This window comes from Ipomoea nil, unplaced genomic scaffold (genome assembly GCF_001879475.1).
Source record: "Ipomoea nil cultivar Tokyo-kokei standard unplaced genomic scaffold, Asagao_1.1 scaffold0900, whole genome shotgun sequence".
NCBI classification, from domain to species: domain Eukaryota; kingdom Viridiplantae; phylum Streptophyta; class Magnoliopsida; order Solanales; family Convolvulaceae; genus Ipomoea; species Ipomoea nil.
In genome coordinates, this window is record NW_017617328.1 from 2387782 (window position 1) to 2459870 (window position 72089).

A 72089-nucleotide genomic window follows, 5' to 3' on the forward strand; every position below is an offset into this window, starting at 1 on the left:
AGACCAAAATACACTTTGATTATACGGCCTCTTGACGGAGATATTAACGGTGGATTAAAAGTGGAACACATTCAATAACAGTGGTTGTAAAGTGGCAAAAAAATTAAAGTGGACTAAAATTGAAAACGCCCCTATAACACTAGGACCAAAAATGGAATTCACTCATTTATAATTCATCACTATTCACGTTATATTCAAGCAATTTTAACTTATCTTCAAACGTGGTTCACTGTCACATTACTAAAAAAAAAAAACTTATTTTAATAATAATATTAATAAAACAAAAAAAAAAAAAAAAAAAAAAAAAAAAGCACAAAGAGGCCATCTGCGTAGGATTTGCATGCAAGTTATTATTATTATTAATTTTTTTTTTTTTAAGTTTCAATTTTTGTAATCTTTTAAAGTAAATCTGATCATGTAGAGGTGGGTTTTTTTTTTTTTTTTTTTTTTTTTTTTTTTTTTGTAGTGGATGGAGACTAAAGTTCAATCTTTTCAACGAAGGTATGGCAAAATAATTAAGATATAACATGATGACATACTTTCTTCTCACGACATATAAATCGAATGTTCAACGCGCGGGGTCAACGTCGTCTTGTGCTTTACTCGTTTAAGTCTCCTTAGCTCCAAGGACCACAACTTATTGTATGAAGGAGTGACCCTCACTGCACGGCATGCATGGCCTCTTTTGGGTCTACTTTGTATTTTAGATTCTAGTTCAAAAATAACATTCACATTCTATATCTATAATTGACACATTCTATATCTGTAGTCACGTTCTGTATCTGTAGTTGATAGTTTTTGTACCTGTAGCTATCATATTATGTGTCAGTAATTATCAACTTATTTGTTTATCTGTACAAAAATTATTAATTATAAGTACAAAATGCCCCAACGGAAGGTTCAAAATTTTTATATCAGGGTTCACAATTCATATGAACCCTAATCCATGGTATAACAATTGTAAGGTTGAAATCAAAAGATTAATTTGGGTCGATCATTGTTAATTGGGGACATAAAATGAGATGAAGAAAATATAAGTATACCGTCTTTGTTAATTTTAAAATATTAGAATTAGTTACAATTGATTGTTGTTGGTGTATAAGAAGATTAAGTGATTGAATTCACTCAAGAGTGGAAATAACAAAAATTTACAATATCAATCAACATCAGTACCCGATCATACATGATATCATTAATTCATTATATATAACCATACATAATTATTTTATGTATTATTGATTGTAATTTTTAATGATACTTTATGTTACGATTGACATTACCATCAATCGATACTTTATAATTTTTCATATAGCATAAAATATACTCCGTATACAATAATAACCTTGCTAGTTAATTACTCTGATCTTTTATCAAATAAAAGTTGTCAATTATTTTGTTAGCAACAATTTTTTTTACATAATTAACTGATATTCGCTTAACTAATTAACTTAATATTCCAAAGTTTGAGGGATAAGGATGAAACTCAAAATCTAGAATTAAAGAATCAATATTAACATTATATTAGTTTTTCCAAGTTCAAAACTAATCTTTTGAATTAGCAAATATATATCCTAAAAGTGTAAATAAATAAAGAAAATTGCCAAATAGGCTCTCGAACTTTACCTAAAAAGTCAATTAGGCACCTACACTTTTTAAAGTTGCAATTAAACCTATCAATAATTCATTTTGGTACAATAAAGTCCAAAAATAAATTACTGACCTGATATTACATTTCACTAGGGTTCCAATCAATATTCCAACAACCTCCGACTAACTTCGATGATATTTCCAGCAACAAATCGACCGACGACCGTAGAACGGTCGACGGTCAGTTTTGAATTAACAAAGAAGGCAACTGGGTTGCTTTTTTCAGTGAAGTAGGGGTGGGAGAGCTAACCACCCAAGTACCTCCGCCCCTGAATGCATGCACTTATAATATAAGTAAAAAATTCAATAAAATACAATCAAAATTGAAGTTCAAAAGCTAAAATAATACAGAATTCAATTAAAGAAGATCCAACATAATATTAAATTTGAAATACATTAATTATTCTAATTTTTATCACAAGAATAATAGAAAGATTAGAAACAAATCATCATATACATTATTCCCAGATTGAGCATATAGCTAATTTGCTGAAATGAAGGGGTTGCAATTATCTTCCGACAGCGGCGGGAAACTCCATATGGTAGTATGGTTCATACAGTTATGTGAACCATGATCCGCACAATAATGATTGCACAAATAATCATATATTTTATTTACACAACATCTAATAGTGAGTGTAAATTTTCCTCGTCAAAAAAAAAAAAAAAAAAGAAAAAAAAGAAGAAGAAACCAGCTAATTTATTGAGATGAAATAGCTATAGTTACAATTATCTTCCAGCAGCTAGTGGAAACTCCATATCATCTTTTATGCTATCATATCCAGTTGTTGATACACTAAAATTAAGATCATATCCCAAGGGAATTGATGACTCCATAACTAAAGCCTGTGATTCCATGGAAGTCGATGAATTATTAGCCCAGGGATGTTTTACTGCTCTCCTCAATCCACTTAGTTCCATTGCTACTTCCTTCATCGTCGGCCTATCCTCCCCCTTGAAATTCAAACACCTTTTTGCAAGTAAGGCAACCTCTTGCAACTCCTTAGTAGTGTTTCCTTCGCATAAAATGTTGCCATCAAGAATCTTGAACAACTGATTTCCTTTCAACAATGAAAGAAAATGTTGAGAGATATTTCTCTCTAATTCTGGGCCGTCAAAGGATATCGCCCTCTTACTCGTTAGCAATTCCATGAGGACAACTCCAAAGCTGTAAACATCGCTCTTTTCTGTCAAATGATGGATTTGCATGTACTCGGGATCTAGATAACCAAATGTTCCTTGCACCATTGTTGTCAGTTGAGTTTGATCTTGAGGGACTAATCTCGACGCACCGAAATCAGATACCTTGGCAATATAATCGTTATCGAGAAGAATATTCACATATTTAACATCTCTGTGGATGATGGAAGGAGAGGCCGCAGAGTGCAAATAAGAGAGTACCTCAGCTGTTTCAGTAGCTATTCTTAAACGAGTTGACCAAGGTAGAGCCGATGTTTTGTCTTTGTTGTGGATATGCTCTAACAACGTTCCATTATTTATGAACTCATAAACTAGCAATGGAACTTCAAACCCGATAATTTCACCGTGCATTACCACGAGTAAGGATCTGCGTCGGCTAAGTGCATCAGCTACGCGGTTGGTTGCTCTTGATTTATGCTTGAGAAGGAAGGTAAATTGCTCAAGATAAGCCGCCCAACGAGCATGCATTTTGTTGAGATGCTTCTGGCTCTGAAAATATTTTAATGCTTCATGATCTGAGTAGATTATAAACTCTCCTGGTCTGAGGTAATGAGCCCAAACATGCAGTGCCCGTATAACTGCATAAAGCTCTTGTTCATATGTAGACCAATTTTCTCGTGCAGCACTCAATCACTCACTAAAGAAAGTAATAGGTCGACGATTTTGAGATAGTACTGCCCCAATACCAAGTCCACTGGCATCACACTCCAATTCAAAAGGTTTTGAAAAATCCGGGAGAGCCAGGACAGGTGCTGTGGTGAGTTTTTTCTTGAGTTCAGTGAAACTCTGCTCAGCTTTCTCCCCCCAACGAAAACCACCCTTGCGAAGGCAATCAGAAATAGGAGCAGCAATAGTACTGTAATTTTGTATAAACCTTCTGTAGAATGAAGCTAGACCGAGGAAACTTCTAACTTCACTTACTGACCGAGGTCTAGGCCAGTCTCGTATCACTTGGACTTTCTCATCATCTACATGAACTCCTTCTGCACTGATTACGAATCCAAGGAAAACCAACCTTTTTGTCATGAAAGAGCATTTTTTTAGGTTGATGTACAACTTATTTTCACGCAGGACTTGCAGGGTAATGCGTAGGTGCTCCTTATGCTCCACTTGATCTTGGCTTTGCACCATGGAGTTGGTCTAGCATGTGTTCAAGCCTTGGGATTGGAAAATGATATTTCACTGTGATTTTGTTAATGGCTCGGCTATCCACGCACATCCTCAAACTTCCATCTTTTTTTGGGGTAAGCAAAGCGGGAACGGAACATGGACTGATACTTTCTTGAATTTGTCCCTTCCGTAACAATTCCTTCACTATGTTATTGAGAGCTTCACTTTCAGCCGGGTTCATGCAGTAATGAAGAAGTTTGGATAAGCTAGCTCCAGGGATCAGATCAATCTGGTGTTGTATGTGGCGCAAAGGGGGCAAACCATCTGGGAGCTCATCTGGCATTATATCTTCAAATTCCTTCAACAAAGATTGAAGCTCACCTGGTATACAATCAATAACTGGCCCACTGTCTTTTGTTATCAAAACTAAGACACTGCATGTATCCTTGCTTCCTCCACAAAATTTCTCCATCTATCCAGAATGGTTATAACACAAGTTTTTTGTGTTGGTGACTTGGCCCAAACAACTGGAGGGATGATAATCTTTTTCTGATTCCAAAAAAATTCATAAGTATTTAATTTTCCTCAATGGGTAGCATCCACATCATATTGCCAAGTCTTACCCAGAAGGATATGGCAATCATCCATATCAATGACTTCGCACACCACATAATCTTCATAGCTTTTCCCGATTGAGATTGGGACAACACTTTTGACACAGTAACAGAAGGGCCCTCCCTAATCCATCCCAACTTATATGGTTTTGGATGCGGTTGGGTTGGGAGGTTAAGATGTTCCACAAGGGTCTGAGATATGATATTATCACAACTCCCATTGTCGATGATGAGTTTGCAGACTTTACTGAGCACGGTATAATACGTCCGGAAAATGTTGTTTCGCTGAACAGGAATCTTTTCTTCAATAGTGTACAAGAGTCGGCGAACCACAAAGCTAACATGCTCTCCATCTTCTTTTGCAACTTCAACATTCTCCTCAATAAATTCCTCATCACCTCATTCCCCTGTTCCACCATCTATCAAGTTTACAGTTTTTCGAGCTCTACACTCATTTGACCGATGACCGGGTTCACCACACTTAAAACATTTACCGGTCATTGGTCTGGCGTATAGATTTGAGATAGATTTTTGTGCAGGAACATTATTACCTTATTTTTGTTGCTGGTTCTTTGAGCTGCCTATGTCACTAGCCAAGTTCTTTGAGCTGCCTATGTCACTAGCCAACACAGGTCGAGATGATGGGGTAGCAGCTTGAATAGGATTAACGTCATGTGATTGGGTCGTCATTAGCTTTGGTGTGGAATATATTCTTCTCTGATTGGATTGCGTGAGAAGGTCCTCTGCTCGGACGGCCATATTATATGCCTCATCAACAGACCAAATAGGAGTGAGCGACATCTTTTCTCGAATATTAAATCTTAACCCGTTAATGAATCGGGCAGTCTGTTGCTCAGGTGTTTCAAACAAATTGCAGCGCGCCCCTAATCGATAAAATTCCTCTGTGTATTCACTCGCACTTCAAGATCCTTGAGAACACCTTTGATATTTTTGGAACAGCTGTTGTTGATAATCTGGTGGTAAAAATCTTGCATTCATAAGCCTTTTCGTTTTTCTCAATGAAGTAATGAGTCTCTTTCCTTGCCTTCTCCTATTGTTCTGCGTGACCTCCCACCATGCTGCTGCTGTAACACCCCGAAATTTTAAAACTTTTGAAGCTTATGTAATAAAGGTAGAATCTCATTAAATCCCAAAACACAATACAAAGAGTACGGGGTGCTATGCCACACCTGAGCTGGAGAACTCAGGTGCACAGGCTAACTAGCTAATATCCTTAACAAAGAAAATGCATAACGTGGCACGCAGGCCAAAAGGAAACTATCTACTTCTATGCTCCGAGGTTCTAGCGCGCACCCGTGCTTACTCTTCTGTGCCTGAAAGCCAAATATATCTGTTCAGCGAGAGATGCTGGTAACCCACTCCAACGCGTTGAAATACAATACATATAGATATATACATAGATATACGAAAAGTCATTTCGAAGCATGAAGATATATCCTAAGGGACTCTAGCTTTCAAATCAGGGAACCGACTCAACAAATAGGGGTACACACAATCAACAGTCATAATCAAGCATATATAATTCTCAACCTAGGGCACAGTTATAGACAAGCACAATCAATAATCACAATTAGGCATGTATAGTTTACTAGCAAGAGTCCTATGGTCACGTTTCCATAACCGCCATAACATCAATCCTTCTCATCTCATCACATAGCACACTTTGTTGGCGCCACAGGACCAATCGCATGCCCATACATGAGGGTCAGCGCGTATAGCTCTGACACGGCCCCGCAGCACCCTGCCCCGTATCGCAACACGGAGGGGTTGATCGCAACCGACCGATGAACCGCAGCTCATCATAGTTTGATCGCAACCAAACAGTGGACCGCAGCCCAAGAGTATGTCATCTGACCGCTGCCAGGAAATATGAACCGCAGCTCATGTAGAAACGTTTGATCGCAACCAAACGGTGGACCGCAGCCCTATATAATATTTATATACCTGACCGATCGCAACCGGCCTGGTTAACAGTTAGTATGGTTCTCAACCCATCCAACTGCCCGTATAGCCAATTTGATTGCAACCAAATTGGGGCATCATGCACACATAACACATAACAAGCACATGCAACCCACATTAACACATTGGGAAGGGGGAGAAATCGTATAAAGAAACCTATGCGTGGTCATCCACAACTAAGAATAGTCCTAAGGGGTTCATACTTCTTTCACCTAGGCCAACGGGATACCAATTCAACTAGCATGCAATATACAATACTCTTTCATCCTACGAATGGTATCCGAACATCAAACTAGACATAGGCACGATGGGAGGGTTCCGTTGGGACACCACGGGGGTCGGGGGAACATCAAACGGGGAAGCCAAAATCCCGGGTTGGGGTGATTTCCAGAGGGTAGCCGGTGGGTGAGGGTTCACCCGCCGGCTGCCCGCCGGCGTTTACTATTCCGGGTAGCGGGTGCCCGGCGGGCAGCTGCCCGCCCGCCGGCTGCCCGCTGCCGGAACTGCCCATCTTGGCCGCGGGTAGGTGGCGGGTCCCCTACCCCCCACTGACTCTTTTTCACCAAAAACGCCTCGGGAACCTTTGTGGAACCCGAAACCATGCTTAGACACTTTCAAACGCAATTGACAACAATACGTGGACAATTAACGGATCACAAACAATAAACATGCGGCACATATCCTATCATGCTTTTCTAAACATAATTAACACCCAAACATGTGAATTCCCACCCAATACACCAAGAATAATACCACACGAATTTCACGATACAACCTAGGGTTCTAATCACTTTTAATTTAACAAGAACACAATTCATCCTTTAATATCAAGATTCGGTAGGAATATCACGTAATCATCAAGAACATCATACAATCATCAAGAACATCATATAATCATCAAGAACACCATCAAATCATCAAGAACCTCTCAAGATCATCAAGATCACCCATGGAATCACAATGCCAATTATCAAGATCAATATAACGAATCATCAATCACACATGAATATGGGGGAAATCCTAAGAGGGGATTCGTAGCTATGAAAATAGGTTTTGTTGAGACATGGGTTACCTCTTAGCCTTAATTGATTCCTTGGCTATGAAGGGTCTTTCTTTAAGCTTTCTTCTTTCTTGATTTCTCCTAGGGGAATTCTTGGTGTGGTGAGAGATTATTGTGGTGGGAGTTCTAGGTGCCTCCTTATGTTCCCTATTTATATATCTAAGAGTCTTACTTAGGGCCTAATTACTATAGGTTTGCTAACTCTATTCCTTTTAGGACTAAGGATTGGGTTTAGGGATAAGGGCCCATGGACTATGGTGGGCCTCTCCTAATTAATTATTGTGATTTGGTTCTTTCTTTTGGGTAATTGGTTAAATGATTAATTGGTTTTAGGGATCGTAACACGGGGTGTTACACTCTCCCCCCCTTACAAGGGGCTTCGTCCCCGAAGCCCGGTGTGTTAATCCATTCTTTCACCCCTAGGCATCCCGCATCTTGGCCTCCCGGTTAGGAATGTGGCCCCACGTTTTGCCTTAGCTGGGGTAAGCTGGACTTCTGGTGGTGTCGTGATAGGAAAGTTTTGGGTCTACCTTGGTCTCCTGCTCCTGAGCTGGACGCCCCGCGAGTGCCCAAGGTGGCCTCGATCGCTGCCACCCTCTGATCTAGTGCGCACGTCGTACGGATCAAGGATGAGAACCCTTCCTCCATGATTTGGTTTTGTCGGTTGAGTTGTGCGAGTATGCGCTCATTGATCGAGCCCTCGTTTTGCTCCCTTGGGTTCCCTCTTGATCGTGGGTGCAACGATGGGTCAGGCTCGTCATCCTCCTCCTGGTCCTCATTTCCCTCCAGGATTCCACAATCTTGCATTGCCCGTTTGAGCTTCTTGTTGGAGATGTCTAATTGGTCGACCAATTCTCTTCGTTCCTCCTCGGGTTTTTGGCAAATTTCTTCGAGGGTGAGGTAATGTCCCCCTTCGGTGTAGTAGATGTCGTTACAGCGGAGGTTTTGGGCGTTAAAGACCATGCCGTTTGCGGTCTTAACCTCGGTGTGGCTTAGATCTACCCCCTTCTTCTCCATGATCCAGCTTAGGATCATCCCGTAGGGTAGGCTAAGTCGGTTGTTTGTTTTGCAAAACTCCATGTGTTTTAGCATGAGTGCCGGTAGGTTGAACTTGACTTTATGTTTCAAGAGGTAGGCGAAGGCGCATTCTAAGCTCCCCACGTCCTTGCTCTTATTGTTTGTGGGCAAGAGGCTATCGGTTACAATCATAACCAATATCTTTTGCTCCGCCGATAGCCACTTCCTATTCGGTCGTGTGGCCGCGGTGAATCCGTCCTCTTTCCCGAGTAGGTATCCGAGATAGTCCTTGTACCCCGTGTTTTGGGTATCAATCCATCCCTTACGGTCGTAGTTTGACACACCCGTGGTGGTCAATTTCAAGAGCTTGGCCAAACGGCCTTCGGAAAGTATAATTTCCTTACCGCGGACCTTGGTGGTGATTTCTAGTTTATCACCCCGTTTGGTGGCTACAAGATGTTGATAGAATTCTTTCACCAATTCGGGGTACGTATCCCCCTTGATGGTGAGATATGTATCCAAAAGCCCTTGGTGTTTAAGCATATCAACCAATTCCGGAGAGAATTGATCGGGTTCAAGGGCTTTACCTCCGATCACGGTGTAATCGGCGTTGCTCCATTCCGGGGTGCGGGTTCTGAGGGGCTTTTTCGGCATTGTGAAGCTTTTCTGGGTGGTGAAATTATCCGGTAAATTTTTCCGGTGATTTTCCGGTGGGACGGCGGCGGAGCTCCGGCACGTTTTTCCGGCGAGATCCTCGGTGGTGCGGCGCTTGCGAGGGAGGTGGCGGCTAGGTGGGTTCCGGCGTTGGTGTGGCGAGGGGCGATGGCGCGGTGGTGGCGTTGGGCCGTGGCGGCAGCGGGTTGCAGCTGGGTGGCGGTTGGGCGAGACGTGGGCGACCTCCGGGCGAAGGTGGCTGGGCGATGGCGCGACGGTGTGGGGCTGACGGGGGACGGTCGGCCGGTGGCGGCGTTCGGTTGGTGGTGGTGTCGTGTGGCTGACGGAATTTCTACGGTGGGGGGGGCGGGGGCAGCGAGGTGAGTGGGAGAGGGAAGGGAAAGAAGTGGGGAAGAAGAAGGAGAAGAAGAAGAAGAAGAAGAAGGGTTTTTGATTTGGGGATTTTGTGGGTTTTAGGGGTTTGTGGGGGTTTAAGAAGGGAGTGTTCCCTTGAGGTTTCAAGAAACACTCATAGCTTAGTAGTTAAGGCCTTAGTCTTGTAAGGGGGAAGTCAAGGGTTTAATTCCAATTAGTAACACTAGGTTCTTTGGTGATGGGGCCCTTGTATTTTTCCTTCTTTTGTCTTCTAGTGGTGAGGGCTTGGCTAGTTTGTATAGTTTTAGTTCTACCCCCGTAAGTAGGACCGAATCTCGAACTAATCTTTTATTTATAATATTTCCGAAGTAATTAAGCTAAGTAAGAAATTCTACTACAGAGGTGATTACAAGGAAATTGCCGAACTACCCTAGACAGAACTCGTCCTCTTGATTTTCTTCCGCGGGGTTTGTATGGTCCCCGTCTTCTGGGGTTAGGCTTCCTTCCTCGTGATTGCTCTTGTTCCCGAGTTCGGCCTGGGTGCGGCTCATGACGTATATCTTTCCGGGAGCGCCGTAGTTTCCGTGATGAGCGGTGCCCCCGTGTTGATCCGTGGTGGTGGTGCGTGGTCTTTGGGGTTGGGTGCACTGGAAGGCCTTGTGTCCTTCCTCTCCGCAGTTGAAGCACCGTAAGGGATTGCCCATGCAATCCTTGCCTCTATGGTTCTTGTTGCATTTCGGGCAAGGGAAGCTTCGGGCGCTAGTGTCGTTGTTCCCCAGGGGTGGCCTTTGGTTGGCCAGGTTACTCGGTCTTGTGTTGGTGTCGTTTCTTGCCCTTTTTACCGGTGGCGCCCCTCCTCCGGTGTTCCTCTTTCGTATTTGTTCCTGAACCCCGCGTTGGAGTAGTTGGATTCGGTAGAGATTAGCGGCACTGGAGTAGGCCTCGTTGAGAGTCCGGGGTCTGCTTACCACCAGTGCTTTTCGGGCTTCAAAGTTGAGGCCCGACACAAACCTCTCTATTTTGGTTAACTCGGTAGGGACTAGTTCGGGTGCGAAGCGTGCTAGTTCAAGGAACCGTTTGTGGTATTCCATGACGGTAGTTGTCCCTTGTTTCAAATGGAGAAACTCTTCGTACATGGACGCTTTTACGTGTTTTGGATAGAATCGTTCTCGTAGTCGCGTCTTGAGGCTTTCCCAGTCTAACCCTGGTTCTTGTTGGTAAGCGGGCCCCTCATGGATCCACCAGAGATCGGCCTCGTGTCCAGTAAAACGAGGCTATTTCTATGCAACGTTCTTCTGGGCATTCGACTAGCCCTAGAATTTTGTCGAGGGTCCGGATCCATTCCTCTAGGATCACGGGGTCCTCTTCTCCTGAGAACGTGGGCGGTCGATGGTTTGAAACTTGTCGGGCGACGTCCGAGTTCGCGTTCGATGGAGGTGGTGGGGGCCTGTTGTTGCGGAGAGCTACGTCGCTTAATGCTTGGGCGACTTGCGTTAGTTGCTGTAGTGTTTGGGTTAGGGGTCGTGTGCGGCGGGTTCTGGAGTTCTTGATTGTCTTTTGTTGGGTGCCATGCTGTCGTCTTCCTGGGTCAATGTTTATAAGAACGTTAAATTGGGGCTTGGTGCCTTTCTTTTGACGTGACAAGTGGGGGAAGTTTTCTTCAGATAAGGGAGGGATAATGTGAGGGGAGGATATGTGTAGGTTTCACAATCTCACCGCGCGTCCTAAGATTCCTGAGTCCTATGTTCCTAAGTACCTAGAGTTCAAACCTAATGTCCTAAAGTCCGGTCTTAAGAGTCTTATCCTAGGGTCAAACTTAGGCTCTGATACCAACTGTAACACCCCGAAATTTTAAAACTTTTGAAGCTTATGTAATAAAGGTAGAATCTCATTAAATCCCAAAACACAATACAAAGAGTACGGGGTGCTATGCCACACCTGAGCTGGAGAACTCAGGTGCACAGGCTAACTAGCTAATATCCTTAATAAAGAGAATGCATAATGTGGCACGCAGGCCAAGGTTCTATGCTCCTAGGTTCTAGCGCGCTCCCGTGCTTACTATTCTGTGCCTGAAAGCCAAATATATCTATTCAGCGAGAGATGCTGGTAACCCACTCCAACGCGTTGAAATACAATACATATAGATATATACATAGATATACGAAAAGTCATTTTGAAGCATGAAGATATATCCTAAGAGACTCTAGCTTTCAAATCAGGGAACCGACTCGACAAATAGGGGTACACACAATCAACAGTCATAATCAAGCATATATAATTCTCAACCTAGGGCACAGTTATAGACAAGCACAATCAATAATCACAATTAGGCATGTATAGTTTACTAGCAAGAGTCCTATGGTCACGTTTCCATAACCGCCATAACATCAATCCTTCTCAAACTAGACATAGGCACAATGGGAGGGGTCCGTTGGGACACCACGGGGGTCGGGGGAACATCAAACGGGGAAACCAAAATCCCGGGTTGGGGTGATTTCCAGTGGCTAGCCGGTGGGTGAGGGTTCACCCGCCGGCTGCCCGCCGGCGTTTACTATTCTGGGTAGCGGGTGCCCGGCGGCCAGCTGCCCGCTGCCGGAACTGCCCATCTTGGCCGCGGGTAGGTGGCGGGTCCCCTACCCCCCACTGACTCTTTTTCACCAAAAACGCCCCGGGAACCTTTGTGGAACCCGAAACCATGCTTAGACACTTTCAAACGCAATTGACAACAATACGTGGACAATTAACGGATCACAAACAAGAAACATGCGGCACATATCCTATCATGCTTTTCTAAACATAATTAACACCCAAACATGTGAATTCCCACCCAATACGCCAAGAATAATACCACACGAATTTCACGATACAACCTAGGGTTCTAATCACTTTTAATTTAACAAGAACACAATTCATCCTTTAATATCAAGATTCGGTAGGAATATCACGTAATCATCAAGAACATCATACAATCATCAAGAACATCATATAATCATCAAGAACACCATCAAATCATCAAGAACCTCTCAAGATCATCAAAATCACCCATGGAATCACAATGCCAATTATCAAGATCAATATAACGAATCATCAATCACACATGAATATGGGGGAAATCCTAAGAGGAGATTCGTAGCTATGAAAATAGGTTTTGTTGAGACATGGGTTACCTCTTAGCCTTAATTGATTCCTTGGCTATGAAGGGTCTTTCTTTAAGCTTTCTTCTTTCTTGATTTCTCCTAGGGGAATTCTTGGAATTCTTGGTGTGGTGAGAGATTATTGTGGTGGGAGTTCTAGGTGCCTCCTTATGTTCCCTATTTATATATCTAAGAGTCTTACTTAGGGCCTAATTACTATAGGTTTGCTAACTCTATTCCTTTTAGGACTAAGGATTGGGTTTAGGGATAAGGGCTCATGGGCTATGGTGGGCCTCTCCTAATTAATTATTGTGATTTGGTTCTTTCTTTTGGGTAATTGGTTAAATGATTAATTGGTTTTAGGGATCGTAACACGGGGTGTTACAGCTGCTCCACCTCTTAGCTTATGTGTTACGTATTTGGCTTGACGTTCCTATGGCATTTCCATCATATCGAAGCATTTTTCGACCTCATAACACCACTCAAGGAAAGATTCAACATCCAAGTTTCCATTAAAGGTAGGGAGATCCACCTTTGGTCGGTAATAATTCTGTATGCGATCAAGATTGTTCATATTATGATCCTCATCTTCGGAGTCGCTACTGCTCATGCTGGGAGGTGGCAGATTAGCTTGCGGGATGGCTCTTCGCACAGGTCTAGCAACAAGGTAATTTCCTTCGTCATTGTTAGCCGGGATAGCCCCGCGACCAACAAGTTGCAGGCTAAGGTTGGCAAGAATATTACGGATGTCTTGAAATTCACGGTTCATGTTGTCACCTTGCGTTTGCAACGCTGCCCAGAGGGCGTCAACACCACGGTCATCGCAAGTGGGTGGAATGTTTACGCCATTGTTATTGCCGTTGTGTGCCATAGTGGGTCTAAAACAATGGAGAGGACAAAGTCGCTATCTCGATTGTTTGCCTAGGATCTTACGGCTCTGGATACCAACTGACGTAGGATGGAAGCTCAAGAAACAATCACACAAATTATAAGAACCCAAAGGGAATAATATTCTTCTTCAATATTTCCAGGCAACTCCCTATGATAATCCGCAAAAGAAATATAAATGCAATGTTTTGAGAATGGAAAAGACATCTAGAGCCACATGGAAAATAAATACTTGATATAAATAAAAGCAACTAATAAATGCATGGGACTTGGGACTTGTATTTCAGCTGCCTGCATGTGTGAACGCCATCAGTTGTTCTCTGAGGTCCCCTCCGTGGTTACTATTGAGTTGGTCTTGAAGATCAGCTGAGGCGTTGCCATTGTTCAAGTTGCAAGAACCGTGGGAGCTGCTGGATCTTGAGCGCGACATTGCTTCAAGCTCGTTGTTGAAAGAAGCCTGCTTGAGAATTGATCTCAGACTCTCAATGAGAGCACCAATGACGGTAAGTATGTTACCGGAAATTTAATCTGAGAATAATGAATTGTTGTATTGCTAAGTGTTCAGTACAAAATAATCAGCGTGTCCCCTCTAGCTGAGGAGAGGTTCTACTTATATCGAGTCCCTAACGTTAAGAACATAATACATAATAAGGAGCCGAGCCTTTATTTCTCTTTCTTCAATGGGCACAGCAAATGACCCATAGTAATGTTTCCACCCGTTGGTATTCTGTTCGTTGGAGTTCTGCGCGTTGAATTTCCACGTGGTGTCAGGTCAGGTGTCTGTTGACAACCCGGGCCGGTGTTAGCCCCATTATTCTGTCAGTAATATTACTCTAAGTTTGCTGAATGTGATTAAGAAAGCCACAGGTAAAAAATGTTTGGTAGAGCTTTTTTGAATTTTACTTTTTAACTGCTTGATTAAAGAAAATTATATTAAAAGTACAAATATACTTTTTAAAATTTTTTCCAAAAAAAAAAATATTTTTTAAAATTAATTTTGGAGTGTTAATTTATATATATTTGGCAAAAAAGTTTAATTTATTATTTGTTGTTTTAATCTCAAATAGGCATGTAATGAAAAGAAATTTATGAGAATAATTTTTTAAACTAGAATTTTATGGTGCAGTGGTTGTAAACCCGGTCTTCCTTAACTCAATTCTCTAGAATGCAAAGTAATACTGAGAAGATAGCAGAAAAAGTAAAGTGCAGAAAACTGTCAGATCAAGCATTTCATTAATAACTGTTCCTATGTATAAGACTGGAAATAACAGTACATGTAAACTTAAATATAGGGAGGATTAGGATAAGGAAAATATTTGATGTACTCCCATTTTATATTCTTAACTTGTACTCCTTCTTACATGTTTTTGATGTAGACACTTTTCTGTGGACTCACATGATGAAAATAACCAATCTTGGTTTGCCATCTCAGAGAATAGAAATGAGGGAGTAGAATTTGGAAGTCCATATAGTAGAACTCTTAGGATAATAATGGTAATAAACTAAAATATTTATAACAATGGCTAGTTATACATGACATTTGAACAATAACTAGACCAATATAATACAATTACAATTAAATCTAAACTAATCTCTAATGGTGAATGCAGATTTCTCTCGTCACAAAAAAAAACAAAAAAAAAAAAAACAAAAAACAAAAAATAAAAAAAAAAACTAATTTATTGAGATGAAATAGTTACAATTATCTTCCAGCAGCTAGTGGTAACTCCATATGATCTTTTATACTATCATATCCAGTTGTTGTTACACTAAAATTAGGATCATATCCCAAGGGAATTGATGGCTCCATAATTAAAGCCTGTGATTCCATGGAAGTCGATGAATTATTAGCCCAGGGATGTTTTATTGCTCTCCTCAATCCACTTAGTTCCATTGCTACTTCCTTCATCGTTGGCCTATCCTCCCCTTTGAAATTTAAACACCTTTTTGCAAGTAAGGCAACCTCTTGCAACTCCTCAGTAGTGCTTCCTTCGCATAAAATGTTGCCATCAAGAATTTTGAACAACTGATTTCCTTTCAACAATGAAAGAAAATGTTGAGATAGATTTCTCTTTAATTCTGGGCCGTCAAAAGATATTGCCCTCTTACTCGTTAGCAATTCCACGAGGACAACTCCAAAGCTGTAAACATCGCTCTTTTCTGTCAAATGGTGGGTTTGCATGTATTCTGGATCAAGATAGCCAAATGTTCCTTGCACCATTGTTGTGAGTTGAGTTTGATCTTGAGGGACTAATCTTGACGCACCGAAATCGGATACTTTGGCAATATAATCATTATCGAGGAGAATATTTACACATTTAACATCTCTATGGATGATGGGAGGAGAGGCTGCAGAGTGCAAATAAGAGAGTACCTCAGCTGTTTCGGTTGCTATTCTTAAACGAGTCGACCAAGGTAGAGTCGATGTTTTGTCTTTGTTGTGGATATGCTGTGACAACGTTCCATTACTTATGAACTCATAAACCAACAGTGGAACTTCTGTCTCTAAACAACAGCCAAAGAGTTTGACTATGTTTTTGTGATTGATTTGAGAGAGCACAATTACCTCATTGATGAATTGCTCGACTTGGTTTGGGTCCATTATTTTGGACTTTTTAACAGCTACTACTCGACCATCAAAAAGGTGCCCTTTGTAAACAATGCCAAAACCTCCTTGACCAATGATTTTTGTTTGGTCATAGTTGTTGGTGGCTTTTTCAAGCTCCTTAGCAGTGAAAATTCTTGTTGTGCCAGAAGATGCATTACCTTGGGCAATCCTCTGTTGCAGAATCAATCCTCCATTCTCCCTAAAGAATTTCTCCTTCATTTGTACCGATTTCCTCCGCCGATGTTCCAAGTACAGAGAAAAACCAGCGATCAGTAGCACTATCATTCCTAAAGCGACACCTGCATCCCATCAACATTACATTTCTTGATTTCTTAAACAAGCTAAGTGTGTGTTGATGGCAATATCAAAACTTATATTGATTATTTAACCAAGTGAAACAACAACTAATAATAGCTTAATAGTGATCCTTTCAAAAAAATAGCCTAATAGTGATTAAATAAGTTAAAATTGACTGATAAAACTAACTACGTTACTAAATTGGAAATATCAAATCAAGTGAAGAGCTTCTGAATAGGAAAAGATGTTTACCCAGAACTATGAAGTCCACTACTCTGTTAGACGAATGGCATGGTTTTCCATTAATATCTTTGCATTCATATTTAATAGGTAATTTGCAGCTGCCACCGCCTTTCCCATCGTCAAAATAACCTGCCTTGCAAGTGCAATTGTAACCGCCTAGTGTATTGAAGCAAGTGGCGTTTTTGGAGGAGCAGTCGTTCTGTCCATTATCAGCACATTCATCAATATCTGCATATATAGGCAATAACAAAGATGACGAGATTGGGTTAGCTGGTTTGACCATACCAACTAAGACTGTTATCTAAATAATGAAATTGTACATATACTTCTGGAAATTATGTCTAGAAATTATGGAATTTCTGACCACGTGATTTTAAATCAAGTTGAAAGCCTTGTTCCGATCACTTTTGGTATCCGAAAAAACCTTTGTTGCTATTTCCGACCACTTTTTGCTTTTGAATTGAACTTTCAGGTGGTCGGAAATTCCGTAATTCCCAGTGATATAAAATTTAGATCAGAGTATACAGTATATATGTATGTACCTAGGCAACCTGGATGGAGATATGGATTGCCTTCATAACCCTTCTCACAAGCACATCTGTATCCCCCATCAGGACCTTCAAAAGGGACACAAGTGGTGTTACCTTGGCATGTTCTGCTAGAGTTACTGCAAGTATCGTTGAAGATGACCCAGTCAACTACCATTGGCATTCTCTCTCCTTTTTTCCATTGTTGGGTAGTAAGCATATTGGAGGAGAAGTTGAACTCATCCTTTTTCACCACAAACGCGTAGCTACAATTACTAATATTCGTCGCCATGGTTTTCAATGCAAAGTGCACGTTCCTGAACACGATAGGAATGTTCTTCACCTGGCAACACCCGATTCCCGAGCAAGTCCCATTCCGCACATCTTGCAAGCGATTACAGGTGGTGTTACAACCAGCTTGGTACGCCCATCCATGGTCTTTTCCCCAGACAATGGCATTAGTGTTGCAGCCCACAGCGACGAACTTATTGGCAGTCTGGTTGACGTACTTTTTTGATAATCTGATCGATGAGTCCACTTCTTGACCACAACTTTTAGCTATGAATTTCATGACGATCAACTGCCCTTCAACTGATATTGTTCTTACCGGTATATTACTGCTCCCTACAAAAGGTTGAGGCGGATCATAGGAGGTGGTATTGCAAGTGATCAAGAAGTCATCATTAAGATAACAACCTTTGGTCAAACCAAAGGGAAATGGGATGCTTACGTTCCCACAATGATCAGTAGTACAGTTGGGTTTGGCTATGGGATAATTACTTTTTGATGTGGCGGTAGGAGCAAAACTTAGTACTGCCGACAACAAAAGAACTACTACAAGGAAGCTTATGTTGTTCGACAACACCACAAACGTTTAATTTGGTCTGTGTTGGATACTTGGATGTGTAACTTGGTTTACAGCTACTATATATGCAATTATTTGCACTCTTGAGTCTTGAGGGAATACAAACCAAAGACCAAGTCACCTAGACCTAGTCCAAACTCCAAAGAACACGTTAGGAGACTTTTCTTCGAGTTCTACTAATATGCATTCTCAAATTCTAATATATCACTTTTACTTCAGGACGTGACAAACAAGAAAAGTTTATTTTTTCAAAATGCGTAAATCCCTTATAGGTACCGTCATCTGACTCTGACTCTGTCGGTTAAGCCATTAAGTCACGTGATTTACATCCTGCCAAATATTATGTCGGATCGAGGTTTTTGAGCCGTGAGGGTTGGGGATTCAACCTTGTGGAGAATGATAGATTATTTTTATCATGTTGGCCCCAGAGAAAAGTGTTCATAAAAATCGATGATAGAGTAGAAAATGGGAGTCCAAATCATATTTTTCATTTTCTTCTTCCTTCAAGTTTTATTTAAAGTAACCAGCCCTGTACACACCATCAAATAATGAATGTGGATTTCCTTCATCAACCAAAAAATAAAATATTACATATAGTAAATAGTCCCATCTTGAATAAATAATTTATACTCTGTATTAACAAGTTACTCCAAAATGCACTAGCTACTTGAAATATCTCTCATATGAGTGTGGACTGGGAGTCAATGTATATCGTCTAAGACAATCATCATCCAATGCAATTCTCTCCTATTTCTACTTTTAAAACTGAATCATATGTTATATTACTAAATTTATAATTCATCACTATTCACGTTATATTCAAGCAATTTTAACTTATCTTCAAACGTGGTTCACTGTCACATTACTCCAAAAAACTTATTTTAATAATAATATTAATAAAACAAAAAAAAAACAAAACAAAACAAAAAAAAAAAAAAAAAAAAAAAAAAAAAAAAAAAAAACACAAAGAGGTCATCTGCGTAGGATTTGCATGGAAGTTTTTTTATTTTTTTATTTTTGGAGGGAGACTTAGAAAACCGGGTTTAACATCTACCATCGAAAGTGGTGCTAACTGTTACTCAAATATGTAGAAATAAGTAAAATTATGCATTATAACTTTTGACATAATGATAAGTGCGGGATTCAAATAGGAGTAACCTAAAATTGCAATTGCAAATGTGTGCATAACCTAACAATTATTACATTATATATTTTGGATGGTACAATTAACATTTATTATCATATATACGTGCTTGACTTGTTAGTCTCCGCCAAGTAGACTAACAAGTCAAATTGCACAAAAAAAAAAAAAAAAAAAAAAAGAATTAATACATCATATATATGCTTGACTTGTGAAGTCTCCTCTATGAAAGTTATGCTAGACTTACTTCATTACTTTTTTATTTTTTTTAATATTTTTATAGAACTGGAGGAGGGACTGATACCATGTAGAGTTTATGAACTTGATGGTTATATTAATATAAACCCAAGCAGGTATAAATAGTGTTCAGAGGTGAAAAGCTAGCAAGAAGTTACAACAACTAATCTAACATATACAGCTATTCAACCGCAGCTAAACTAGAACAAATAGAAATGGAATATATCACTCACATATGTCCTTAATAGGGACAAACCCAATCCTTAAGGATTACTGGCTTCACATAAAAATATCACGGAAGTTGGGTGAACCGAAACAATCTTCAAACAGAACATTCATGATATTTATAGGAGCGTTTTTTATTTCTTCCGCCCTCTATAATGAACTCTTGCAAGACTACTCGTCATAAAATTGACAACTTGGTTTTGCTCTCTATACACATGTTGATTGTATGTATAGTACTTTTTACTCCCTATAAATATGACATGTTTAACTTAGATATCAAGAAAAAGTAATATATGAACCTATTATTATTATTATTATTATTATTATTATTATTATTATTATTATTATTATTATTTTGCATTCAATAAAATTAAAACAAATGACGACATCACATGTGAGTGTGGAACGCGGTGAATTTATACACTCGAACCATTATTGCGTTATTTTTGCATGATGATATATGTGTGGGACAAGGGACACTTATTATATATTATTGCATGGTACATATAACATTATTGCAGCAGATATGCTTGACTTGGAAAGTCTCCATCGTGTACGACAATGCATTGGATACACAAATTGCATACAAATAAATAAATAGAAAATTTTATTTTTTGATCGTATAACTATTGAAATATTTTCACGAGTGATGATTCTTTTTGGGTCAATTTCCGTATCTTTTGGGGTGAATCAGGATTAGTTGGGTGGATCTGGACTGTTAAACGGATAGAGAAAGACTTGGACCACTTCGAATCAAGAAGGAGAATGGCGTACCTAAAGTTTGACCAATACGCAAAAAGATCAAATTGCCACTGCATTTTTTTAAAAGTTTTCGTTAATTTGGACTGTTAATTTTGATTAGATCAAGGGCTGAGACTAAACCTCATCTTTTACCTGAAGCATATTATCGCATTTGATCTCTATTATAGGAATCGTTATACCCCGCACCCCCCAAAACGACGTCGTTTTGGGAGGCGCGGTGGGGGGTTGACGTGATTATGTGTATTTGTTTATACAATTATGTACATGTTTTTTATACAATTATGTACATCCGAATAAATAAATTTTTTTAAAAAAAGTAGGTGTATTTTGTTATACAATTATGTACATTCATGTATACAATTATGTGTATTCTAGTATAAAATTATGTACATTTTTGAACATGAGATTTTTTTAAAGAAAATTAACCACCAACCTAGGGCAGCGAAATTTCAAAAAACAAAAAATCTGAAACGACGTCATTTTGCATCAGGGCGCACAATGCAATGTGCGCCCTGGTGCATGATATAAATTGCCCTTTTATAGAGGTACTAGTTTTTTTACGCGCATTGCGCGATTGAGATAATGCCCAATGTTTTTTTTTTAAAAAAAAAAACATAAGTACTATAAAATATATCAACGTAAGATTATATTGGAATTGTTCATGCATAGATAGTTGAATGTTGAATTTTTGTATTTAAATAGATAATTCTAAGTTTACAAATGCAAGATAATATAATGAAGATTGATTATAATTGTCAATAAAATAATTGTATGGGTATGGTTGAAACCAAATACGGGAAATAAGGGAGAGCAAATAAAAATTAGTGCATAAAATATTAAATATATATACTAATATTGAAGAGCTAACTGCTGATTGCCAAACAAGGACATTGCGAGATAATTTTCCACTTCAATTTGTTGTGTGATTTGAATACCCTTTTTGTTAATAAATTCCCCAAGTAGTTAATATGATTGACTTAATTATACTTTTTATTTTTATTTTTTATAACAATAATAATAATAATAATAATAATAATAATAATAATAATAATAATAATTATTATTATTATTATTATTATTATTATTATTATTATTATTATTATTATTATTATTATTATTATTATTATTATTATTATTATTATTATTATTATTATGTATACCCTTAGGTCATTTTACGTGTTAATCTAAACGGCTAATTTTTTTCAAATATCTTTTTACCAACCGTTGATATAATTCGCTGGTCATATCTGCTAACGCTAACCGCTACCTAACTGCTGATTATCAAACAAGGACATTGCAATGTAGTTCTCACTTCAATTTGTTGTGTGATTTGAATACTCTCTTTGTCAACAAATCCCTCAAGTAGTTAATATGACTGACTTTATTAATTATGTTTTTTTAATTTTTAATTTTTTCATGGTATTAATAAAATACTTGGTAAATAAATATATAGCATTATTTTGTATTATAACTTTGATATTTAATTAAAAAAATAGTGCACAAAAAAAAAAGATAATAGACAATGTAGTGAATATAATTAATTGATTAATTTGAATGTAAAGAATTTTTACAATGGAGAAAAATAAAGATAATATAACTAATGAAATTATTTATCTTATTTAATTTATTGATAATGAATAACTTTTTTTTTTTGAATAAAGACATTGTACACACATAATTCTAAATTAAAGAAATGTATATGTATTATTTTTTTGTTGTAACTACTAAATTATTAATTATATAATTTAATAAAAGTAAAATAGAGTACTAATTATGCCAACTTTAATTTGATTGGGATGGGGTTCGAACCTGAGACCTTTCTTATTAAAATCAATGAGTAAGTTAACGGTGAACTAACAGGAACTAACGGAAAATATAATATTTAACGGAAAAGTTAACAGATAATCATATTCATTAAGGATAAATTAGGAAATCTCAAGGAAAAATTAAAATCTGATCGATTTGAGCCATTCATTTGATTAAAAAATTTGACCGTCATTTTTTCTACCCATTATAGGCCTAACTCTCTTGGGCTCTTATTAGTATAGTAGATAGCAGATATAGTAGATAGAGGTAATGATAAGAATTTTATTTTTAACTATAATCGACTTCCAAAACACTTATAGGCCTTAGGCCCGATTTTTAGCCTAATGCGCACTTGCGCCCAAGCCCATCACCACAAATAATCATTTATTTTATTTGCAAAACAAAGGAGTATGGTTTATTCCGTGTGTACTTTCGAATAGTAAGTATTAGTCTATATGGTGACAAAAAATGAGTAATTTATTGAGATGAACAGGTTACAATTATCTTCCATCAGCAGCTAGTGGTAGATCCAAATGAACTTTTAAGCTATCATATTCAGTAGTTGTTACACTAAAATTAACATTATATATATCCCAAGGAAATTGGTGGCTCCATATCTAAAGCCTGTGATTCCATGGAAGTCTCTGAATTATTAGCCCATGAATGTTTAGTTGTTCTCCTCAATCCACATAGTTCCATTGCTACGTCCCTCATCGTCGGCCTATCCTCCCCCTTTAAATTCAAACACCTTTTTGCAAGTAAGGCAACTTCCTGTAACTCCTCAATACTGCTTCCTTCACATAAAATGTTGCCATCAAGAATCTTGAACAATTGATTTTCTTTCAACAATGAAAGAAAACGTTAAGATAGATTTCTCTCTAACTCTGGGCCGTTAAAAGATATCGCCCTCTTACTCGTTAGCAATTCCACGAGGACAACTCCAAAGCTATAAACATCGCTCTTTTCTGTTAAATGATGGGTTTGCATGTATTCAGGATCTAGATAACCAAATGTTCCTTGCACCATTGTTGTTAGTTGAGTTTGATCTTGAGGGACTAATCTCGACGCACCGAAATCGGATACCTTGGCAGTGTAATCATTATCGAGGAGAATATTTACAGATTTAACATCTCTGTGGATGATGGGAGGAGAGGCTGCAGAGTGCAAATAAGAGAGTACTTCAGCAGTTTCTGTAGCTATTCTTAAACGAGTCGACCAAGGTAATGCCGATACCTTGTCGTTGTGTAGATGTTCGTACAAGGTCCCGTTGCTTATGAACTCGTAAACCAACAACGGAATTTCTGTCTCTAAACAACACCCAAAAAGTTTAACAATGTTTCTGTGATTGATTTGGGAGAGCACAATTACCTCATTGATGAACTGCTCGACTTGGGTTGGGTCCATCATCTTGGCCTTTTTAACTGCTACTACTCTACCATCAAGAAGGTGTCCTCTATAGACAATGCCAAAACCTCCTTGACCAATAATTCTAGTTTGGTCATAGTTATTGGTGGCTTTTTTAAGCTCCTGTGTAGTGAAAATTCTTGTTGTACCAGAAGATGAACTACCTTGGACAATTCTTTGTTGCAGAATCATTCCTCCATTGTCCCTAAAGAATTTCTCTCTCATCCGCACTGATTTCCTTTGTCTATATGCCAAGTACAGAGAAAAACAAATGACCAGCAGCATTATAGTACCTAAAGCCGCACCTGCAATCAACATTTCTTAATTACTTAAACAAGTGTTGATGGTAGTGGTATCTTCCGTATCTATCACTTGAAGTGTTGTTAAATGGCAAAAGATGCTTACCCAAAGCAATCATGTTCACATTGTTTCCATGTAAACTAGGTAATTGGCAGCCACCTTTCCCATCATTTTTGTACCCATCCTTGCAATGACACGAAAAACCCCCTGGTTTATTCTTACAAGTGAAGTTTTCAGAGCAGTTGCTCTGTCCATTTTCGCATTCATCAATATCTGTACAGCCAATGAACAAGAAAGGTAAATTAAAGGGACGGGTAGGGCAAAGAACAAAGACATTGTACATAAAGAAGTGTAAACCTTATATACGTACCTAGGCAACCTGGTTGGAGATATGCATTACCTTCATAACCCTTCTCACAAGCGCACACATAACCACCTTCAGTATTTGTGCAAATAGAATTTTTGGAGCAGCTGTTCTTCTGTCCAACCTCACACTCATCAATATCTGCAGAGCCAGTTAACAAGATATTATGTTTATATCTAACAAATAAAGCATAAGAAGTGCAGATGGGCGATGACAAGCATGGAGAAATATACTATACCTTGGCAGCCAAAGAGATATGGATTGCCTTCATAACCCTCCTTACAAGCGCAGCGATACCCTTCACTACTGGCAGTATCATTGATGGCAACGATACATGTGGTGTTCCCTTGACATGCCGTATTGCATGTCTCATTCGAGATGATCCAGTCCAGAACCACCGGTAGCCTCTTCTTAATATTCCATTCTCTGGTAAGCATAGTGGAGGAAAAAATGAACTCCTCTTTTTGCACTACGAACGCGTAGTTGCAGGGAATAACAGCATCGGTTGTGTTGGTATAGTTATGCAAGCTACCCACCCTAACGTACGGGCTCCACGCCACGCTGGTAGTTCCGGTCTCGCAACACCCATTTTCAGCCTCGCAAATCCCGTTCTTAACCTCCTGTAAGCCGTCACAGAAGGCCCTACAAGCATTGGTTTGGTTTAGCAGCTCTAAGTCTATGAGAATAGCAATCGCGTCGCAACCGACAGTAACAAATTTATTGGCGGTCTTGTTGAGGTAGAATGCTGACGGATTGGGCACTAAGTTTGTTGAGAAAACTTCTGCACCCGTCTGGTTATAACAAATTCGGTCTATGGGTTTCATCACCTTCAACTGCCCTTCAACTCTTATGTCCTTTACTTCCACGGCAGTGCCGCCGTTTATTACAAATGGCTTAGGGGGATTATAACATTTTGAAGCAATAAATTGTTACAAAAAAGCTAATTAATCAAAACTCATATTGATTATTTAACTAAGTCAAACAGTTAATAGCCTAATAGTGATCAAATAAGTTAAAATTGACTGATAAACTAACTATTTACCAAACATGGAATATCAAATCAGGTGAAGAGTTTCTGAATAGGAAAAGATGTTTACCTAGAACTATGAAGTCCACTACTCTGTTAGACGAATGGCATCTTTTTCCATTAATATGTTTGCAATATTCATCTTTAATTGGTAGTTGGCAGACACCTTTCACATCCTCAAAGTAACCTTCCTTGCAAGTGCAATTGTAACTGCCTTGTGTATTCAAGCAAGTGGCGTTTTTGGAGGAGCAGTCGTTCTGTCCATCATTTGCACATTCATCAATATCTGCATAGGCAATAACAAGAGATTATGAGGTGTTTGACAATTATTTGTTAGTTCATAGTTGATTGAGTTAGTTATTAGACGATATCTGATTGGATTAGCTGGTTTGATCAACTAACATTGTTATTAGCTCTAATCTAAAAACAATATAAGTAATAAAATTGTACAAAAAAAGTTTAGATAAGGCAATTGTTGAAAAAATGGGTAGGCGATTCTCGAGCGATTGGGGAGTAGCAATTAATCTAGGCGCGTGTGTATTTTAAAAATTTGTTTGAAATTTTTTAATTTTTTAAGATTTGATAATTATAATTATTTAATACTTTGTTTCTTAAAAAAATTATTTAATATTTTAATAGTTAATATTAAAATATTAAATATTAATCTAAAAAATATTTAGGGCTAGTTTGTTTGGCAAAAAATATTTTAAGGGAAGTGGAATTGAAATTCCATGGAAAAGTAATTACTAGGAAGATTAATTTTATTGTTTGGTTGGTGGAAAAAATATTACTGGGAATACTAATTCTATTGTTTGGTTAGATTTGGAATTGTAAGGAATAACGGATATAAAAACCTATATGCCTCTAAAAATTAATAAGAGTAATATAATTAAGAAATAAAACAAGGAAAAAATAGTCAAACCATATCACTTTTTCTTCCCATCATCTATGGAAAACAAAATCCTTGGTCCAACCAAGGATTTTGTTTTCCTCAAATTTGAAGAATTCATTTTCCAATTAAAAATGAATTCCATGAACCAAAAACAAAAAACCAACATTTTCCTCTACTTTAAGAAAAATATTTTCCATGGAAAAACTTTTCCATCCAACCAAACATGACCCGAGTTTGAACAATTTAAGGTTATTTCGCTCAAAACCACGTTGTTTCGGGTGAAATAGCCTATTTTTTTTAAAAAAAAAAAAAAACAGTAGCTAATTGACCGACTAGGCGACCTAATCGGTGCCTAGGAGGCCTAGTCGACGCCTAAGAGGCTTAGGCAGTCAGCGCCTAGGTGGCGCTTAGACGGCCGAACTGCCTAGACCACCGATTATGATGATATGCTAGGCAACCTGTCAACCCCCAGTGCTTAAGCGCCGATTAATTGGTGCCTAAACGAGTTTTTTGCAACATTAGATCAGACTAGAGAGTATATATGTATGTACCTAGGCAACCTGGAGAGAGATAAGGATTGCCTTCATAACCCTCCTTACAACCGCAACGATACCCCTCCTTACTGTTTGCAGTAACATTGACGGAAACACATATGGTATTACCTGTAGGGAATGAATAAGTAGATAAATTGAATTTATTTATATAAAATAACAGAATTTAAATTTTAGGGATAAGGGTCAAATACGCTCTTTAAGTATAAGTTAAAGTGTAATTAGTCTTTTAAACTAATAAAAACTCTAATTAAACCCTTCATCTTTTCACTATTATGCAATTAACTTAATTAGCATGTTACATCTAAATTACAGGTCAATTTTTTATATAAAAAAAATTAAAAAGAATTAAAATAAAAAATATATTTTTAATTCAAATAATTTAATTTAACAAAAAAAAAAAAAAAAAAACCACTCGGCTTGGCTTCTTCGCACAATTGGACGAAGAAGAAGGCCACCCAGGCGCCAACCTTTTTTTTTTTTGTAAATTTTTTTTTTAAAAAAAATCAATTCTATCTGTTATTACTTTATGTTTACCTGCAAATTGAGCTAATTGTACAAATTTAAGAAGTTATGAACTTAATTGTATACAAGTAAAGAGATAAATAGCCTAATTGGAGCTTTTGTTAATTTATGAAGCAAATTGCACTTTGACTTATAGTTGAAGGGGCTATTTAGAAAAATAATTCCAACAAACAAAGGAAAGAAAACAGGAAAAATCTTGTCTAAATTTAGCATCCCAAATCTACCCAACTCAAAGGCTTTGGAAAGTTAGATTTTGGCATTCATATTTGTGAACCCACCTAAAAGGAAATTGTATATATGTTATACTGAGACTTAGTAATCTGCTTAATTTTAGTCTGGTCTATTCTTTTAGCTTGCTTAGTTTTTGTATAGGTTGTTATAATTGGATTCCTTTCCTTTAAGTTGCGTACTTTATTTATTTTGCTTCTTTGTTGTGAATAAATGTCTAGCTTATCGGTTCTACTGGCCTGGTATCATAGCCAATTCTCTAACGAGATTTTTTTTTTCCATATCCATCTTGTTTATCCTCTCATTTCAAATGGTTGTTATCCTCAAACAACTATTCTACAACTCTATAACCTTAACTCACACCCCGATTAAACTCATATATATTGTCAAACATTCCAATTTAGAAAAAGCAAGTTGAGGACTTGACCTTGTGGGTTATATATGTTGATAGCACTATAGTTGCTCCGACGAAATATTCCGATGAGACACAAAAGTCCTAAGCCAGCCTACACAACTTGGTGCAAACCATTTCCAATTCTAATTTGGAACAAGGTTACTTCCAAGCCTTTCGATATCTATTTTCTAACTCAAATAAGTCTTTTTGAGAATCAATTTTTCATTCATCCATTGTATGTTTTGAACGTATAATATATCGATTTCTTCATCTCACTTCGAAGAACCCAAATCTCTTTTCACTAGACCCAAATTGAAAATGGATCTCACATATATTTGTACTACAAAATAACCACTTAAAAATATCAATTTTGCTAAAATTTCCAATAGAGTTAATTCCACCATATGTTCCTTTTCTTTGGTGGCAATTCCAAATTTAGTCTCATACTATTACTTTTGACACTTAACATCCCAAACTATTATTTTTGGACACTTTTAGTCCTTTTTCATGACTTTTCCTATTTGTAGTAAGGACATTTTTATCTCTTCATATTTTAATTTTGTTATTTTTCGGGTTTCAACCGGTTTAATTAATTTAGGACTTTACTAAAATCTGGTTGAAAAATATAGTTACTAAAAATCATAGTCTCGGATGTTAAATGACAAAAACAATAATCTGAAACTAAATGTGAAAGTACCCAAAATCGTCCTCGACTATAGTGGTTTTTCTCAATTTTGTCCTAAACGACTTTGGTGACCTAATATCGTCACAGACTTTTTGTGTTTCGCTCAATTTAGTCCCAGACTTTTGTGTTTTTGCTCAATTTAGTCCCTCATTTGTTATTCTGTCCATTTGGTGTTAAGTAAATAGACAATTCCGTAATTTTAATATTGGCATCTCTTTACTCATAGACATGTGAACTGCGAAATCCTTTTGTTTTTTTACGAATTACTCCCAGAATTACTCCTAAAACTGCGAATATAAAATTTGATTTGCAGGTCCGGGAGTAATTCTGGGTGTAATTCGTACAAGAAAGATGAATTTCGCACTTCACAAGTTGAAAGTAAAGAGAGATCAATATTGATATTATTGAATTGCCCCTTTATTTAACACCAATTTGACGGAATAACAAATGGAGGACTAAATTGAGCGAAACACAAAAGTCTGGGACGATATTAGGTCACCAAAGTCGTTTAGGACGAAATTGAGAAAAATCATTATAATCAAGGACGATTTTGGGTATTAACTCAAATGTGAAATTACCACTAAATTAAAGAAAAGGGATCTTTGCGGAATTAACTCTTTCCAATATTACCTTGACATGTAGCATTGCACATCTGATCCGGGATGATCCAGTCGAGAACCACCGGTAGCTTGTGCACATCCCATTTTTTGGTAAGCATTGTGGAGGAAAAGATGAACTCCTCTTTCTGCACCACGAAGGCGTAGATGCAGTGATAATGGGGATAGGAATCCGTGGTGGTGTCCAGTAAAACGCCAGCGTCCCTCGCCACATTATTAATTCCGATTTCGCAACACCCAACTCCGGCGCACGTCCCGTTCTTGACATCTTTCATTTTGCCACAGGAGGTCATACAACCTTCTACTTTGTTTGACGCAACATAGTCCTCCTCGTAGACGTCGAGATAGTTTTCTGTAACAACAGCGAAAGCATTGCAGCCGACAGCAACGAATTTATTGGCGGTCTGGTTGACGTAGAAATTTGCCGGTGTGGGCTCTGATGCAATCTCGGAAACTGGCGTATCCGTCTGGTCTAAACACTGTTGAGCTATGCCCTTGTTCACAATCAACTGCCCTTCAATTGATATATCCCTAACCTCCACGGCGCTATTTGTTATAAATGGCTTTGGAGGATGAAAGGAGGTTTTGCAAGTGATGGAGAAGTTTGAGTTTAGAGCGCATTCTTTTGTCAAACCAAAGGGAAATGGGATGCTTACGTTCCCACAATGATCAATGCAGTTGGGTTTGGCTATGGAGGAAGGAGAAAAAGAACCTAGTACTACTACTGCCGACAACACAAGTAGTAGTAGTACAAGGAAGCAGCTCATGTTGTTGAACGGACTATACAGTTTCGAAATGATAACAATATAATTCAAATTATGCTTGTTTTGTGTTGGATATGCATGTAACTTCGTTTCCAGCTACTATATATAATGAAAAACTTATGTGACATGGGGCCAATGGTTAGTGTGTAAATGAGAAGATTTGTAAGAATTAGAGAAAAATGTGTAAATACTATGGTCATTACCTTCTTTAAAATAGGGTTTTCACCAAGAATGCATGTAAATCCAATATTCCATTACTACCTTTTTATGTAATTTCTATCTTAGCTTTTTCCTGAATTTTGCATTAATGTGGAGAGAGAATACCTTTTCTCTCTCCTGAATTTCTCCTCCTTAGCCATGCCCTACCCAAAAACACTTCCCTCTATGATTATTACACCAAAATTCCCATTTTATATTGAATTTTACCACATGTATTTTCAAATTTTATTTTCTCACTTTTACTCTATAATGTGGTAAACAAGGATGAGATATTTTTGTCATGTGAGTCTCAAGAAAAGTGTCTGCATCAAAGATTTGTGAGAGGGATAGAAATTGAGAGTAAGAAATGAAAGTACAGTATTTTCCTTTTATATTTATTATAGTATTATACTTCAATACCAATAACATTATTTATTGCCCAAGCCCCAACTACTTCTCGTTGCGGTGAAGTGCGAACCGGCGGCTCCTTCTCCTTTACTGTTTACGGCACACCAGAAGTTCCAGCGAGACAGTGTAGATGGCGGCTCCTTTTTTATTTATTTTTTATTATTTTTTTAAGAGTAAAAGACATTTTTAGTCCTAAATTTATAGTGGCTTGGATAATTTTAGTCCTTTATAAAAAAATTTGCCATTTTATGGACAGAGTTATTGTGGCGAGGACATTTTTGGTCCTCCGTCTATATTTCTGTTAGATAACCGTCTGAGAGAGGGGTAATTACGCCAATTTAGGCTATCTCCTTCTATCTATTATATCTATGTGTGTTTTGTTTTCTTCTCGGTCATAATTCGAAGGAGTCGGAGAGTCCAAGTTGCAGTTGTACGAAGAAATTGCCGGAGAATCGAAGCTGCCAAACAGGTTACTAATCAAATAGATAGAAGGAGAATCGAAGCCGCCAAACACACATTGATATAATAAATAGAAGGAGATAGCCTAAATTGACGTAATTGCCCTTCTCTCATACGGTTATCTAACAGAAATATAGACAGAGGACCAAAAATGTTCTCGAAATATAGACGGAGGACCAAAAATGTCCTCGCCACAATAACTCTGTCCATAAAATGGCAAATTTTTTTATAAAGGACTAAAATTGTCCAAGCCACTATAAGTCTAGGACCAAAAATGTCTTTTACTCTTTTTAATAATTAAATAGGTAACGTGTTAGCAACCTGTAAAAAAAAACAATCGAACAAATTTAGCTGGTAAGTGTAGCTGATTAGACTTTAATTCAGTTCGTGGTGGGAATTGAGCACTTCGTAGTGGTAGATGGGCCTATTTAACACTTGTGCCTTATTATTATTATTATTATTATTATTATTATTATTATTATTATTATTTAAGTTTCAACTTTTGTAATCTTTTAAAGTAAATCTGATCATGTAGAGGTGGTTTTTTTTTTTTTTTTTTTTTTTTTTTTTTTATTCGACGGAGACTAAAGTTCAATCTTTTTCAACGAAGGTATGACAAAATAATTAAGATAGAACATGACATACTTTCTTCTCACGACATATAAATCGAGTGTTCAACGCGCGGGGTCAACGTCGTCTTGTGCTTTACTCGTTTAAGTCTCCTTAGCTCCAAGGACCACAACTTATTGTATGAAGGAGTGACCCTCACTGCACGGCATTCATGACCTCTTTTGGGTCTACTTTGCATTGTAGACCCTAGTTTAAAAATAACTTTCACATTCTATATCTATAATTGACACGTTCTGTATCTATAGTCACGTTCTGTATCTGTAGTTGATAGTTTTTGTACTTGTAACTATCATATTATGTGTCAGTAATTATCAACTTATTTGTTTATCTGTACAAAAATTATTAATTATAAGTACAAAATGTGCCAACGGAAGGTTCAAAATTTTTATATCAGGGTTCACAATTCATATGAACCCTAATCCATGGTATAACAATTGTAAGGTTGAAATCAAAAGATTAATTTGGGTCGATCATTGTTAATTGGGGACATAAAATGAGATGAAGAAAATATAAGTATACCGTCTTTGTTAATTTTAAAATATTAGAATTAGTTACAATTGATTGTTGTTGGTGTATAAGAAGATTAAGTGATTGAATTCACTCAAGAGTGGAAATAACAAAAATTTACAATATCAATCAACATCAGTATCGATCATACATGATATCATTAATTCATTATATATAACCATACATAATTATTTTATGTATTATTGATTGTAATTTTTAATGATACTTTATGTTACGATTGACATTACTATCAATCGATACTTTATAATTTTCCACATAGCATAAAATATACTCCGTATACAATAATAACCTTGCTAGTTAATTACTCTGATCTTTTATCAAATAAAAGTTGTCAATTATTTTGTTAGCAACAACTTTTTTTTTTTTTTTACATATTTAACTGATATTTGCTTAACTAATTAACTTAATATTCCAAAGTTTGAGGGATAAGGATGAAACTCAAAATCTAGAATTAAAGAATCAATATTAACATTATATTAGTTTTTCCAAGTTCAAAACTAATCTTTTGAATTAGCAAATATATATCCTAAAAGTATAAATAAATAAGGAAAATTGGCAAATAGGCTCTCGTACTTTACCTAAAAAGTCAATTAGGCACCTAAACTTTTTAAAGTTGCAATTAAACATATCAACATCTCATTTTAGTACAATAAAGTCCAAAAACAAATTACTGACCTGATATTAAATTTCACTAGGGTTCCAATCAACATTCCGACAACCTCCGACTAACTTCGGTGATATTTCCAGCAACAAATCGACCGACGACCGTAGAACGGTCGACGGTCAGTTTTGAATTAACAAAGAAGGCAACTGGGTTACTTTCTTCAGTGAAGTGGGGGTGGGCGAGCTAACCACCCAAGCTTTATAATATAAGTAAAAAATTCAATAAAATACAATCAAAATTGAAGTTCAAAAGCTAAAATAATACAGAATTCAATTAAAGAAGATCCAACATAATATTAAATTTGAAATACATTAATTATTCTAATTTTTATCACAAGAATAATAGAAAGATTAGAAACAAATCATCATATACATTATTCCCAGATTGAGCATATAGCTAATTTGCTTAAATGAAGGGGTTGCAATTATCTTCCGATAGCGGCGGGAAACTCCATATGATAGTATGGTTCATACAGTTATGTGAACCATGATCCGCACAATAATGATTGCACAAATGATCATATATTTTATTTACACAACATCTAATAGTGAGTGTAAATTTTTCTCATCACAAAAAAAAAAAAAAAAAGAAAAAAGAAACCAGCTAATTTATTGAGATGAACTAGCTATAGTTACAATTATCTTCCAGCACTAGTGGAAACTCCATATCAATTTTTATGCTATCATATCCAGTTGTTGATACACTAAAATTAAGATCATATCCCAAAGGAATTGATGACTCCATAACTAAAGCCTGTGATTCCATGGAAGTCGATGAATTATTAGCCCAGGGATGTTTTACTGCTCTCCTCAATCCACTTAGTTCCATTGCTACTTCCTTCATCTCGGCCAATCCTCCCCCTTGAAATTCAAACACCTTTTTGCAAGTAAGGCAACCTCTTGCAACTCCTTAGTAGTGCTTCCTTCGCATAAAATGTTGCCATCAAGAATTTTGAACAACTGATTTCCTTTCAACAATGAAAGAAAATGTTGAGATATATTTCTCTCTAATTCTGGGCCGTCAAAGGATATCGCCCTCTTACTCGTTAGCAATTCCATAAGGACAACTCCAAAGCTGTAAACATCGCTCTTTTTTGTCAAATGGTGGATTTGCATGTACTCGGGATCTAGATAACCAAATGTTCCTTGCAGCATTGTTGTCAGTTGAGTTTGATCTTGAGGGACTAATCTCGATGCACCGAAATCAGATACCTTGGCAATATAATCGTTATCGAGAAGAATATTCACATATTTAACATTTCTGTGGATGATGGAAGGAGAGGCCGCAGAGTGCAAATAAGAGAATACCTCAGCTGTTTCAGTAGCTATTCTTAAATGAGTTGACCAAGGTAGAGCCGATGTTTTGTCTTTGTTGTGGATATGCTCTGACAACGTTCCATTATTTATGAACTCATAAACTAGAAATGGAACTTCTGTCTCTAAACAACATCCAGAGAGTTTGACTATGTTTTTGTGATTGATTTGAGAGAGCAGAATTACCTCAATCGTTATGTTGTGCATCCATATGCACCATTCTTGGTGAATACGGGTGCATACGACGCCGTTTTGGAGTAATGGTGCCGTTAGTGGCACCGTTTCACTCCACCAATCAATTTTTTTAAAAAAAATAATAAAATACAAAAGCATCTGTGCATCGTTTCCTCTCCCATATCACTTCCCTCCACTACAGAACATAACTCTTTCTTCTCCCACACGATTCCCTCCAACTGCTCCCATCGTCGCCATTTTTTTTTAGCTTTTCTTCCACATTTCATCGGGTTTGCTCAAATTCATCGTCACCATTGTTGCCGGCGTCAGTCGTCGTTGTCGCAGATCACTTCCACTCTACAGCCGAGCTCAACTTCTTTCTTAGATAGGTATTATGTATTTTACGTTGTTACATCATGGATTTATATAAAATAAGCATGAATTTTCAGTATAATTTCTGTAATTTTAGACTAGGGTTTTGCACTGTTTAAAAAATGTATGAATGTATAGTTATATGATTATGAATGTGTATGTTTATGATTATGAATGTGTATGTTTATCATTATGACCATATCTGTCTCATCTTTGGTGCTTTTTGAGATTGTACTTATGAGTTTATAGATTTGTAGTTATAAGATTCTGGATGTATAGTACTGAGTTTATGAATTTCAATTCATACAAATATGAAAGGGGTATAGTTATGAGTTTATGGATATGTTGTTATACAATTCTGGAAGTATAGTTGTGCGTTTATGGAATTGTATTTATACAACTTTGGATGTAGTACTCTGTGAACCTTACTCTGTGCACCAAACTGCATTCAAGTGTTTTTAGCATAATTTGCCTTGTGGGTATAGTTATGAGTTTATGGATATGTAGTTATACAATTCTGGAAGTATAGTTGTGTGTTTATGGAATTGTAGTTATACAACTTTGGATGTAGTACTCTGTGAACCTTACTCTGTGCACCAAACTGCATTAAAGTGTTTTTAGCATAATTTGCCTTGTGGGTATAGTTATGAGTTTATGGATATGTAGTTATACAATTCTGGACGTATAGTTGTGTGTTTATGGAATTGTATTTATACAAATTTGGATATAGTACTCTGTGAACCAAACTGCATTCAAGTGTTTTTAGCATAATTTGCCTTGTGGGTATAGTTATGAGTTTATGGATATGTAGTTATACAATTCTGGAAGTATAGTTGTGTGTTTATGGAATTGTATATATACAAATATGGATATAGTACTCTGTTAGGAATATATTGTATGAGTTTTGATGAGCCAAATGTATTTTGTAGACCCCAATTTTATTTTATTTGAGTCAGTTCTGGTTCACAAAGTATGGTGCACCCCTGCCATGAAGCCTACGTGAAAGCTGTTTTGAAGGAAGAATAAATGTAAGCGGGATCATAGCTTAACACATTTATGAAGCATTAAGTCATCAAATGTTGAGATGGATGAGATGAAAGAAGAGTTGTTGAAGCACACTTGATACTTGATGATTTATAGTTTGAATCCCATTGAGAGCATTTTGGTCTAAAAAGGGTTAGACAAGCTATGGTGAAGTGCTATCATGAAGTAGTAGACATGAAGTAATATCACGAAGTATGATATCGGGGGGTGATATCATGAAGTATATCAGGTAGAGCTATCATGAAGAAATAATTTTTATAACATGATATTATGTGATATCGGATGATGACGTCACAACGTGATATGCTTCTACAAGAGTTGTGAAACTCACGTGAAGAGATGAGACAAAAGAATTTAAGTCTTGAGATGTATCAAATGGTTAACTAGTTGAGTTGGAAGAAGCCTTGCTAAGCAATTAAAAGATACATGGTTTGACTTTCACTACTTGAAGTAATTTTTGTCTTATGAAGACATGATAACAAGATCATGATACTAGTCTAACATGATACTAGTTCATGATACAAGGTGAACATGATATACTATCGGGACATGACATCATCATGATACAATTGTTAGACAGAAAGTTTTTTGAGAAGCTCTGTTTTGACGAAGGAGTCGAAGAAGCTGATACACGAAGGAAATATTTTAAATACTCAAGCAAGAATCAACAGATAAATTATTTGATCAACTTGACATATTAGATCAATAATTCAAAAAGTTTTTTGAGAAGCTCTGTTTTTGCGAAGGAAGACGAAGGAGTCGAAGAAGCAGATACACGAAGGAAATATTTTAAATACTCAAGCAAGAATCAACAGATAAATTATTTGATCAACTTGGCATATTAGATCAATAATTCAACAAAAGTCATGCTTGAGAGTAATTCAAATTTGGAGGCTACACATCCCAAGAAAAGCTTTGTCAGATTAAAGAAGAGCAACGACAAAATTATTCAAATCTTCTGACAGACGACGAAATGACTTTGCAGACCAAGTTGGCAAAATTATTTGATCAACTACAAATTCAAAATGGACGATCAAGATCGAAAGTTGATCAACGGGCAAATAGCTTTCATTGGCTATAAAATGCCCAAGCAGACTTGAAGACAAGTACGGGGAATTACGAAGAAAATTATCCAATCAAACATCAAGTGATATATTGAGCTATATACGATATAATTCAAGTCTTATAGAAGAAATCATTGTATTTCATTGTAAATCTTCTACTGAGTGTAGAAAAAGGGGTAGAGTAACTAGAGAGAGTGAAAAACCCAGTTGGAGTGTAGCTTTGTGCGTAGCACTCGGTTGTAAAGGGTAGAGTAACAAGGGGAGCTTGTGAAAACTCGGTGCGAGCGTAACTTTGTGCGTAGTTCTCGTGGTGTAGGAGTACATCTTGGTGCGAAGTACTCGGGAAGGCGAAGTAACAAGAGGAGCTTGCGAAAAACCTTGGTGGAGTGTAGCTTTGTGCGAAGCACTCAGAGAAGTGTTGGTGATCGAAGAATAGTGAATTTCCTCCTTGAAGTGAAAGGAGAAGAGTGGACTAGGAGAATTACACCACCTCTGAACCACTATAAATCTCTCTCTCTCTATTTAATTACTGCTCAATTATATTCCGTGCATGCTTATATCAACTGTGAACTAACCCGTTACGATTTATCGCGTATCTTTATCTGTCTGGGTTTGATAGTTCCCTCGTTTGCATGCAAGTGAAATTTTACATACATCATCCTTAATCTATATCAAGTGTTTCTAACGTGATACATGTATAGAATCTCTCTTTGAGCACTACACAATTAAAGCATAACACTTTGCCGTTACATTTTCCGCTGTGCACACTCTAAGTTGTTATACTTGTTTATTCTTGTTACTTAGAGTTGAAGTTACCAAAGTGTTGCTTGCAGAAGTAAAATTGAAAAGTTAGAGAAGTCTATTCACCCCCCCCCCCTCTCTCTAGACTTCTCGCCACCCTTTTCAGGACCAACATACTCTGTCAACCTTGTTCTGTGCACCAAACTGCATTCAAGTCTTTTTAACATAACTTTGTATGATTTTTATTTGCAGAAATGGAAGACTCAAATCCGAGGGATGACACTACACTTGGACAATTCGTCAGGTCAGTAAAGAAGACAAAAACCAGAGCGATATTGAACTCGCAGACTGCTCAGCTCACCCCTGCACAAAACGATGAACATGAAATCACTGATTCTGCAGAGCCTTCCACAAGGCAACAACAGGAAGCTGTCAAAAGAAAGAGGGAAAAACTAGCAAAACGAGAACAAGCACATAAACCTGACACGGATTACTTCAGCACGCGGATGGGTCCCAGACAAATGTTTGACCTTGTCAACCGCCTATCACAGGATCAGAAGGATGCTGTTGTTGATATCGATTTTGGAGGCATGCTACATCTGCAATTCTCAAGCAATTATTCAAAATTGGTTGAATATCTTCTGAAAAGATTTGATGTTTTCAAGTTAGACTTTGTATTGGAAGGTGATATTCTGCATGTCAACGAAGAGGACGTTGAATACACGTTGGGGATCCCCCGGGGAAAGAGGGATGTTGAGGAGGGTACAAAATTTGAGGAAAATTCTACGGCTGCGTATAATAAGCTCCTAACTGACTGGAGGAAGAGGTGGAATGTCCAGGCAGGGTCACCCATAACAACCAAGATGCCTGAGAGATAATCAGAAGAGGTGACCAGGGTGATGCCTTCAAGAGAGACTTTATGGTGTTCGCTGTTTCCTCCCTGCTCCGAGGAAACACTGGAAGATATACCAACTACCGAGTTCTTAAGTCGTTGCTCAACATCCGGGCAATTTCAAGACTGAATTGGTGCCGATACACATACAGGTCTCTCATTGATTCAATTGAGATTTACAAGGAACATCCTACAAGATCCTTTCCAGGGCCAATGGTATTCATCCTGGTAAGATCCTATTATACCTCCTATTATACATAAACTGCTTTTAATTATGGAATTATAGTTATGCAATTATGTAATTATAGTTATGCAATTCTGGATGTGTGGTTATGCAGATATGGATGTGTGGTTTTGCAGTTATGGAATTATAGTTTTGCAATTATGGAATTGTAGATATAAGATTATGGATGTGTAGTTATGCAATTCTGGATGTGTAGTTTTGCAATTATGGATGTGTATTCTTTCAATTATGAAATTGTGTTTTTGCTGTTATGGAAATATACTTTTGCAATTATGGAAATATAGTTATGCAATTATGGATGTGTGGTTTTGTAATTATGGAATTATAATTATGCAATTATGGAAGTATAGTTATGCAATTCCGGATGTGTATTTTTAGAATTATGGAATTATAGTTATGCAAATAAGGATGTGTAGTCATGCAATTCTGAATGTGTAGTTGTGCAATTATGGAATTATAGATATCCAATCATGGGTGTGTAGCTATACAATTCTGGATGTGTAGTTATTCAATTCTTTAACGTGCTCTTCTGTAATTTTTGAAGCTGTTCTACTTCGACCGGGTAGAGTTCAAAGGCATGGCTGTCAACCGAACATTCCCGGCAATCAAGGCTTGGACAAAGATGCTTGTACGCAAGAGAGTATCAGCTGAAATAAGATCAGGGGGTTTTGGAAAGGGGAAAGTTATCCCTAGATTTCAGAGGCCTACCACCATTGCAACAACATCATCACCCCGACCTGCACCTCCTCCTGCTGCAATACCTAGACTAGTACGCAGCCCTGTTGCTACACCATCCGTTCCAACACCATCTGTGCCACTGTCTAATGTTGACAGAGTGACCCGTGTGCTTCAGAAGCTTACAACAGATGTGCTGGAATTCAGTCAAGTCATGTCTGATATTGGCAAGCAAGGGGCCCCAGTTGAGATCATGAAGAAGGCTTTTTCAGAAATCTCCACGATGCTGAGTGCTGCAAGCACAATTCAACCCACTTCTAGCCCAACTGCCTCGCAACTGGATGACATATTCTTCGGAAGTGAGAGCTTCACGGCAGCAGTTGACTCTTTGGTGGAGGCCTTTGAAAAAACCAGAAAGGAAATGGAAATAGAACCCCGGTCGTTTGAGCTACTTGGACGCTCTACTCCAACCCCACCACCATCTCAAGAGTAGCCTTAGACACCCTGGTGGAGAACATTGTGAGGAATGCAGAAGTATCAACCTCGAAGGAGAAGGAAGCAACTCCATTGCTAATTATGGTGCCATTTGAAAAATCAGCAACTCCTACTACACCTGCTGCCCAAGCTGCTGCTGAGGTTGATGACTTTCATAGGTAGTTTACTGCTTTCTTGTGTAGGTTTAAACTATTAATATGATGTTCAAATGATCAATAATTATGAATATAAAGTTTGATTATTATGAATATGTTCTTATTCAACTATTCACATTGATTGTAACAATTATGGATATATAGTTCTCAAATTATGGATATATAGTTTACAGATTATGGAAGTGTAGTTATGCAATTCTGGATCTATAATTGTGAAGTTATGAATTTATAGTTATGCAATCCTGGATGTATAGTTGTTAGTTTATGGATCTTTATCTATGAATATATGGTAACATAGCTGCCTATGTTTTTTGTAAACAACAAAGCTATGGAAGAAAGTGAATCTGACGTCGAAGATGTCATCGTGAGGAAAATACCTGTGCGGAAATTCAGAAACATCCCACTTTATTTGAGGTCGCCGTACTGGACGAAGAACAGAGGCTCCATCCATAATGCAACTCCCAAAGAAAAGGTCGTTTCAAACTACGCATTTTTAGAAGCCTCAAATGAGCACCCAGGGGGTATGTTTCCATCCACATATTTTACATGAATTTTATTTATTAATTTATGTTCTTTTATTTATTTATTTTTTGTGTTGTAGAGAGACATTGTTCCAATACGGTGACTACTACTTATCAAGGGATGATTTTTCCACTCTGTGCAATGGTGAGATACTCAGCAGCTTCTTAGATGCCTGGTCCTTGCGTTTTTCATTGCTAAACACGTCCCGTGCAGTTGAGGAGACAAAGCGAGTCTACTTCTCCACTCTAGTACATGTAAGTTTTCTAAAATTATGAATATATAGTTTTCAGATTATAGATATGTAGTTATTTAATTCTGGATGTGTATTTGTGAAATTCTGGTTTTATAGTTTTGTAATTTTGGAATTATAGTTTTGCAATTATGGATCTATAGTTATGCAATTCTGGAAATATAGTTATATAATTCTGTATGTATAACTTTAACAGTTTCAAAGTATATTATACAAATTATGAATACTCATTCCTGCATTTGTGTATACAGCTGCAGATTGATCCTAATGACCAGTGGATGAAGGATCTCCCAACTGACATGAAAAAGAAGAATTTCATGTTAGCCAATAATATGACTAACACAATCTAAAGTAACAAGGAACCTGTCATCGTATAGCGGAAGCCTTCAGGATCATCTGAATACCCTTTGTCATAGTTGTTGTTATTGCCATGAGATAGCAAACCTGCAGGATAAACATTAGTGTTTTGTCTACCACTTCTCTCCCGAATACCTGATGGTGCGCGTATTCTGAACTCGAGAGCTGTGGGAGGACTGATTATGCTTAGAAGCCTACATGCCATCAACGTAGGCAGATATTCAGTTAAAGCTTAACTGAATATCCTGAGTTGCCTAACAGACTAAGTCACTAACTGACTTAATATTCCACTTGCACCACAACCACTTAATTAATACAATATATATTATAATATATTATATTAGGGAAAATACTTACATTCTCCCACTTGGTGCAAGCACTGGCACAACCTATATTAAAGAACAAAACACATGAAACATAGTAATACGTCCTCTACTGATCAAGTGAGTAGTACCTTATATGATCACATGCATTTAAATTCCATAACTTAGGTTCTTTATGAACAAACCCTACGTTTATTTTTAGTCCCTTAATGGATGTTTCTCAAAATATATAATGTGCACAACTGAATGAAGAAACCATCCAAATTCACTGTATGATCTCTAAAATCTTAGAAGCATGCCTTTAAGTAGAGATCTCTTAATGTTAGCATAATGCTAACTATATTCTATGACTTCTTTATAAGTTAACATAAATACTACCTCTAACGGCTAAGAGCTTGGAGTTGACACGTCTGTCACTCCCACTCATTAAGATAGCCAAAAGATAGTCAAGTCACAGAAACATTCCAATAACTTAGACAACAAACCAAAAAAGTTCAAGTCCATAAATTTGGAATCTTAAACATACACCAACTTCTCAAATAATCTCAAGGTCCACCTCGAAATTAATTGAACATTACGAGTCTTACTTATTATGTCTTACAAAATTGTTTTGAGCCTTACAAACCAAAAATAGCCCAGGATCAATTTTGAAGAAACTAAAGACTCTGTTAATTGCTAAAGAATTTATTAATTGGCAGTGCACCACAAGTTAAATGTTTTCGTTATAATAAATTCATTAATATTGTTACAACATTTTCATAAATATGTTGTACAACCAAACGTTCAATGAAATGAACTTATGAATTATAAGAACAAAAAACTAAATTAATACTTGTGAAAACTTTTGGACTTATTGCTAGACGCACAATCCAATTTGGAATGTATGAAAACAATTAAATCCATTAGCTTAAGTGGAGTATTTTAATGATCTTTTTCTAAATGATCACTCCCACTTATTAAGATATTCTTTAGCCAAATTAATGATACAACACTCATAATTGATTTGACCAACTAAATAATGAAGATATAATTCTCCACCATTAGTTGGGTATACTAAATAATCAATATTTGGTTCCAATTATAGTCCAACTAAATGAATAATTAATGAGGACATGATTCTCCACCATAGTTGGACATACTAAAATAATAAAATACGCCTTCCAAAACCAAGTTGGAATTCGGCTCAGAAGATATATTTTATTATTGAAATCCAAAAGAGGTATATCATACCACGTAACTTACTATAGTTAGTCCAAATAACCAAGTAAGCTTCGTGAAAAATAATTAATAAAAGGTGTATCTAAATTTTGGGAAGTGACTAACTACATGTTTTTCCAATGCAAACCATGAAACTTAGAATTATAATTGAACTAAATTTATAAATTCTAAGAAATTGAGATAAAGTTATTATCTAATGGGTTGATGAATTTATTGATATAAAACTTGCCTGTGGGCTAAAGTTTTAAATCTATTAAATTCAATTAAACACTTATGATAGTATTTTATCTCAGTTACTAAATAGTCAGAAGAATCTAGTGACATAAAACTTGCCTGTGGGCTAAAGTTTTACTCAATAAGATCTAACTGAAATTTCATGATGAAACAATTAACAAATGAGTTGAAGAATCAAGTGACATAAAACTTGTCTGTGGGCTAAAGTTTTAATTCAACTAGATTCATTACAACCATACAATTATCAAATTGGTTGAAGAATCAAGTGACATAAAACTAGCCTGTAGGCTGAAGTTTTAGTTCAATTAGATTCATTACAACCATTATGACAAAAAAAAAAAAAAAAAAAAAAAGGAGATCATGTTCCTTATCTTAATCCCTGTGGGCAAATTAAGATATATGACCTAAAGTTTACATCATAAAATTAAGCTTCATGATAGAGGTGAATCTTTATTTCTATCAGCACTGATAAAACTACTAAACGACATTCCGATACATAATTGCCTGTGGGCTAAATTATGATCATAGTTCAGTATTTCATCCTAATTAATCATACAAATATAACGAAATTGCCTGTGGGCTAAATTCCATCATATTACATACAATTAACCACAATTGATATGTCTAAAACTTTATGTGACCCTAAGAACTCAATATATAATTTTAACTAATTAAGGATGTTGTGGCTACTCCCCAACTAATTAAAATTATAGGATCACTAGGCATTTATCATATCCATCTTTATGTGATTTGAACTTTAGACAATTTTTAGTAAATTAAAGATGCGGTGGCTACTCTTTAATTAATCTAGAAATTGTAACCACTTGGCAAAAAGGGAAATTAAAGCCTAACAAACAAAATTAAACCAACACACGATAGACAATTATTAGGCATACTCCCAGGAAAGTTGGTCGAGACGAAGCTCGGTTAAATACCAACTCCTTAGACAGAGTAGCGTGGCAAGGGGACAGTAGCAACAAGGCTTTTAAGCCAGGGCCATAGAACTAGTATTCCTTCCCAAGATACTTCCCTAAGTCATGTGTTCTCATGTTTGAAGTAAAATCATTTGGGAGATCTATAAAATTGTAGATTCACCTATGGATAAGGCTTTAAATCGATGAACTAAATCAACAGACTAAACGTGCTTAAATTCAGGCACTATGGCAGCTAATTTTATGCATAACGTTCAACTTAATAAGGAACTAAATCCATTCTCAAACTATGCTTTCTAAAGGCATAATAAATCGCATAATCTAAAAAATAAAATATTATGCTTAGAACATATATGCATAAAATTAAATAATAAACTCATATATTCCAAATAAATTGCATAACTGAAAACAATTTTAATATGAGCAATAACCTCAAGTATACAATTAATATTCAAAACTAGTATGACTTCTAACCAAAAGAAATCCAAAATTTGAATAATAATATAATAGATATATACCTTGAAAGGTTAAAACTATAAGCCCACGTGAAAAAGTTTTAATTGCATAAAATCAACTTTGTGAGAAATAGGCCGAGTTCACAAATATCAAGCCATAGTATATGTTTTATTTGTAAATAAAAAACTCACAAATTCTAATTGCATAATTAAACTTTATATTATGCACTTAATGTGATTAAAAGCATAAAACAATCTAAATAGTATGAAAAACACCAAATGTGTATTCAATTATTCATACCTAACTAAATGTGGAAATTAACATCTAAAATCATAATATAAATAAATTATGTGATAGATTGTCAAGAAAACATGTTTTTCCAAAATTCTGAATTGATTAAAAAAATCACTTTCCAAAACTCAATTAATAACATTATTAATGGCAGAAAATTGCAAATAAACCAAAAAGCAATAAATAGCCATAATAATATTATTATGTTAATGTGGAGACTAAATATGGAAAAACAATAGTTAAAACTGTTAACCTTTAAAAACATTTTCGGAAATAACTTTAAAATTTAATAAAAAGATGTCCGAAAATAAATGTCACAGAAATCAATTTGGAAACAATTCATGACTTAACCATAAAAATAATGTTATCATTAATTAAAATATTAATAGTAATAAGGAGCATTATAACCACTATTAACATTTAATAATGAAAACATAGTAATACATATCTTAATGTTTCCATATTCTTAAGGATAAAATGTGAGTATTCCAAAATGGTTAACAGCTATAACAATATATAGTTACCAATAATAATAAACTGTAAACTGTAATTAATGATTTGCGTACCGTAATGATGCAAACTGCATCTATCGATAGCACTAACCTCGATAGCGAAGAAAGCTTCCAAAATCTCCTACCTTCGCGGAGAGTTTAGTTGGCTCGTCGATGTTAGTAATCTCAATGAATCGCCCAACGGTACGAGACAGTTTAATGGTAACACTTAATTACCATTATTAATAATAATGGAAAAAAATGAAGTGACATGGGTAATCTTAACAATGTACCAAATATAGTAGATTACCATGAATGAATAATTATTATGAAAGATAATAAATGAGATTAGCACCTAAACTTAATAACATTAATTAATAATGTAAATTAATAATAATTACAATAAATGTAAAACTGTAATTAAGGGATGCCAAATACTAATCTCAATTTACCATATAATAATTAACCATGACTATAATGAGTCATAATGAAACTGAAATTAAGGTATAACCAAATTACCATTCGAAAGGCAATATATCAACTATGTACATTGCTTGTCATGAAAAATACTTAAGATTATCGTTAAGACCCTGAAAACTATTAATAGATTAAAATATAATCAACTTAAATAATAGTTATAATTCTTAATGGCCAAAACAATAATTATAATTCTTAATGACTTCAAATGGTAATTGTAATCCTTAAACCCTTAATGACTCAAAATCACGCAATGATAATAATTATAGCACAAAATTGCTTAAGTCAGGCCCATAAACCTTAATGTCCCAAGTTAATTATAACATGAATGATAAATGTTCTAATATAAAAATAGATCCAAACATTATATTATCACCAACAATAAATACCGTTAACAAAATACGGTAGTTAGTAATAATTGAAACTTAATAAACATGTTATAATCAAAATAAAATAAAAGGTGCTACAATTATTATTAAAATATCAATCAAAGAAGGTGGAATCCATACTTTAATGACCCAGATAGGTTCTAAATAGTTTGTTCAGAATAGGTTTAAAAGTCCCAAGTAAAAAATAGGACTAAAGTATGCTCAAAATTAAATGAGAAACCAACAAACTCACTTAATAGGCTATATTGTCCAAAATTAGCCTAAGGATCTAAAATCGAATGATATTTAATATGAAGGCTATGAGTTAATAATATGCTATATCCAATCTTAATATATGCTTTTCTAAATGTATATTTATAATAAAATAATTTTTTAAAAAAAATATACAAAGCATGTTTGGATTTTTGCAAATTAATATATTATTAACTCATAAATACTAAATAAATTGCAATAATTCAAGCAATTTAATATGCACATCAATATTAAATTAAAATTCAAGTAGCAAATTTAATACATAATATTTGCTCAAAATTGAATAATAATTTAATTGTGAATATAATGCCAAAATTGAGAGAAAACTAAAAAGCATTAATACAACTCTTAATATTAAATTAAAATTCAAATAGCAAATCAAAACTTCGCCCAAAAATGAATAATAATTTAATTGTGACATGAATTACTGTAATTGAACTAATAGTGGCAATAATTCAATCACAAATAATGTCACAATTAATCTGAACTAAAATTTGAAAATTTTAATGCCAAAATTAAATAATAACTAAAGGGCATTATTATTTCAAAATTAACCAATTACTTAATATTACCATTTACCAAAATCATTTACAATATTAATTAAGGTAATATTAATATGGCAATATTAAACTAAATAATTACCATTTACCAAAATTAATATATATAAATATAACATTATTAAGTAAGGTAAATATTAATATATGGTAAATAAAAAGGATAATTGCATGTAAATAGGAGACGTACCATACAGTCGTGCATCCGTCTTCTTCGCAACTCTCTATTCCGCGGAACCAACGCCGCCTGATCTTGAGGAGCAGCGATCTGAAAGAGACAGAGGTGGCTGGAGCTAGTGCGACCTTAATGAGAGAGACAACAGTGACAAGCCGGGAACCCAGCGCACCTCCGCCGTCTGTCTTCGTCGCAACATCTCTCTGCGCGTCGCCGGACACTACCCGCGACCCCAAGTCGCGTCGTCCAGCATCGCCTGAAGGAAGAGAGGGGCAACGACGTCGCCGGAAATCCAGCCCGCCTCCACTATCTTCCTCGCCGTCGTTCTCATGGCTACCGGCAACCGGAGGGAAAACGATGCAAACCGACCGGAGGGAGCTGCGTCCATGGCGGTGTCCTCCCAGCGGCAAGGCTCACAGCAGAGAACCAAAGCCCACCGTCCGCCGTCGGCCGCCACTCCTCGTCTCCCACCTGCGGCAAGGTCGATGGCGTTCTTCGCGTAGCTGGAGTGGCCGGTGCTCCTGAATCGCCACTTACTCGTAGGCAACAACAATAGAAAATGGAAAGCCCCCTCACGGCGTTGCCATTTACCGGTCCGTGCTCGCACTCTCGTGATTCCAGTCAGACCACAAATAAAAACCCATCATCAATAAATGACATTGCAAGCATACATGAATTTTTTTTTGTATGTGAAGGAAATAATAAAATTTCATACAATATGATTTTCATGGAGCCAAAACAAATATTTTCAAAATAAAATATTTGACGCAGCTATGAAATATCCAGCTTTGGGAACCTAGATATCAGTGACGCAGACTTAGTAAGTTCTATTACCCATGTCCAATTTGACTTTATCATGTCCAAAAATATTAACATTACTTTAACTTTTAATTGGAATTAGATATTTTTCGTAGTTCATCGCCATGATCACTACTTCTTGATCTGTTTCAACATAAAAGAACGTAAAGTACAGGTCATAGACAACAAGGAGTTACCAGCTGATGTTTCAGAGAAGGACAAATATGGTGACTGCCCACACTTGTTGGTAAAATTGATAAAAAAAAAAAAAAAAAAAAAAAAAAAAAAACCTTGACCTTCTTATCAATACCTATATATTGACTTTAAAGCATTATCAACACTAAACTAATTTTTTTGTCCAGATTGAAGCATTCAACGATTACCTTAAAGCGGAGTGCTACTCCTTATATGTGAGATTGCAAAAGGTTGCAATAGAGTTCTTTAAGTTGGACTGGGCAAACACGGAAAATGTCACTGATTGCGGAGTATATGTACTCCGGCATATGGAGAAATACCGAGGGACTCTATAAGACTGGCAGCCAGGATTCAAGAAGAATATGCGCTTGAAATGTAAGAGTACAATAAATATATTACTTTCAAAATACATTAAAAAACTACATAAAACTAATTACTTAATGTTGTTTATTTACAGGCAAACTTCATGTACGAATTGCGAGCGAAATATGCTGCCAATCTCATAAAGTGGAGGATGAACGCAGTCAGGGGGGAGGTTCTACAAGCGGCCAAAGGTGTCTCAAAGAAAAAGTGAATGAATATATATCTTCAACATGTTGACTGTATTCTAACAATGTGAAACTCTTTGTGTTCTACATTAACAATGTCACTTGACTCTGTGAATGCATGATGCTAAAACTGAATACCAATTTACTTCTGATCTATGCAATTCTATTTTTTATTGCACGTATGAAATCTAGAATTGCATGACTACACATACGTAACTTCATAACTATAGATCCATAATTGCATAACTACAAATCCATAAGTTAATAACTGTACATCCATAATTGCATAACTAGAAGTCCATAACTATATAACTATACATCCATTATTTCGTAAAGACAAATTCCATCACTATGGAAACACATCCATAATTGCATACCAATAATTCCATAATTGCATAACTATAATTCCATAATTCCAAAACTACACATCCATAATTGCATACCTATAATTCCATAATTGCATAACTATAATTCCATAATTCCAAAACTACACATCCATAATTGCATAACTATACACCCATAATTGTATAACTATAATTCCATAATTGCGTAACTGTAAATCCATAATTGCAAAACTACATATCTAGAATTACAAAACTATAAATCCAGAATTGCATAAGTTCAATGATAACAACTTGTATTTCTCAATCTACACCTACATTGTCATCTAAACCCTTACTAAACTGAACAAAATCTGAACTCGAAGAACTTGGATGTACGAGGTAACCATCACCAGCAAGCTTGGATATGCCTTCCAAAACTAAAGACTGAACAACACCCTTTGTACTCAACGCAACTTTATTTGCAGCACTCCTTCTCCCCCTTGCAAGACTGTACTTCTTTTCAATAACACCACTCCTCCTTTTATTACGCTCATCTTTCAATCTCCGGCTTGAAGGATTTTGTACACCACCACTTGAAGATGGAACACCACACTCTTCAATATGCACATACCCAATCTCAGCTTCAACCTTTTTCTTTACATCGTCAACAGCTTCATCACACAATTTTCTAGCTACACTACTATCTTGGCTAGAAATAACTAATCTTTGAAATTTCCTACTAATATCAAAAACCCAAATTGAAGGAGGGACACCAACATTATAAACCATAGAATCAATGTTGACATTCCTACCATCAATAACCTTTTTAGTCCATCTTTTAAGGATATATTTGTCAGGGATACTAGAAACACAATGTACATGAAGAATGCGTAGACAATGACAGCATAGAATTCCCAACTCAGAAATCAACTTGCAACTACAAGAAATGTCCAAGTTGGCTAGGTTAGAACTAACTTCATGCCTTATAATGTCTATATCTGGCCGCCAAACGTGATACTTGTGTTGACAGCCATCATTCAACACCATTTCTTGATGACAAGCACTGCCTTTCATAAATTGTTCCTCAAACAAAAAATATATCTCAATAGTATATACCTCTCTAGCATGTAAAAGAAGTTTCACGTGCTCCATCATCATAGTGGGTACCCCTTGAGCACAACGAAAATCTTCACCATTCTCTTTACTTCTCCATTCAGAAATTACGCTTACAAATGATGAATAGAAATCACACAGACTAGCTGTCTTAGACAACCTTCTAGAAATCGAATGATTTGTAGTTTCACTCCTTTGTGACGACAAAATGCCGCCAGAAAAATAATCCTTGCTAAATGCTGGACACCACTTCTCCCTACAGTCATAAAGCTTTTCTAACCAAGTATTCTTGTGACATTTATAGTCAGTCACCAACCTGAAAATGATAAGACAAAATCACTAATGATTATGAAGCAAAATAACAAACAACATCACCACTTCTCTAACACATGCTCAGAACTTTCGACTGCTATATATGCATAATTGATATACTATATATCCATAATTGATATACTATATATCCATAATCCATATACTACGTTTCTAAGGACAACCAGTCAGTTCAACTGCTATATATGCATAATTGAAATACTATATATCCATAATTTATAGACTATACATCCATAATCCATATACTACATTTCCAGGGACCACCAGTCAATTCAACTGTTATACATCCATAATTGCTATACTATACATCCATAATTGTTAAACTATACATCCATAATTCATATACATCCATAATAAATATACTAAATGATCAGAAAGCCTAATACTATATACATATGAAATATAATCCAATAATACTATACATATGCAACATAATTCAATAAAAATAATTAATTACTAACATACCTTGTCCAATAAAATTGAAATTCAGCTTCGGCCTCTGTGTATTTCAACACGTAGTTAAACATATCCAAGAAATCCTTATTATTCCTTAACTTCTTGATATGCTTCTTTGAATTCTCACCAATATGCCATATGCAAAGACGGTGACGTGATGTTGGAAACACTTTAGAAATAGCAGCAGCCATAGCTGCACATTGATCTGTCATGATAGACTGTGGACACTTGCCACCCATAGATCTTAAAAACGCTTTAAACAACCACACAAACGATTCTATCATCTCGTTCATCAAAAACCCACATCCAAACATTACATTCATGCAATAGTGATTCATCCCTACGAAAGGGCCACAAATCATATCATATTTGTTGGTGCGATATGTCGTATCATGCACTAACAAATCCCCAAACACCTCATAATCTCGTCTCATTTGACCATCCCTCTAAAAAAACGGCATAATCTTGCATCCAAATCAAGTTCAAAATCACAGAAAAAATCGAACTCGGTAGACTGCCTCTTCTTAAATATTTCAATTAAAGAGTTAGAATCAGTTCCATCCAATCGCTTCACTGTATCAGCAGCCATTGAATTATAAGCATCTCTATTGGTGAAACAAACTAATGGAGACCCCCTGATTGGTGTTTTAGGAACCTAATACCATCCGGCCAGTGCAACTCCACTGCCCTTCAAACCTTATAAATATAAGAGCTGATTATCTCCAACACTTCTATGTGAACGAAGTAGATGACTCGTGTTGAACACACATAACTCATGATTGTGCACTCTCTCATGTTTTGTAACTTTCCACAACCCATCATCACCCATGTCAAACTGAACAAATGTTTCACACCTTGTCCTTGTGTCAATTTTTGAATAAGCCTTAACCCCACTATTTGCCTTATAACCAGCCTTAGAACAACAAAAGTTCTTCATTTGAATTGTGTTAGTAGATCCCTTGTAGCATTGATGACCCTTCCTCACACTAAAACCAAGTCTATATGCATAATTGTTATACAACTCAAAAGCCTCATCAACATTACTTACTACCAAACCAACCAAATCTTGATCAACTGAAAATATAACATAATAATAACCATTTCCCTTAAAATATAATTCCTAACCAGAATTTGCTAATTAAAAGGTAAACAACTATGAATAAACCTGGAATTGATGAAGAGCCATAAATATCTACATCTACTTGATCTGAACTCACTGAACCATCCACAATGCCTTCACTAACTACATTATATAGACATGGTGAACATTATTTCAAACAGTTCATCAAACAGCAAAAACAGAGTATATACAAATTCTGGATATATAGGTATGTTATTATGGATATATAGTTATACGATTCTGGAAACACATACGCAACATATTGCCAAAACAGAGTACCAGCGAATTCTAAATATATAGATATGAAATTCTGGAAATATAGTTACGAAATTATTGATGTGTAGTTATACAATTCTGGACATAATTATATAAACATATGGAATTATTGTTTTGCAATTCTGGAATTGTTGTTATACAATTATGGATATATACTTATGAGATTTTGTATAAATATTTACAAAACCAACAAACTCATATTCATTGTATCACAATCAAACTAAATGTCAGATTCTAAACCCAAACATCACTGCTAAAAACAACTTTATCGCAAATGAATCACAAAATCATACAAAAACGCAAAAGGAACAGATGCAAAAACAATAGCAACATGCAACGCACCTTGAATCGAATGCCCAGCACCAACTGCAAAATTTGTCTGCTCTGTTCCCTCCTCCATCTAACTATCAATACGTAAATCTCGATTGCGATTGCGGTTGCGATTAGAATGCGAATGCGGAGATCTCAATTGCCAATTCCATAGTGAATAACTGCCAAAGATCGAATTGGAAACTTGGAAAAGGCACCGAAAGGAAACAAACACCGTTAACGGAATTTTTTTTTTAATAACATACCGCGTCCTTACTCTAAAACGACGTCGTGTGCATCTGTATGCACCATGCATGATGTATATAGATGCACAACATAATTTGCCCAATTACCTTATTGATGAACTGCTCGACTTGGGTTGGGTCCATTATTTTGGACTGTTTAACAGCTACTACTCTACCATCAAGAAGGTGTCCTTTGTAAACAATGCCAAAACCTCCTTGACCAATGATTTTAGTTTGGTCATAGTTGTTGGTGGCTTTTTCAAGCTCTTGGGCAGTGAAAATTCTTGTTGTGCCAGAAGATGCATTACCTTGGACAATCCTCTGTTGCAGAATCAATCCTCCATTCTCCCTAAAGAATTTCTCCTTCATTTGTACTGATTTCCTCCGCCGATGTTCCAAGTACAGAGAAAACCCAGCGATCAGCAGCACTATCATGCCTAAAGCGACACCTGCATTCAATCAAAGTTTCTTGATTTCTTAAACAAGTGTTGATGGCTATGAGGGTGTTTGGTAAATAGCTATTAGAGGATTAGATTAGTGGGTTTGACTAATTGATAGCATTAGCTGATTGTAGAAAAGTGTATGGTAAATTAGCTCTTAGCTGATAGCTAATTACATGCAAAATGATTTTTTCAATAAGTTAATCGAAAAACTGTTTCGAACAACTTTTTGGATTTTAGCATTTTGAAGCAATAAGTTGTTACAAAAGCTAATCAATCAAAAGTCATATTGATTATTTAACAAGTCAAACAACTAATAGCGTAATAGTGATCAAATAAGTCAAAATTGACTAATAAGCTAAATATGTTACCAAAGGGAATATCAAATCTGGTAAAGAGTTTCTGAATAGGAAAAGATGTTTACACAGAACTATGTAGTCCACTACTCTGTTAGACGAATGGCATCCTTTTCCATTGGAAGAATGTTTGCATTCATCTTTAATTGGTAATTGGCAAACACCTTTCCCATCGCCAAATAAACCTGCCTTGCAAGTGCAATTGTAACCGCCTAGTGTATTGAAGCAAGTGGCGTTTTTGGAGGAGCAGTCGTTTTGTCCATCATCATATGCACATTCATCAATATCTGCATAGGCAATAACAATTAACAAGCTAAGATATTAGGATGTGTTTGACAATAACCTATTAATTTATAGTCGATTGAGTTAGTTAATAGCTGATATCTGATTGTATTAGTTGATTTGACCAACTAAAACTGTTATCTGGCTGTAAAAAAAAATATAAGTAATGAAATTGTACATATAAAGTTTAGATTAGATCATGGTTGAAAAAATCGTTAGGCACTTCTCGAGTGCTTGGGGAGCAGCAATTATTCGGTGCTTAAACGCCCATGTATTTTTATTTTTAAAAAATTTGCTTGAAATTTTTTAAGATTTGATAATTATAATTATTTAATACTTTAATAGTTAATATTAATATATTAAATATTAATATAAAAAAATCCAGAGTTTGAACAATTTTGGATTATTTTGCACAATATGTTTTGCAATCGTTATGCTGTGGAACCGTGTCCACCTTGCATGGTGGACACGGTTCTATATTCATAACTACTAAACTATATGTTAATAATTATAAAGTTATATATTCATAATTTTTGAACTTAATATTCATAATTATTGAACTCTATATTCACAATTACAAAACTCTATGTTCATAATTATTGAACTATATATTCATAATTAGAAAGCTATATATTTATAATTTTTGAACTTCATATTCGCAATTATTGAATCTCTATATTCATAATTACATAATCGATTATGCACCGCACATCAAGACGACGTCGTTTTATTTAATGAAAAGAAACGAAATCTATTTCACGTCGTTCCGCACCATTGTTCCGCAAAAAATAAATCTGTTCTTCAGTTTTATTTTGTATACACTGCAGTTTCAGTTCAACACAACTACAGTTTCATTTTGATATAACTAAAGTTTCATTCAATATTTATACACTCAAATATGTGAAAATGTTATTTAATTTTATTTTATATACACTATAGTTTCATTAAAACATAATTACATGATCATTTCGTGTTGGTCCGGTAGGGTAAGAAAGAGTCTAGAGGGGGGGGGGGGGTGAATAGACTCTAATCGATTCTTTTTCGATTATTCTCCTTTCGGAGATATGTGCAACGGAAATGTTGTCTTAAGTTAAAAAAATTTGCACTCTTTCGTGTTGTTAAGATTTAACGTTTGGTCGATGTTGTATGATATGCAAGACACGAAAGTAAAAGCGATAAATAAAGAGAGATGGACATAGAGATTTTTGTAGTGGTTCGGCCAACTGTGCCTACTCCACTCTTCTTTCACAACTCGTGAAAGGGTTTGCACTATCACTCCTAGTGCAAACTGCTTCAAGCTGGCTTCCTTGATCACTAAGCCGAATAGCCACTTTAAAGGTTTTTCAACTCTTAGGGCAGCGTCAGCCGAGGCATGCGCCACAGCCGATGTTGGCCGAGGCGTGCGCCTCAGCCGATGTTGGCCGAGGCGGGCATCAGCCATTGTTGGCTTTCATTTTTTTTTTAAACCAAAGCCCTGGAGGTTGGCCGAGGTGGGCATCAGCCAATGTTGGCCGAGGCGCACGATTTAGGGTGAGGCGTCGGCTCAGCCGTCTTCTGCATTTTTTTTTATATTTTTTATTTTTTTGCGTGTTTGTTCGTAGCTTACTTCTACAGGCCGTAGGCTCAGTCAAAGGTCGGCTCTTCCGTAGAGTAGTGAGCGAGGTTAGACCTCGTACTATTCCTTAGGGTATAGCGTTTTCGTAACAAAACTTTGAGTTTGACCAAGAAACGCCCTTCCGTCGGGTAGCTAGCCGGACCGAATCCAGTGCCGGCCCTTAGGGAGTAGAGTACGGTAATTTATAATTTTTTATCAATTTTTCTTTGCATTCTTTCGACTAGGGCCAAACCATCAGGGTATCGGCATGCCGGCGTGGGACCGGCTGATCAAAGTGTCTGCGCGGGGCCGGCTCATTAAAGTGCCGGTGCAGGCCCGACTCATCAAAGTGCCAGCGCACGGACGGCTCATCAAAGTGCCGGCGCGCAACCGACTCATCCAAGTGCCGATGCGCGGCCGGCTTATCCAAGTTCCGATGCGGGGCCGGCTCATCAAATTCCTTCAACAAAGATTGAAGCTCACCTGGTATACAATCAATAACTGGCCCACTGTCTTTTGTTATCAATACCAAGACTTCCTCCACAAAATTTTTCCATTTATCCAGAATGGTTATAGCAACAAGTTTTCTGTGTTGGTGACTTGGCCCAAACAACTGGAGGGATGACAATCTTTTTCTGATTCCAAAAAAATTCATAAGTATTTAATTTTCCTCAATGGGTAGCATCCACATCATATTGCCAAGTCCTACCCAGAAGGATATGGCAAGCATCCATATCAATGACTTCGCACACCACATAATCTTCATAGCTTTTCCCGATTGAGATTGGGACAACACTTTTGACACAGTAACAGAAGGGCCCTCCCTAATCCATCCCAACTTATATGGTTTTGGATGCGGTTTGGTTGGGAGGTTAAGATGTTCCACAAGGGTCTGAGATATGATATTATGATAACTCCCATTGTCGATGATGAGTTTGCAGACTTTACTGAGCACGGTATAATACGTCCGGAAAATGTTATTTCGCTGAACATGAATCTTTTCTTCGATAGTGTATAAGAGTTGGCGAACCACAAAGCTAACATGCTCTCCATCTTCTTTTGCAACTTCAACATTCTCCTCAATAAATTCCTCATCACCTCCTTCCCCTGTTCCACCATCTATCAAGTTTACAGTTTTTCGAGCTCTATACTCATTTGACCGATGACCGGGTTCACCACACTTAAAACATTTACCGGTCATTTGTCTGGAGTATGGATTTGAGATAGATTTTTGTGCAGGAACATTATTACCTTGTTTTTGTTGCGGGTTCTTTGAGCTGCCTATGTCACTAGCCAACACAGGTCGAGATAATGGGGTAGCAGCTTGAATAGGATTAACGTCATGTGATTGGGTCGTCATTGGCTTTGGTGTGGAATATGTTCTTCTCTGATTGGATTGCGTGAGGAGGTCCTCTGCTCGGACGGCCATATTATATGCCTCATTAACAGACCAAATAGGAGTGAGCGACATCTTTTCTTGAATATTAAATCTTAACCCGTTAATGTATCGGGCAGTCTATTGCTCAGGTGTTTCAAACAAATTGCAGCGCGCCCCTAATCGATAAAATTCCTCTGTATATTCACTCACACTTCGAGATCCTTGAGAACACCTTTGATATTTTTGGAACAGCTGTTGTTGATAATCTGGTGGTAAAAATCTTGCATTCATAAGCCTTTTCATTTTTCTCCATGAAGTAATGAGTCTCTTTCCATGCCTTCTCCTATTGTTCAGCGTGACCTCCCACCATGCTGCTGCTCCACCTCTTAGCTTATGTGTTACGTATTTGGCTTGACGTTCCTCTGGTATTTCCATCATATCGAAGCATTTTTCAACCTCATAACACCACTCAAGGAAAGATTCAACATCCAAGTTTCCATTAAAGGTAGGGAGATCCACCTTTGGTAGGTAATAATTCTGTCTGCGATCAAGATTGTTCATATTATGTTCCTCATCTTCGAAGTCGCTACTGCTCACGCTGGGAGGTGGCAGATTAGCTTGCGTGAAGGCTCTTCGCACAGGTCCAGCAGCAAGGTTATTTCCTTCGTCGTTGTTAGCCGGGATAGCCCCGCGACCAACAAGTTGCAGGCTAAGGTTGGCAAGAATATTACGGATTTCTTGAAATTCACAGTTCATGTTGTCACCTTGCGTTTGCAACGCTGCCCAGAGGGCGTCAATACCACGGTCATCGCTAGTGGGTGGAATGTTTACGCCATTGTTATTGTCGTTGTGTGCCATAGTGGGTCGAAAACAATGGAGAGGACAAAGTCGCTATCTCGATTGTTTGCCTAGGATCTTACGGCTCTGGATACCAACTGACGTAGGATGGAAGCTCAAGAAACAATCACACAAATTATAAGAACTCAAAGGGAATAATATTCTTCTTCAATATCTCCAGGATTACAGAATGTATGAATATATAGGCAACTCCCTATGAGAGTCCGCAACAGAAATATAAATGCAATGTTTTGAGAATGGAAAAGACATCTAGAGCCACATGGAAAATAAATACTTCATATAAATAAAAACAACTAATAAATGCATGGGACTTGGGACTTGTATTTCAGCTGCCTGCATGTGTGAACGCCATCAGTTGTTCTCTGAGGTCCCCTCTGTGGTTACTATTGAGTTGGTATTGAAGATCAGCTGAGGCGTTGCCATTGTTCAAGTTGCGGGAACCGTGGGAGCTGCTGGATCTTGAGCGCCACATTGCTTCAAGCTCGTTTTTGAAAGAAGCCTGCTTGAGAATTGATCTCAGACTCTCAATGAGAGCACCAATGATGGTAAGTATGTTACTGGAAATTTAATCTGAGAATAATGAATTGTTGTATTGCTAAGTGTTCAGTACAAAATAATCAGCGTGTCCCCTCTAGCTAAGGAGAGGTTCTACTTATATCGAGTCCCTAACGTTAAGAACATAATGAGACATAATAAGGAGCCGAGCCTTTATTTCTCTTTCTTCAATGGGCACAGTAAATGACCCGTAGTAATGTTTCCACCCGTTGGTATTCTGTCCGTTGGAGTTCTGCTCGTTGGATTTCCACATGGTATCAGGTCAGGTGCCTATTGACAACCCGGGTCGGTGCTAGCCCCATTATTCTGTTAGTAATATTACTCTAATGGTCCGTTTGGTTCACGGAATAGGCTTGGAATGGCATAGCATTCCCAGTAACAGACCTATTCTTCTGTTTGGTAACAATGTCTATTACTAGGAATAATGTTCCTAGTAATAGCCTATTACCTCAGATGAGGTAATAGCTATTACCAGGGCCCCCCTGGTATTAACTTATTCCTGAGTCCTCAGGAATAGAATATTTTTTTTTCAATTTTAACCTTATCTTTCTCGCCGTTCTCTCCCTACGTATCATTCTACCCTTCCCCGATTCCTTCATCATCAACATCAAAGTCAAGCAATTTTTCCTGCCACATCAAATTAAAGCATCATCAACATCAAAGTCAAGCAATTCTTTCTGCCACATCAAATTAAAGCATCAAACAAAGGTAAATTTTCAGAATTTTATTTTTTACCAATTAAATATTTAATTATATATATATATATATGTATATATATATATATATATATATATATATATATATATGTATGTATATATATACACACACTGCTGCGGCTGCGGAACCCTCCGCGCCGCAGCAGTTTTGTTTAATTTTTTTTATTTTTTTTTATAATTAGTTTAGTTTATTATATCATTAATGTAATTATCACAAAATTTATATAGAGTGACAAAAGACTCTAAGTCCAAAGTGAGGAATTCCGTTAGTAGTCATCGACTCAAAGAGTCATCTTAATTAGTTTGATTGTATAATGATAGACTTGGTGGGAGTACCAGATAATGATATGTTCATCTAATAATTTACCCATCTAATATCAATCAAAGTTTATTTAGTTAAGATTAAGGTTGACACACAGATAATCTTTAACATAGAAATTGGTGAAAATGAAAGAAAAGATTGAATTTTTTTTTATCTTGAATTGAATTGTAATACTTAGTTAGGAATTGTAATACTTACTCAGGAATTGAAAATGGATGGTTCCTTGACTTAGTTTTTTATTTTTTTTTTTGTTTTTAGTTTAGTTTATTGTTTATTGTTTTTTTTTTTTTTTTTTTTTTTTTGCTGAAAAGTGTTATTGTTTATTTGGTTTTGTTTTTTGTCATAGCAATGTTATTGTTTTTTTTTTTTTACCGTAGTGTTATTATAATCTGTATAAGTTATTGTAAGTTTTAAATTAAATTTGCAGTTATGGCTCGATTGCGTTTAATAACTCGTACTAAAAGAAGGAAAAGATGTGTAGCTATATTGCGTGTATGGTTGGATATGTGTGCTTCTGTGAGTTTATTGTTTATCGTGATGATGTCAACCTTGACAATTTTGTGTTCTAATAAAAAACGAGTGAAATCTTATATTATAAATACTTTAGGGTCTCGAGAATATATGTTACGAACTGTGTATTCGTGTGATGAAAAATGCATATCTCAACTTAGGATGAATCGACATGCTTTTGTGAAGTTGTGTGCAATGTTACAAACTATAGGAGGGTTAAGGCCAACAAGAAATATGCTTGTTGATGAGCAAGTAGCAATATTTTTACATATTATTGCTCATCACGTAAAAAATATGATCATTCAAAATAATTTTCAAAGGTCGGGGGAAACTATGAGTCGATACTTTAATATAGTATTGAATGCTGTTTTGAAACTCCGAAATCATTTATTCAAAGATTCTGAACCAGTTCCAGCTACCTCTACAGATCATAGATGGAAATGGTTTAAGGTAGTTAAACATATCCCCTACAGTTGAGTTATAAGTTTAATTACAATGTGAATATATATTTAATAATATTTGATATTATTTCTAGAATTGCCTAGGCGCTTTAGATGGAACTTTCATTAAATACAAGTGCCATCAGAAGATAAACCTAGATATCGATCTCGCAAGGATGAAATTGCAACAAATGTATTAGGTGTATATACACCTAATATGCAATTTGTGTATGTTCTTCCGGGATGGGAAGGATCTGTAGCAGACAGTAGAGTTCTTCGGGATGCATTATCTAGAAGACATCCACTTAAGGTCCCTAATGGTAAGCATTATAATATTAAATTCCAATTATCATGTAATATAATATGCATTCGTATTAAACTATAAACTTATGTTTCTAGGTTGTTACTACTTAGTTGACGGAGGATATGCTAATAGTGAGGGATTTTTGGCACCATTTAGAGGTCAAAGATACCACTTAAATGAATGGCGTCAAGGTCATCAACCGACAACTCCTCAAGAATTCTTTATGACTATTTTGTTTTGAGTATTAATCACTTGATATGATGATGATGATATTATATAGTAGTTGTTGTAATAATAATAATAATAATAATAATAATAATAATAATAATAATAATAATAATAATAATAATAATAATAATAATAATAGTTTTTGTACAAGGGAATTTATGTCTTTTAAACATATATTCTATTCCTATTCCTTAACCAACCAAACATTGGAATACAGTTCCCAATGTCTATTCCTTTAGCGAACCAAACAACAGAATACAATTCCTATTCTATTCCCTATGGAATAGCATTCCTATTCCCTCCAAATTCATTCTGTGAACCAAACGGCCCGTAAGTTTGCTGAATGTGATTAAGAAAGCCACAGGTAAAAAATGTTTGGTAGAGCTTTTTTGAATTTTACATTTTAATTGCTTGATTAAAGAAAATTATATTAAAAGTACAAATATACTTTTTAAAATTTTTGCCAAAAAAAAAAATACTTTTTAAAATTATTTTTCGAGCGTTAATTTATATATATTTGGCAAAGAAGTTTAATTTATTATTTGTTGTTTTAATCTCAAATAGGCATGTAATGAAAAGAAATTTATGAGAATAACTTTTTAAACTAGAATTTTATGGTGCAGTGGTTGTAAACCCGGTCTTCCTTAACTCAATTCTCTAGAATGACAAAGTAATACTGAGAAGATAGCAGAAAAAGTCAAGTGCAGAAAACTGTCAGAGCAAGCATTTCATTAATAACTGTTCCTATGTATAAGACTGGAAATAACAGTACATGTAAACTTAAATATAGGGAGGATTAGGATAAGGAAAATATTTGATGTAATCCCATTTTATATTCTTAACTTGTACTCCTTCTTTGTTATAATAATATTATTATTATAATTTAATTAAACCAAATATGTGGGAGTTGTGGCAATGCATGCAGATTGAGGATGCAGTAAGTGGGTCATGACTTTACAATACATGGAGCATGCATCTCCTAAATTTATGCTTTACTAGTTTTGTATTCACTATAAATAGGCTTGTTATTAACCATTTTAAATCATCAATTTGAATCACAAAGCATTCTTTCCTCTCTCTCCCTCTTTCTCTAATATATATATATATTATAGATATATTATATTATATTTAATATATATTATATTAAATATATTATATTTAATATATCTAACATTTGGTATCAGAGCCAGTCAACCTTTCAACCCCGAGGTATTTTTCATAGTGAATTATGGCCACAAATTTCAATATTGTATGGTCGGGTCCCAAATTGGACGGGAACCTCGATTACAATTATTGGCAAATTATGATGTCCACACATTTGCAAGCTCAAAATCTTTGGAGCTTTGTTGATCCCGGTCTACCCGAAGGAGCTGATGCAGGCGCTATACGGCGAGATAAATTGGCCTTGGGTCAGATTCACCAATGTGTTCATTATTCCATTTTTGGGCAATTAGCTCGTGCTCAAACAGCAAAACCAGCTTGGGACATCTTAAAGGTGTCACACAAAGGAGTCGATCGGGCGCAGAAGTCTAAGTTGCAGTCGTTGAGAAGGTTGTACGATAATTGTGAGATGACCTCTACAGAAACAGTAGATGCGTATTTCACTCGTCTTATTGATATGGTGAATAAGATGAGGCTATATGGAGATACGATTGAAGATGGTGCAGTGGTTGAAAAAGTTCTTCGAACTATGCCGATGAAGTATGACCATGTGGTGGCTTCAATCACAGAGTCACACAAAACCGAGCTCTTATCAATTGCAGAGCTGAAAGGTATGGTAGAAAGTCATATTGACAGAATTGCGTCAAAATTGGAACCACTAGCAGAAGAAGCTTTGAAGAGTCAAGTCACCCTTAATGTGACTGGCACTAATCAAAGAGGTGGAGGATCTGGTAGAGGTCGTGGAAGAGGAAGAGGAGGTTCTGGTGGAAGAGGTCGTGGTAACTTCAACCAAGGAGGAGGACGTGGTAACTCCAACCAAGGAAGAGGTGGAGGTAATACCAAACAAGGTAAATTTCCATTTCATTGCTACAATTGTGGCAAGTATGGGCACAAGATTGCAGATTGTTGGTATAATGAGGACAACAATCGTGGAAATCAAGCAAACATTGCTGAAAACACTGCTGAAAAGTCTGGTGAGAGTTCTGAAACTTTACTTTTAGCCAGCGATAGTTTTTCTGCTGATAAGAACATATGGTTCTTGGATACTGGGTGTAGTAACCATATGTGTGGGAAGAAAGAATTGTTTTCCGAACTAGATAAATCAGTCCGGTCTGAAGTAACGTTTGGCAATAAGTCAAAGGTGCCAATTTTGGGAAAAGGTAAAATCTCTATTTAGTTGAAGGATGGTACTCACAATTTTATATCCGATGTGTTCTATGTTCCTGAACTACACCAAAATTTGTTGAGTTTGGGTCAGTTGTCAGAAAAAGGATATAAGATACATATTGCTCAAGGGTGTTGTACCATTGAAGATGCTAAAGGAGTTTTGATTGCAAAGGTAAATATGTCCCAAAATCGACTATTTCCTTTGAAAATTAAGCATACTCTCCTTGATTGCTTTAATTCTGAAGTTTGTGATGATAATTGGTTATGGCATATGCGGTTTGGGCATTTTCATTTCTCTGGATTAAACTATCTTGCAAGAAAGGAACTTGTTTCTGATTTACCTGTTGTGAATGTCCCTAATCGTATCTGTGAGATTTGTTTGATTGGGAAGAAGCATAAAGATCCCTTTCCCGTGGGCAAGTCAAGGAGAGCCACAAAACAGTTGGAGATTGTTCACTCAGACCTGTGTTCGTTGGAGGTTCCCTCATATGGAGGTTGTAAGTACTTTATTACTTTCATTGATGATTTCAGTAGGAAAACATGGGTTTACTTTCTGAAGCAGTTCACTCAGACCTGTGTTCGTTGGAGGTTCCCTCATATGGAGGTTGTAGTACTTTATTACTTTCATTGATGATTTCAGTAGGAAAACATGGGTTTACTTTCTGAAGCAAAAGTCTGAAGCATGTGATGTTTTCAAACAATTTAAGGCTTTTGTTGAAAAGCAAAGTGGTTATGAAGTTAAAATCTTGAGAACTGATAGAGGTACAGAATATATTGCTTGTGATAATTTTCTGAAAGAAAAGGGTATTCAGCACCAAATGACAGCTAGATACACTCCACAACAAAACGGAGTGGCTGAGAGGAAGAATAGGTCAATCATGGATATGGTGAGGTGCATGTTGAAATCCAAGGATCTGCCTAAACCTTTTTGGGCAGAAGCTGTTGCTTATGCTGTCTATGTGTTGAATAAGTGTCCAACTAAGAGTGTCCGTGATAAGACGCCCGAAGAAGCTTGGAGTGGGAGAAAACCCTCTATCAAATATCTCAAGGTTTTTGGATGTTTGGCATATGCCCACGTGCCGGATCCATTGAGAAAGAAGTTGGATGATAAAGGTGAGAAATGCATATTCATTGGTTATAGTGACGCTTCAAAGGCTTATAAACTATACAATCCTGAAACTAAAAAGGTTGTTATAAGTCGTGATGTCACTTTTGATGAATATGGTGCCTGGGATTGGTTAGCTAAAGATGAAAGTTCAGTTGTTATTCCTGCTGTTGAAAATATTGTTGAAGAGCAACCGATTCCAGATAATGTCCAGTCTCCTTCACAGCCAGAATCGTCAGTTCGGCGATCTCAGCGCGAGCGCCACTTACCAGCTCGCTTGCAAGATTATGTTTTGGGTCATGATAATGACCTGTCTGATGAAGAGATTGTTCAATTTGCTCTCTTTGCAGATTGTGATCCTTTAACTTTTAAGGAGGCTGCTACAGAAACTCATTGGCTTAAGGCGATGGATGAGGAGATACGTGTCATTGAAAAGAATGGTACCTGGGAGTTAACAGATTTACCTCCTGGAAAGAAGCCGATTGGAGTAAAGTGGGTTTACAGAACGAAGTACAAATCAAATGGAGAAGTTGACCGTTTTAAGGCACGGTTGGTAGTAAAGGGTTACAAGCAGAAACCAGGTATTGATTATTTTGAGGTTTTTGCTCCTGTAAGTAGACTTGATACAGTTCGAATGGTTATTTCTCTTGCTGCTCAAAATGATTGGAAATTGCATCAAATGGATGTCAAGTCTGCTTTTCTGAATGGTTTTCTTGAAGAAGAAATATATGTTGAGCAACCTGCAGGATTTCTGAAGAAAGGGGAGGAAAATAAAGTGTACAGGTTGAGAAAAGCCTTGTATGGCTTAAAGCAAGCGCCTAGGGCGTGGTATGGTTGCATTGACTCATATTTTGTTGAAAGTGGTTTTATGAGATGTCCTCATGAACACACTTTGTATGCCAAATGCACGGATTCTGGTGATATTGTTCTAATCTGTCTGTATGTTGATGATCTGGTTTTTACTGGAAATAACTTGAAGTTAATCTCAGAATTCAGGGAGGCACTCATTAAGAGGTTTGAAATGACCGATATGGGCCTTATGTCTTACTTTCTTGGCCTTGAGGTTGTTCAGATGGATGGTGGAATCTTTATTTCACAAAAGATAGCTGCTGATATTTTGAAAAAGTTCAAAATGGAAAACTCCAAACCAGCTTCAACTCCGGTAGCTGAAAAGTTAAAGGTGTCCAAAGATGAGTGTGGTAAAAATGTGAATGTTACAGCTTATAAAAGCTTAATTGGGAGTTTGAGGTATCTGGTAGCAACAAGGCCAGATATTTCTTTTGGAGTTGGAATACTTAGCAGATTCATGGAGGAACCAAAAGAATCACATTGGGCTGCAGCAAAGCGAATTCTGAGATATGTCAAAGTACGAGTAATGATGGACTTTTTTACTCTACGAATGAAGCTGTGGAACTTGTTGGGTACACAGACAGTGATTGGGCTGGAGATGTTGAGACTAGAAAAAGCACATCAGGATATGCCTTCTATCTTGGTTCAGCTATATTTTCTTGGTCTTCAAAGAAGCAGCAGATTGTAGCACTTTCAACCGCAGAAGCAGAATATATTGCAGCAGCAAACTGTGCTACTCAAGCAGTTTGGCTGAGGAGAATTTTGGAATTTCTACAACACAACCAAGAAGCACCTACAACTATTTTTTGTGACAACAAATCAGCAATTTCGTTGTCCAAAAATCCAGTCTTTCATGGTCGCAGCAAACACATTGATATCAAGTATCACAAAATCAGAGAGTTGGTTGTTGAAAAACAAATCAACATTGAGTATTGTTCAAGTGAATGTCAAGTTGCAGATATCTTTACGAAGCCGTTGAAGACAGAGACATTTCTTAAATTGAAGAAAGATATTGGGATGACCAATATATCCAACTTGGTTTAAAGGAGGCAATGTTATAATAATATTATTATTATAATTTAATTAAACCAAGTATGTGGGAGTTGTGGCAATGCATGCAGATTGAGGATGCAGTAAGTGGGTCATGACTTTACAATACATGGAGCATGCATCTCCTAAATTTATGCTTTACTAGTTTTGTATTCACTATAAATAGGCTTGTTATTAACCATTTTAAATCATCAATTTGAATCACAAAGCATTCTTTCCTCTCTCTCCCTCTTTCTCTAATATATATATATATATATATATATATATATATATATATTATAGATATATTATATTATATTTAATATATATTATATTAAATATATTATATTTAATATATCTAACATTCTTACATGTTTTTGATGTAGACACTTTTCTGTGGACTCACATGATAAAAATAACCAATTTTGGTTTGCCATCTCAGAGAATAGAAATGAGGGAGTAGAATTTGGAAGTCCATGTAGTAGAACTCTTAGGATAATAATGGTAATAAACTGAAATATTTATAACAATAATGGCTAGTTATATATGACATTTGAACAATAACTAGACCAATATAATACAATTACAATTAAATCTAAACTAATCTCCAATGGTGAATGCAGATTTCTCTCGTCACAAAAAAAAAAAAAAAAAAAAAAAAAAAAAATAAAACCAAAAAAAAAAACTAATTTATTGAGATGAAATAGTTACAATTATCTTCCAGCAGCTAGTGGTAACTCCATATGATCTTTTATACTATCATATCCAGTTGTTGTTACACTGAAATTAGGATCATATCCCAAGGGAATTGATGGCTCCATAATTAAAGCCTGTGATTCCATGGAAGTCGATGAATTATTAGCCCAGGGATGTTTTATTGCTCTCCTCAATCCACTTAGATCCATTGCTACTTCCTTCATCGTTGGCCTATCCTCCCCCTTGAAATTCAAACACCTTTTTGCAAGTAAGGCAACCTCTTGCAACTCCTCAATAGTGCTTCCTTCGCATAAAATGTTGCCATCAAGAATTTTGAACAACTGATTTCCTTTCAACAATGAAAGAAAATGTTGAGATAGATTTCTCTCTAATTCTGGACCGTCAAATGATATTGCCCTCTTACTCGTTAGCAATTCCACGAGGACAACTCCAAAGCTGTAAACATCGCTCTTTTCTGTCAAATGGTGGGTTTGCATGTATTCTGGATCAAGATAGCCAAATGTTCCTTGCACCATTGTTGTCAGATGAGTTTGATCTTGAGGGACTAATCTTGACGCACCGAAATCGGATACTTTGGCAATATAATCATTATCGAGGAGAATATTTACACATTTAACATCTCTATGGATGATGGGAGGAGAGGCTGCAGAGTGCAAATAAGAGAGTACCTCAGCTGTTTCGGTTGCTATTCTTAAACGAGTCGACCAAGGTAGAGTCGATGTTTTGTCTTTGTTGTGGATATGCTCTGACAACGTTCCATTACTTATGAACTCATAAACCAACAGTGGAACTTCTGTCTCTAAACAACAGCCAAAGAGTTTGACTATGTTTTTGTGATTGATTTGAGAGAGCACAATTACCTCATTGATGAATTGCTCGACTTGGTTTGGGTCCATTATTTTGGACTTTTTAACAGCTACTACTCGACCATCAAAAAGGTGCCCTTTGTAAACAATGCCAAAACCTCCTTGACCAATGATTTTTGTTTGGTCATAGTTGTTGGTGGCTTTTTCAAGCTGCTTAGCAGTGAAAATTCTTGTTGTGCCAGAAGATGCATTACCCTGGGCAATCCTCTGTTGCAGAATCAATCCTCCATTATCCCTAAAGAATTTCTCCTTCATTTGTACCGATTTCCTCCGCCGATGTTCCAAGTACAGAGAAAAACCAGCAATCAGCAGCACTATCATGCCTAAAGCGACACCTGCATTCAATCAAAATTGACTAACTATGTTACCAAACATGGAAATATCAAATCAGGTGAAGAGTTTCTGAATAGGAAAAGATGTTTACCCAGAACTATGAAGTCCACTACTCTGTTAGACGAATGGCATGGTTTTCCATTATTATCTTTGCATTCATATTTAATAGGTAATTGGCAGCTGCCACCGCCTTTCCCATCGTCAAAGTAACCTGCCTTGCAAGTGCAATTGTAACCGCCTAGTGTATTGAAGCAAGTGGCGTTTTTGGAGGAGCAGTCGTTCTGTCCATCATATGCACATTCATCAATATCTGCACACGCAATAACAATAGATTAGGTGGTGTTTGACAATTAACTATTAACTGATAATTGATTAAATTAGTTAATAGCTGATAACTATTAATAATTGATAGTTAATAACTGATCTGATTGAATTAGTTGATTTAACTAACTGATAATTTTATCTGGTTGTAAACTTTATCTGAAAAGTCAATTAGGCATTTAAATTTTTAGAAGTTACAATTAAACCTCTAACATGTTATATTGAGGTAATGAAGTTTAAAAACTAGAAAATGCCCTGCTATTGCAATCCAACCATATTCCATGACAATTCGGCATCTCCAGCAACTAAGACTCGAGACTAACAATCGCTAAACAGTCGCTAGTCGCCTTCTGTCGGAGAAGGTGGTTGCCCTCAATCGGAGAAGGTGACCAGTTGGTCACCTTCTCAGGTAAAAGGCGACTGAGTTGTTGCCAGCCGCCGGTTTTAATCGCCCTAGATGCCAAATTATCATCGAAGATAGTTGGATAGGTGCTGGAATTCTAATGACCTGTAATAGCAGTTATTTACCCGTTTTTGAATGTTATTGTCTTAATATAACATGTTAATGAGTTTAGTTGCAACCTCTAAAAGTTGAGCATAATTGACTTTTAAGATAAATAGTTTATGAGCTTATTTGATCTTTTTTTGCAAAAAAATAAGTAAGGAAATTGTACATATAAAGTGTAGAGACTAGACAGTATATATGTAAGTACCTAGGCAACCTGGATGGAGATATGGATTGCCTTCATAACCCTTCTCACAAGCGCATCTGTATCCATTATCAGGACCTTTAAAAGGGACGCATGTGGTGTTACCTTGGCATGTGCTGCTAGAGTTACTGCACGTATCATCGAAGATGGCCCAGTCTATTACCATCGGCAGTTTCTCCGCTTCCCAATTTTCGGTAAGCATATCGCGGGAAAAGGTGAACTCATCCTTTTTCACCACGAACGCGTAGCTGCAATCAGTAATGTAATTTTTCGCCGTCATGTTTTGCAACGTCAAATTCACGTTTCTCGCCAACAGAGGAATGTCTGTCGTCTGACAACACCCGATTCCATTGCAAGTTCCGTTCACCACATCTTGGAAGCGGTTACAGGATGCTATGCACCCTGTTTGGTACGACTTTTCATTCTCCTCTCCGGAGATAGTCGCAATAGTGTTGCAACCCACGGCAACGAACTTATTGGCGGTCTGGTTGACGTAGAAATTTGCTAGTGTGATCTTTGTCCAGGTGGATGGGTCATCTTCATCGCAAGTTTGAGCACCGACTTTCGTGACGGTTAACTGACCTTCAACTGATATTGCTCTTACCGGTATATTACTGCTCTCTAAAAAAGGTTGAGGAGGATCATAGGAGGTGGTATTGCAAGTGATCAAGAAGTCATCATTCAGATAACAACCTTTGGTCAAACCAAAGGGAAATGGGATGCTTACGTTCCCACAACTATCATTGCAGTTGGGTTTGGCTATGGGATAAAGATTACTTTTTGATGTGGCGGTAGGAGCAAAACTTAGTACTGCCGGCAACACAACAACTACTACAAGGAAGCTCATGTTGTTCGACAACACTACAATTAAACGTTTGGTCTGTGTTGGATGTGTAATAACTTGGCCGGTTTACAGCTACTATATATGCAATTCCTTGCACTACTCTTGAGGGAATACAAACCAAAGACCAAGTCACCTAGACCTAGTCCAAACAACACGTTAGGAGACTTTTCTTCCAGTTCTACTAATAATATGCATTCTCAAATTCTAATATATCACTTTTACTTCGCCACATAACAAACAAATATATATACAAATAGTTATGCTGTGTAACCGTGTTCACCATGCGCATGGTGAACATACACGTGATATATCCATAATTTCTTAGCTGTAGATTCATAATTTTTATACTATATATTCATAACATCTATACTGTAGATTCATAATTTCTATACTATAGATTCATAATTTCTAGATTCATAATTTTTATACTGTAGATTCATAATTTCTATATTCATAACATTTATACTGTAGATTCATAATTTCTATACTGTAGATTTATAATATTTGTACTACGAAGACGAAATAATGCGATTGCGAAGAGAAAAACCTCGTTAACAACAAATGAAAAACAAAATTATGAATCTACAGCATAAAAATTATGGATCTACACGTTTCCACAGCATAATTTGCGACAAGGATATACGTCTATTTTTCTAAAGTGGGTAGATACCTTGTGCGTACGGACATTTAGCCCGGTCTGTCTACTAAACCATTGAGTCATATTATTTACATCCTCCCAAATGTTATGTTGGGCTGGAGTGTGGGAGCCCTTAAAGTTGGTATTCAACTTTATGGGAGAAGGATAGACTATTTTTATAATGTAGGTCCAAAAGTTTTCACAAAATTCAAGGGTGAAATAAAAAATGAGAGTCCACATAATATTTTTCTTTTTCTTCTTCCTTCAATTTTTATTTAAGGTAGCCTCATGTACACCATCGAATAATAGATGTGGATTTCTCTAGTCATCCAAAAAATAAAATATTACATATATTAAATAGTCACATCTTGAATAAATAATTTATTTTATACGGAGTATTAACAAGCTACTCCAAAATGCACTACTTGAAATATCTCTCATATGAGTGTCGACTCATATGAGTGTGGACCGGGAGTCAATGAATATCGTCTAAGACAATCTTCAATAATCTCCCCTATTTCTACTTTTAAAACTGTATCATACTATTATATTACTAATTTATAATTCATCACTATTCACGTTATATTCAAGCAATTTTAACTTATCTTCAATTCAAACGTGGTTCACTTCCACATTACTCAAAAAAACTTATTTTAATAATAATACTAATAAAACCAAAAAACAAAAAACAAAAAAAAAAAAACAAAACAAAAAAGCACAAAGAGGCCATCTGCGTAGGATTTGCATGCAAGTTTGTTACCAGAGTTTCAATTTTTGTAATCTTTTAAAGTAATTCTGATCTTGTAGAGGTGATTTTTTTATTTTTTATTTTGGGTATTGGACGGAGACTTAGAAAACCGAGTTTAACATCCACCATCGAAACGTGCCCTGACTATTACTTAAGTATGTAGAAATATGTAAAATTGTCTGTTATAACTTTTGACATAGTAATAAGTGCGGGAATCAAATGGGAGTAACTTAAAATTGCAATTGCAAATGTGTGCATAGCCTAACAATTATTACATTATATATTTTGGCTGGTAGTATTAATATTTATTATCATATGTACGTGCTTGACTTGTTAGTCTCCGCCAAGTAGACAAGTGGATTAGTGGATAGACAAATTGCACACAAATAAAAAAAAAAAAAAAAAGAATTGATACATCATATATATGCTTGACTTGTGAAGTCTCCTCTATGAAAGTTATACTAGATCGACTTACTTACATTACTTCTTCTTTTTTTCTTCTTTTTTTCTTTTTTTTTTTTTAAATATTTTTTAGATCTGGAGGAGGAATATGCCCAATTACTGGCTTCACATAAAAATATCACGCGAGTTGGGTGAACCGAAACAATCTTCAAACAGAACATTATTCATAATATTCTTAAGAGCGTTTTTTATTTCCTCTCACCCTTTACAACGAACTCTTGCAAGACTCGTCATAAAGTCGACAATTTGGTTTTGTTCTCTATACACACGTTGATTGTATATACAGTACTCTTTACTCCCTAAATATATATATGACATGTTTT

The 72089-nt window shown here is 36.3% G+C and overlaps 4 protein-coding genes and 1 pseudogene across 4 annotated transcripts; all 5 read right to left on the reverse strand.

The window, feature by feature from the left end:
* Positions 1-2273: 2273 nt before the first annotated feature.
* On the reverse strand, positions 2274-18231 carry LOC109179382 (putative wall-associated receptor kinase-like 16; the record flags this gene model as incomplete). Its single annotated transcript, XM_019328878.1, has 4 exons — positions 2274-2325; positions 15357-16589; positions 16840-17058; positions 17373-18231. Coding segments are annotated over 3 exons (2283 nt in total), but the record flags the coding sequence as incomplete, so codon positions are not given.
* Positions 2377-3873, reverse strand: LOC109179381 (wall-associated receptor kinase 5-like). Its single transcript, XM_019328877.1, has 2 exons — positions 3523-3873; positions 2377-3336 (listed from the first exon to the last, which is right to left on the reverse strand). The coding sequence occupies exons 1-2, from the start codon at positions 3871-3873 to the stop codon at positions 2377-2379; spliced, it is 1311 nt and encodes a 436-aa protein (XP_019184422.1).
* Positions 18232-22919: 4688 nt separating the features above from the next.
* Positions 22920-30305, reverse strand: LOC109179383 (annotated as a pseudogene).
* Positions 30306-33870: 3565 nt separating this feature from the next.
* On the reverse strand, positions 33871-34551 carry LOC109179384 (putative wall-associated receptor kinase-like 16). Its single transcript, XM_019328879.1, has one exon. The coding sequence runs from the start codon at positions 34549-34551 to the stop codon at positions 33871-33873; it is 681 nt and encodes a 226-aa protein (XP_019184424.1).
* Positions 34552-66662: 32111 nt separating this feature from the next.
* On the reverse strand, positions 66663-70081 carry LOC109179433 (putative wall-associated receptor kinase-like 16). The gene is made up of 3 exons (XM_019328936.1): positions 69079-70081; positions 68136-68354; positions 66663-68046 (listed from the first exon to the last, which is right to left on the reverse strand). The coding sequence occupies exons 1-3, from the start codon at positions 69920-69922 to the stop codon at positions 66842-66844; spliced, it is 2268 nt and encodes a 755-aa protein (XP_019184481.1). The 5' UTR covers positions 69923-70081; the 3' UTR covers positions 66663-66841.
* Between the last annotated feature and the right edge of the window lie 2008 nt (positions 70082-72089).

What these genes read in the sequence shown, in the direction of transcription:
- LOC109179384 (XM_019328879.1), bottom strand. Translation starts at nt 34,551, where the DNA reads ATGCACAACATAACGATTGAGGTAATTCTGCTCTCTCAAATCAATCAC.
- LOC109179433 (XM_019328936.1), bottom strand. Translation starts at nt 69,922, where the DNA reads ATGAGCTTCCTTGTAGTAGTTGTTGTGTTGCCGGCAGTACTAAGTTTT. An exon ending in TCTCCATCCAGGTTGCCTAG is followed by an intron (nt 68,355 to 69,078) that starts GTACTTACATAT and finishes TTGCGTGTGCAG; the next exon opens with ATATTGATGAATGTGCATAT. An exon ending in AGTGGACTTCATAGTTCTGG is followed by an intron (nt 68,047 to 68,135) that starts GTAAACATCTTT and finishes GATTGAATGCAG; the next exon opens with GTGTCGCTTTAGGCATGATA.
- LOC109179381 (XM_019328877.1), bottom strand. Translation starts at nt 3,873, where the DNA reads ATGACAAAAAGGTTGGTTTTCCTTGGATTCGTAATCAGTGCAGAAGGA. An exon ending in GTGGACTTGGTATTGGGGCA is followed by an intron (nt 3,337 to 3,522) that starts GTACTATCTCAA and finishes AAATATTTTCAG; the next exon opens with AGCCAGAAGCATCTCAACAA.